Here is a 72089-nt window from a genome sequence, read left to right as displayed (position 1 = left end):
ACAGAAATGCGTTTCTGACTGCACCTTAGTCATCCGCAGGATTTCAACGTCTTGTCTGTTGGCGTTAAAGATGACATCTTTGATGTAGGTTATAGCGACTTCATCGCCGTCGAGTTCCATGTACATTTTCCATTTGCAGTTCTTGAAATAAAATAATTGCCGGTCAGATAATGTAGGTCTCAGCGACAATAGATGTAAAAGTTTTTAATTTCACTCATCTGTGTGGAGAACTTGGTAAATCTTGTATATAAACCAACAGCACAACCTACAGGTAGTTGAATGACAGTGGCCAGAAAGCCTCACATTGTGGGTGAAGACAGATAAGTATGAAAAAAAACTTTTAAAATAAACTGCTAGCAGACCAAAGGGGAGAAAAGACAGAGTATACATGTAAAATGCAGTTTGCATGTAATGTCTACAGCAATGCAAACCTAAGTTAAAAGACTGATCTTTATGGAATTAGGTTCTCTACATAAATATACCTCAAATTCGGCACATTTCATTAAATTACTCTAACAGAGAAACAGAAACAAAAATCAGCAGCAAATATTTTCATGCCACTATTCTAAATTCCAAACATTTAGGCCTTTTCAGAATCCAGGATTAATTTTTTGGAGCAGGAAACTGTCTGATTTTAGTTGATAAACCCTTTTTTTTTCTCCTCATGGACTGCTGCAGAGAGACACACATCAAACTGGGGAGGCACAAATCGAAGCGGTTCCCCAGCCCTCTTCTTCTGCATACTGAATGCTGACGACGCACGTAATGATTTCGCCAATCCCTAAAAGCTGCCAGGAAGCTACAGGTCACTGCTTAACCACACAGGGTTCATGGCACAGGCCAATCCATTGTGTAGTGATCACAGAGAAAGACATCAGAGGAGTGGCACTAACACACTCGTCTGAGGAGCCTTCGCCCTCTCCTTCATCGTCCCCGGGGGCTGGAAATGACTCAAAGGGGGGAAGCTTGAGCAAGCCTCTGGCTCAGAAACACACCAGTGGCCCAACGCTGGCCTGGTGTCGGGCCTGGACGGTTGCACCGGGGCTCCCAGGTCTATGCTAGTCTAATCACTCCAGCAGAAACAATGTCTGGTAATGATGCCTAGGACCCGAGTGCGTCTAATGACAACTCATACATAATTCAGCACCTTTCACTTGGCTGCACGGTGATATCCTCATTAGTAGGGGACCCTCAGTGGCTGTCAGATGGTGGCCGCACAATCGCAGGCCCTCATTTTGTCTTTGAGAAGTGCAGCTGCTTCCATGACATCGCCAGCAAAGAGGGGCGAAGAAAAAAATGCAGTGCGGGTTTGTTTTATTTAGTGCAAAAAACCTTCCAGTTTGTAAAAACAAGGCTGACACGGAACCTGACACCAGGCAGGGGAAAATAATTAGCTCTCATTTTCTCAGCCTCCTGTTTCCTTCTCCCTGCTGTGTTTTCTACCCACTAAACCACCACATGTCAGAAGAAATGGGAGGCAATTAGCAGGCTCGTTTCAGCCCTGCCGAACACACTGAAAGAGGACTATTTATGATGGGACAATGAACAGCTGAAAGATTAAATAACGTTTGCCTTTTAAAAGAAAATGACTTCTGGCTAAATGGGCTATTTTTGATTAAATTCAAACAGCAAGTGAAGAGCCACCCTTTCTCCACAGTTTGAGACCCTAACAAAGGGCTATGAGCAAGTCGAGGTGGATGTGGTACATGGCTGAGCCTGAAATGTTTATTTGTCTGGTTTAATACATGTCTAGTGATGCCTTGAATGGTCAGCATAACAGCCGCCATCACAAATCGTCAGAACAAACAGCTTCAGTTGTAGTGGGCCGAATCAATCGCATGTCTCTATATCGCCTTAGAAAGTATCAATTATGCCAAAAATGCTCAAAGCAGACAACATTTCTTTGTGATATTCTTATTTTTTTGGGTTTCATCGCTTGCTCACAGCTGCAAAATATGTTGGAGTCAGTGTTTGAATGTGTTTCCTGACAGACTTACAGACTTTCCTGTTGCTGGTTTCCAGTGGTACCCAAACACCAGCTCCAGATTTACAGTTTTACTCTGCTCCACCTCCTTTTCTAGTTCATCCTTGGGGAAGAAAACAAAAGCACATAAACATAAGCCCCAAAAGGTGCGTGACAATAAAAATGTAACACGTCTAACGGATGAAGATACCTTCAGCAGTGGCGGGAAGTGGACGAACCCGAGGTAATCATTAGTTAGCTTTTCGATCTCACACTGGAAAAAGAAGAAAATTCCCTTTGAATTCACCGCAGAGCCAAATATCAGAGAGCTCTGCCGATATCCCATAAATGTTTTCGGTTAATGGTTAACCGTGTCTTGCCTTAAGGTGCATGACGTGACCTTTGGACTTGACCCCCATGTCCCGCATGTCGGTTTCTGTGAGCAGCAGCAGCCTCCGTCCGGTGATGTGGTTTTCTTTAAACAGATCGGCATAAAGCTGCATGTCACATGCGCTGTCTCCTGGCAAAGACACAACCAAACATTGAAACGAGCGCGGAAAGAATGAAGAATGCGAAACAGAAAACATTTAAGACGATCTGAACTGTTTAGAAAGTAAATGAACAAACCTGCGCCAAATATTTGCTGCATCCAGAAATACTAAAGGAAGAAAATCATGATTTAATCGTTTTAATAGCAATCGTGACTGTATCACAATTTAAATGGCTGCAAGTAAAAACACACTGATACCAACCACATGCTCCTCTGTCCAGGTATATATGTCCAACGTGGGGAGCAACTGCGAAGACAAGACAAATTTAATCCAAAGCAACAGAATGTGGTTGGACATAGGCATCATGTGTCCATCTAAAAAAGGCCAGAACTCCAAAGTAAAACTCACAAGACTAGTAAATATTATTAAAATGGAAAATATCCATATTTTTCTCCACATCTTTAAAACCATTACTTTTTCAGTTATTGTGCTTTGTGATTAAGAAGACTGGATGTAGCCGTAATGGACTATATCCAACAGAAATGCCCATCTGACTGATCTAATGTGATCTATTTGAATGGAAAAAAAAAATCATTTATTGCTCATTAAATGCAATCAGGCAGAAACTTGCCAGCCAAAATAAAGATTTCATCATTGTGATTATGAGACTGGTGTGTAATGACAGAAATAATGCAATGGGAAATTGGAGAAAATACGTCTAAATGAATGAGTAATCCCCCATTCACTGTCTTCTTCCCACGACATCCTGTAACAGCTCGGATTATGAACTAAATGCCGGGCTCAGTCGACAGTCGCTGAGGCTGCTGCCTCATAAAGCCACTCAGCCCTACAGCGCTTTTCCGCCTCCTCCTGTAATGCAGTTCAGAAGTAAACAGATTCGGAAACACTAAGCCAATGCCAGAATCCCACTGGAGTGACTTAACATCACTTTTCAAAAGCCATATTGTATCTCACAAATGAGCAGCTATGCTTGTGTGGCACGCCATTGGCAAGTGTGGTTAAATCTAAAAATTTGAAATGGGGGATACAGTCTTTGTGTTTTAAGATTTATATGTGGAACATGCAGGAGAAAAACACTTTGAGTTGGGTTTAATTCACACAATTGTGCCCCCATGTGGACTAAGTGGATGATGGGTAGTCAGGCCATGGATATACCTATAAAGAAGCATGTAGTTAATGTCTCAACAAAAGATTGAAAAATGGCCACAGGAAATGCATATTTTACTTTTTTTTTTTTAATGAAAACACTAAAAGCCATCCTCTGTTATCATTAAGTTTATTAATACTAGCTATAGAAATGTAACTAATATCATTTTAATGGCAAAACGTTTGTTTTATTAGTCACTAATTGTTCAGATGTGGAAAGTAATGAAATCGAGCCAAGGCAGATTAGGAGAAAGTAAAAAGAAAATCATCTGTTAAACAGAAAAATAAATCAGATGAAGAAGTTTCACTATTATAATGGAAAATAAAGGAAATAAGAAGTTTTGACATGGAAAAACACAAAATGCTGATTGTTATGTCTAGAGTAATATGTCTAGGAGTTGATGGCACAAGAGGATAGGCAATATTTGTACAGGATTATTAGCTCATGGCAAGAAACTAACAAGCAACAACAGAGGAATACAGAGGATTACATCCTCATGAGACTGACTGATTATAACAAGCGAAGGGGACAATTTAATGGGCTATGCTCAAGGAAGCATGTCCTTCCCCCACAAGAGGCATAATACCTAAGTGAACACTAATGCTAATATGATTTTCTGTACTGTAAAGAGCAGCTCTTGAGACGTGATTCTGTGTGGATAAATACAGCATGCCGTCTATAGAAAGATGTTACTTTGTTAAGCTCTAAAATGTAAATTCTTTGGCTGAAAATTCATGGTTTTTTTGGAGGCCTTAGGAAGAAACCTGTTTTCAAAAGTAAAATGAGAGAATGAAGCTGACAGCCACACAGCAAAGTCCCTCTCCTACTGTTTTGAACCTGGGTCACTCAGAGGAAAAAACATGTACTTTCTTATCCTGGTAAGAGACTGTGTCTCAACAACTGCACTCCACCACAACCAGAACAAATTGGCCAATCTTAATGTCAGCAAAATGTCACTTCATCATAAAAGCCTGGCCTTCTCTAGGCAACTGGATCACATGGCTCTTTCTTCACAGCATGGCACTATACATCCAGAACATTAGGCATACGGCAAATTACATCCATAATATCCACAGGTGGAGGGCTTCAAATATGTTCTATAATTGTGACCAAGTTCCCGCGCCGTATGTGGTGGCAGAATAAATGCTCTTTTATGGTGTGACAAAGTAATGATTAATGAAATAATTGTCGAATAATTAATAACGTAACTTAACAAGCTGTTCATATTAGTGCTTTCACAACACCAGTAATATACAGTGGGGGATGTAATTATTTGATCCCCTGCTGAATTTGTAAGTTTGCTCACTTACAAAGAAATGAACAGTTTTTAGTTTATATGGTAGTTTTAGTTTAATGGAGAGAAACTGAATTTCAAACCAAAAATCAATAAATTACATAAAAGTTATAAACTGATTTGCATATCATTGTCTAAAATACGTATTTGATTATTAGTATATCCCAAAGCAAAACATGACTTGGTACCCTGGTGGAAAAACTCGTAACATTTCTTGCGGTTGGCCACCAGGTTTCCACACATCTGGGGAGGGATTTTACAGAAGCTCTCGAAACCCTTAGGTTTTATAGCTGTTGCTTGGGAACTCAACATTTCTGCTGATTTTCTATAGGATTGAAGTCTGGAGACTATCTTGCTTCTTGCATATGGTCTTATAGGCATTTCCAGACTTCTGCAGGTCTGCAATCTTGTCTCTTTGAAAGCTCTTTGGTCTTGGCCATGGTGGTGAACAGGTGTGCTTTATAGTGTGGTGTGTTTATGTATATGAACAGGTGTGTTTATATACATAACAAGCTGAGATCAGGAGTAGCTGTAATTCATTAATTGATTGATTGATTGTTGTCAACATGTCAAATGGGCATACACCCAATCTATAGGTGCCAGAATTCTGGGTTGTAGGAGATCAATAAATATTTCACTCAATTAGCAGATCAATTTATAATCTTTGTGTAATATGTTTTTTTCTTTCCATTAAAATGAAGCTACCACACAAATTAGAGACTGTTCATTTCTTTGTAAGTGAGAAAATATGCAAATTAAACTGGGTATCAAATAATTATTTCCCCCACTGTATTCAGTGAGATCACACTATGTGATGGATGCAGGTGGAACAATACCAAACACTTGAAGGGTTCATTCAGTGTCATCAGGCCACGGGAAGTGTCCCATTTCCACTGTCATGTTGACACAGCTCACAGACCTGGAGGAGTTGCTCGACTCACGTGTTGACCTGCATGTTAGAGTGCAGGACAGGCCAGCCAACAAAGCCTCAAGTCTGCTATCACAGACTGCAGACTCACGTACTCATTACCAGAGGTTGTGATATGAGAAGACATCTGTGAATTATTAGACTCCTCCATCACAGACTGAAAGCACGGATTAGTACTAGGTAAGAACAGCTGAGAGGCAGGACGATGTCAAAAACAGGGACACCGGGGGAAAAGACAAGAAAAGAGGACAGAAAAGAAGAGACATAGAAGTAAATAACAAAGTAAAAGGTCAATGAGAAAAATCAACAATGTGAACCCTAAAACCCCCAAAAGTTGATTCTGCCCATTTGGACGTAGCATGAACCCTTAATAAAATAATTTAAGAAGCCAAATGTTAAAGTGAAGTTAACAGGACAGCAGAATGACAGAGCACATAGAAAAGAAGCACGTTTAATGCAGTTTATTCAAAGGCTCAACTGACTTGTTAAAGAAATTGTGAATTGTCTATGTGGGAGAGACAGCTTCCAGGTATCTAACATGTGCATGATTCTGATGCATGGCCATATATAGGTTAAGACAAATGACTAGGTATCATTCACAAAAAACACTGGACCACGTCTTTATGCTCTTGAGGATACTTGAGGGTGCATTGGAGTTTGCCCAACCAGTCTACATTTGTTTTGTGGACTTGGAGAAGGCATTTGACCGTGTCCCATTGCTACGGGCCATTTGATCCTTATATAACCGTTGCTAGAGCTTGGTCCGCATAGCCAGCAATAAGTCGGACTCGTTCCCGGTGGGTGTTGGATTCCCTAAAGGACTGCCCTTTGTTACCGATTATGTTCATAATTTTCAGAATTTCTAGGCGTAGCCAAGTGGTGGAAGGCTTCCACCTGGGCAGACTCAGAATCTCGTCTCTGCTTTTTGCAGATGATGTGGTTCTGTTGGCTTCATTAAGTGGTGGCCTTCAGTTTGCACTGAAGCAGTTTGCAGCCGAGTGTGAAGCAGTGGTGCTCCGACTGCAGTGAAGCGGATGCTGTACCGGTCTGTCACGGTGAAGAGAGAGCTGAGCATAAAAGCGTAATATTTACCGGTCGAGCTACTCCCCTACCCTCACCTAAGGTCACGAGCGCTGGGTAGTGACTACACGAACATGTTTGCAGATAATGGCCTCCCCCTTAAAGTTAGGGTGAAGTGCTCGGCCATCCAGGAGGGGCTCAGAGTAGAGCCACTACTCCTCCACATCAAAAGGAGTCAGATGATCTGGTTCGGGTATCTGACAAGGATGCCTCCTTGGCACCTCCTGGGTGATATGTTCTGGGCATGTCCCAACAAGAGGAGGCCAGGGGGAAGACCCAGGACAAGCTGGAAAGCTTATATCTCTCAGTTGTTCTGGGAACCCCTTGATGTTCCCCCGGACAAGCTGGATCATTTTAACGTTGGTAGGCAATTACTAAGCAACATGATGATATCACAATATACCAAAAATTCAAGGTTTTTGGACATAAATGAAATGTTATGATCATGAAATTATTTAATTTTATAAGGCTGTATAGGTGTATAAATGCTACAAATGGGTCATCTTGTAGCACCTACCTCTAGTAGGTGGTTGCTTGGCAACATTATGATGTTCTAATATCTAATATAGATGAGAAACTTCAGGGGCCTAAGATGGTAAATGGTCTGTACTTGTATAGCACTTTACACATCCAGTCATCCGCCCATTCACACACTGGTGATGGCAAGCTACATTGTAGCCTCAGCCACCCTGGGGCGCACTGACAGAGGCGAGGCTGCCGGACACCACCTCTGACCACCACCAGCAGGCAACGGGTGAAGTGACTTGCCCAAGGACACAACGACCGACACTGTCCAAGCCGAGGCTCGAACCGGAAACCTTCCGATTACAAGGCGCTCCCAACTCTTGAGCCACGATCGCCCCAGATATATGTGCCAATTCTGGCTACTCAGTTGCTGGTGGAGGAGCTGTGGGCTGATAAGATTTTGGTCAGTAATAAAAATGATCATTAGTTGAGCCCTAAATTGTTTTGCATTGGATGTTAGATGCAAAAAAGGCAAAAAAAAAAGGAATAGAATTAAAGCTGTGACTGTCATGTCAGAGGCTGGATGCTTACAATCTAATAGTAATTTTTTATTGTCACGATGCAAATGTTCACAACTCTGTTTCATACTCTTCTACTTTCCTTCTCATTTCAGAATAAGGTTGAGGGGACTTCAGAAGGTAGCACAGAAAATAAGCCTCTACATGAAAACGCGAAGGTGAACAACAGCGCAGAGTCGACGTGCTGCTGCCGTGACCACTTGACAAAGTGATGCGGCTGTCCTGAAGGTGAAGGTGGACCAAAGTGAAGAGGGGATAATGAGGAACTCACCGGACTGTTGGACTGTTCGATGAGTTTGCGCTCCCACATCTTTAGTCGCCGCTCACGCTCCTTCAGCTCTTGCTCTTTAGTGCTCAGGTCTCTCTCCAGCTTCTTAAGTCTCTCAAGTGTAGCTTCAATCTCACACCTTCATCATACAGCAGGAGAAAACTGTTAACATTTAAGGATGGCTGGATTTTTCTTATAAAAAGCAAAACCAACATTTTTCTTTTTTTTAAACCATGTCTCTTTATTTTCTGGCTTCCCTACAGTCTGCACCACTCAGTCTGAGCTCACTCCTTACATAATTTCCAAAAACAGCTGCCCTGTAGTTTTTAACGAACCTCTGTAAAGCAGTGATCGAACATGCAATGGATCTGGGACTACATTCAGTTAGACTATTCACGACAGCAGGACAAGGTATGTGTTTGAAGGAATAAACGAAGTGGCTCAATAATAATCCAGGTTTTCTTTTTTCTTTTCTTAAATATGTGTATAACTCACAGCAACCACAAACAAAGGATAATATTGTTAGGTATGGGAAGTTTTCTGGTTTCCGAGTTCTATTGACAAATCACATTTCAGAAAGACGATTAGGGAACAAAAGAGAAATCCACTGGCAATCTCAATATATCAGTCTGACTTTAGTGAAATTTGTGAGAAGAATCATTCCACTGTTGCTTTTGGTCTTTGAGGGGATTTGTAGAGTGAGAAAAATAAAGAATATAACCACAAAATAAGACAGAGAGTTTTAGGACAGCATCCAGTGACACAACATTAAAATGAATCCAAAATAAAGCCCTGCACTCAGGAGGTGATTACGAGTTACGCCGACACTTTAAATACCAAGTGCAGGACAAAGCATGTTGGGATTTGTTTTGCCCAGCAGGTGGGGCTGCGCAATGTATCGCAGAAAGCCATGCTGAACTTCAGGCCCGCTAAAACTCCCACACTCTTTTCATAAACAAATGCAGCCCAGGCAGGAAGGCCATGACTTACTCCTCCCAGTCCTCCAGTTCCTCCACCCACTTCCTTCGCAAATAGTGAGCTCTACGGCCTCCCGCTGTACTGACAGGCCTCTACATTTGGCATTGCCCTGACCCTTCCTGCTCAGTGAGCATTATAAACAGATAAAAACCTTTTATAGAAAAAAAATACTTAAAACTGAAATAATCAGCGTATGAATCCTAGCAATGAAGGAATCGACCACGTGTCAGCTTCCAGCCCCACATCTCAGCTGCATGCACCAGTTACATACTGGTATTATCCAGCAGCCAAGTTACTGTATTTTTAAGTTATTGTACTTGGAAGGGAGAATGCATTCATTTTTAATTTACACAAGCACTTCAGGTCCATTATGTAAATGTGATAAATGTAACAATACAGCTAAAACAGGAAAGAATATGAACCTTAAAATGAAACTCAAAATCTTTCAATTTAAGTTAAATATTATCAAGGAAAGAGCCAAAAATAGCATCTATAAAAAAAGAACTATTTGGGCTTTTCTTGGTAACACAGATACCTGGGAAGCTGGAAACAGGTACAACAGGTTTCTCAACATCCCTTTTTTACGACTGGAGGTGCCATCTTTCACTTTGAGCCCTCTAATGTTGCCGGATCTAACTTCTTGGGCCAAAACACATTGTCACTTTCTGTTTTCAAGCAGCGATTTACTTCAACCTGCTCCACCTACAGATGCCTGCCTGGACACAATAACACCAACACAACTTCTGAGGAAAAAAAACTCCAAGCGCAGACAAGGCCCGGGGAGAGGCAGACAGAGAATAAAGTAACAGCTGAGACTCAGGCTGTGCCGAACACCACCAAACCTCCAGCTGCTCATACAGGCCAATTAAACACTTCTACTTGAAAAAGATGGTGATTATTTTTAGGGTCTTATGGGTAAAGAGAGGAAGTATATCCAGATGGATGATTCTTTGGGGGGTTTTTATGTCTTTATGTAGCTATCAGTGTGATTATTAAAGATCTATATGCATGATCTCAAGTCCTTTTTTGTGTTTCACGGCCCCCGTCAGCTACATTTCCACATCATTCTTTGAAAACAGTCGCACATCTCCCTACACTGAGGCAGTATACCGGCGAAAAAAAAGACAGTTATAAATACATTTACTGGGTTTGAAGAATAGCTGATCACATTACCTCCATTCAGCCTTGTTGTGAAGGAAAGAGTTGCACTGTTGAGGAAGCTGGCTGTCATTAGACATGGACTCTAAAGTAGAGAGGATCTGCTTGAACATTGGTCGCTCCTAAATGAACATAAAACCATTAGCAGTGTATATAATTCATATATCTGCTTCATATTTGCATGTTTGTGCAACTTACTTTTGGTTCTGTTGCCCAACACTTTTTCATGAGCTCAGCAAAGCTGGAAGGACAGCCACTGGGGATGGTTAGCCTCTAAGCCACACAGACACGGGCAGAGGAAAGAACAGCTTTAAAGGAACCTTAATATGCTAACTTAGATAAGAAGCTCAATACCATTCTTGTGTCTGTTAGATTGCCTTTGTCCTAAAGGGTCTCCTGTTTGTCAAGCATTTAATTATTGCTCTATATGAAGGATCACAACTGCCATAATCAAAAAATAAAGATACACATAAATACACCTGTGACCATTTTATTGAGTACACCTGGCATCATTATGTGAATGAGGCCAAGACTCATTCACACTGTATCATTTTCGTCAACTTTCCACCTACTGCCTAATCTCCATCATGCCTTGCTCCCCACAGCAGTTGCCAGGCCTGCATTCAGTCCTGACAAAATATGGCAAAACACCCTGTTATACTGCCAAAATGTTCCACCAATTGCAGCTGATTCAGTGTGTGCACTGCCTGAATACTGTAGGGTACAAGTCGCCGCTGACCTAATGCTTCAGACACCCACCAAAGGAGGGAAAACGCATCTAAAAGGATGCAGCCAACTGTCGCAAACGGGGGTCCCCGAAACCCAGAGGCGCTTAGCTAACCTAGCCAAAAATTAAGCCCAGTAATGATTATTTACGTGCTGATTATTACTAGTTGTTGTTGTTAATACTCTGAATAAAAGTGCGTTTCAGTTTGGCATACATCAAGGTTGAACTTTTTGTTTTTTATAATTCGGAAAAGGGTTATTGATGCAAAGGTAATTAAACACAAGAGGAAATTAAAACAAGTATAACGTTATAAATTAATTAAACCTCTAATATTATTCTGGTGTAATTAGTGGATTATTGATTTATTCGGTAAGTCATTTATTTACTTTTTCATTTATTTATTTATATATTTTTATATGCCAGTTTCACTTCTCCGTTCAGAATTGCATTCATGTAATCATGCAGTAAAATACCTCATTCTTCTCAACCACAAGCCAGGCCACTTGTAAGCCTTCCAGGCCTTTGAATGGTATCTCACGGGTGAGCATTTCCCAAAGCACCTGTCACAGAAGGTAAAGAGTCAGGTAACAGTGTTGTAAAATTACACAACAGCACACTACATGTGTGAATGGACACATGAGCCGTGATAAGCATGGATCTGCTGCTGTTACCCATCACCACATGGTTGAATTACACAGAAATATCATAAATATATCAATACCCTCTGTTTATATAGCATGTGTATTCATAGCATACAAATAAAACACTACAAACATTTATGCATTTCCCTTGAAGACCACACGAAAAAGAATCACGTATGATTTAAATGCTGTTGGGCCGCTGAAGTATTCCCTTCATAAGTCAGCTTCTTTTCAGCTGGGCTTCACTAGTGTCAGAAATAATCACCTGTGTCAACATCTTAAAAACCACATAATGAAAAGGTGGAGGAGCGCCGCTTTCAAACATCAAAGAGTAACACTGTATATGTATACCACATTCCTAAATGTATGCTTCTTGACAGATGTGTCTAATTACACGTATGTATTTGACTACAGAAATCAGATGAACCTGCAGGCGTCTGAGCGAGAAACTCACGGCTGCTGAGGTAATTTTACCAACGGCAGATAGTAAAATCCTACATAGATCCAAGGAAAAATAATTTTAATTAATGTGTTTGAATTTTACCAGTGACTCAATCTTTTATAATAGTGAAAGCAACTTTCAAAACTACTTCCAAATTACTCTCGACACTAAGTTTCTAAGAGGCTGTAATCCTGCAAAGGTCGCAAATGCTGTTTTTTTCCACTTAGAGAGAAGAAATGTTCAAATGAAAAGCATCAATGGGACCGGTTGCCTGATTTTGTTTTTTGTTTTTTTCCTCTTGAGAGATTTTAGTGCTATTTGGTCGACTGCGTTCGTTCTATTTGATAAAATCTTTTTTTTTAGACCGAAATAAAAAGCCTGCCAATCATATGTCTCCTCTAAAAAAAAGAGAAAAAAAAGAAAAAATAACATAAATTGGCTCCAACTTCTGGACCTCAGGCTTTTAGCTGCACTTCCTGGTGAATTATTCACTTCTGTGATCTTTGAAGTACAATAATGAACACCTTTTCAATGGTTTTGATTATATTATTACCACGAGACTGAATGAGAAATAACAGAAATCTAGCAGGCGGTACAAAGCTCCAATGAAATGGCCTTGACCTGCTCTATGAGCCAATAGATTCTTGCTCAACTTTACAGATTTGGAAAAAAAGAAGCAAAAAGAAACTTTCTTCAAAGTCTAAGACTTCAAAGACTCCTGTTGTGAAGGACCTCTGTTATACGCGTTATACAATGGCATCCTTTAAGCACTGATTCTGCCTAAAGCTGTCATCAGTTTTGATATAGTGTCTAATTATTCATCTCTTTGAAAGAGTGCTGCTATTTGTTATTTTCTTTACATTTACTCTTTATAAAATATAATCATACAGTACATAAATATACGAGGAAACTACCCCTCAGCTTCCTGGTAGACACACCTATGGTATAAATTTCAAAATCCTACGTGGCCTTGATTTTCAGAAAACTTAACCTCTGACCTTGAGGTCAAGGTCACAGAGATTGTAACTCGTTCAAGATTTTTAGTAGATACTACTATGGTATCAATTTGAAGATCCTACATCGCCTCATTCTTGCATTCACAAATGTAGGTCTCCACACTACCCACTGGCCAGTAGTTCACAAAACAAATGGATATAGCCACTTTGACATCACTCATTAGAGATATCCCAACTTCTCTGTTAGGCTGACTCCATTTCAGTGTTTTAAAAATGCACGTGTTGAGTGAGAGATGGATTTGAAATAGGTACCAAAAGCAGGCCCAGTATGTAGCACAACCTTCGTCATAATCCTTTTTGACTCAAATGGGGACCAGAATTTAGTAAATTCTTTAACTGGTGAATGAGACCATAAACTCTTTGAGAAAGTGTCTTTTTCCCCGCCATAGGTCATAAAAGTAAGGAAGAAGTAGTTATTTGACCAAAGTCTTCTATGAAATTTCTTTTTGCAACCACAAGAGTCACCCAGCAAGAATGCAGGTTTAAAGTACTTTCTCAATGCCAGAAAGTATCCATTTTACCTGGATGCAACGCTGCTGACGTGAGAAAACATTATCCAAGTGACTTCTTGCGTCTCAGCTGACGGCAAATTCCCCCAACCGTATAAACAGATCCTTATGAAACTGTACTTGCTATAAGGTCGGGGAAATCTGCAGTCAGCTGAAAGAAATGAAAGAAGTCACTTGGATGAGTGATGAAATGTTTCTTCCACTGAAGAAACATCTGGATGAAGTGAATAAACTTTCTGGAATCAACGCTTCCTCATTTGTTTCACTTTTCAAAAACAGGCGTCAGTCCTTGAGTCTATAGTGTTTTGTGTTTCTGGGAGTATCAACTCATCATCAACCCATTGCTGTTATTTCATGATAAAAAAAAAGTAATCCACAGCATCTGTAGAATCCCTCATGGTAGCTCCTAAAAAGTTTAGTTTGCCAAAAATCGCTCATGTTCAGTAAATTTATCTGTTTGGTCTGTGGTTCTTATAAGAAGCTTATTGCATCTTTCATTATGATACCATTTGGAGTTACCGGTTCCCGGACAAAAACAGGCTTATGATCTAAACTCGTCACAGTGAGAAGAAGTGACCACATAACAGGTTGAGACAAGCTACAAACACACAGGCAGCATTCAACAAACACAAGGAGCTCACATTAAAAAGACGTAACAACATTACTGCAACACAAATTGTGTGCGTGCAATGTTAGCGTTACGTTCGGTCTGACGTCTTTCGTGACACATCAAAAGGAATGAGTCAGCTCAGGATTAATAACGACACTCCAAACCTCTAGGATCTCTAACAAAATACTTGCGGATAAATGTGTTGCTATTACCCAACCGCTCTTTTCTTGTTAAACCCAGGAAGCTGATTTTAGTGTAGAAGTAAGAAAATTGTCCTCTGAATGACTACGCTGCTCCGTATGGGAGAGGCTAGGTGCTAGGTGAGCAGGACAGGAGGAGAAAGCAGGTCTGTTCAAACAGTCAGAGACTGCAAGTGATAAACTTTAACTGTATTAACTCAGAGGAGGTTATGTGTTAAGGGAGGGCAAAGGGACACGAACACTAAGACTTTTCTATTAACCTTAGAATAGAGGTGAATAAATGGTAACTATACAGAAAAATGGCACCAGCTCCAGCTTCACGGGGCTTAGATTTAAAACGGCAAAACTCAGACTAAAGAAAACCAGACAAAACTATTCCTTTTTTTTTAAACTGAAACATAAAAAATAAAAATCAAAGGGCTAAGATCCCAAACATTTTTGGCACTGAGATAGAAGAAGTATATTATTATGAAATAACAATATTTATATCATAAAACAGGAAACAGATGGTATATTTTGTGTCCAAATGAGCTAATTCATACACGATGTTTTTATGACACCCCTAAAGATCTTTATGTTGCCCTGAGGACGAAAAGTAAACATCAGATTTATGAAAATGCAATAAAAAAAATCTTCACCCTCCATAAATATGAAGCAATGATGGTTTATTTATTCAAACAATTAGTCATTAAGGAAAATGTGCTCTGTATAAAGTGATGTAACACTCAAGTATATTTAATTTCACCAGGTTCCATTACATTCAGCATTTTACACTGTACTTATGCAACAAAACTACAAGGGAAAATGTACATGTAATTAAATTAGCTGAAATCAGCATTTTCTACCATTTTTATGTGTGCGTGTTTCAACTCAGGTTCATTTTTGCCACTTACTACTCCGTAGGAGAAGGTGTCACAGGTCTCAGATACAGGCAGGCTCTGGATCACCTCCGGAGCCATCCAGGGAAACGTACCCACTAAGGACATGTGCGTTGTGTGGGTGACAAACTTAGATGCCCCAAAATCACAGATCTGTAGAAATAATAATAATATTAATGTTTATTTGGGTATCCAGAGTAACCTGTCATTCATAAACCTTGTGTCACAGTTAAAATATAGCAATCATAGCAGCATGCAGATTTAGATTCACCTGCTGCTGATGCAACAAATCTACAGCGCTGCAATCATATAATTATTCCTGGAGTCATCGTATGTTTCAGTCACTGTGACGTCACGGGCAAATTAAATGCAGCACATACGAAAATTTGTCTCTATGATACAGAAAAAGCCTCAAAGCACTGACATATATAACATAAGGTTTCAGCAGATTTACAGGTGGATGTACTTTGCAGGACTCTTAAAGCAATCACATACTGTACCAACACAATTACTATCAACTTTGGTTTTGTGTCTATCTATCTAAGTCTTATCAGAGAAGAACTGGTCACCGGTCAGCAGCAGATCAGCAAAGAGGATCTCCTTTCTCTCAATCTCATCCACCTATGGCGAGAAACACCGTAACACTGTCCCTGATTACTTGAACATGCCAAGTTAGTCACTGCCCTCTTGTGTCCGTATACTGCTGAAAATATCAAATGAGGATTTCGTGCTTATATTTCTTTTAACACTGAATAGAATGTGAATCCTTAGCTAACAGGGCCATCACATCAAAGAGCAGGTTGAGTATGTAGATGTGAGACATGGCACTCCAAGAACCCTGAATTCAAATCTATGCAACAGAGCCACAGCAACAAGGTACAATTTCTCAGTCAGGAAAAGCTGTTAAAACTTAAATTTAAGACAAATTCAACATTGTAAACACTTTTTTTTCCACCTCATCAAAGTTCGTTTGAATAATGTTTTTGTCTTAAAAAGTGCCTGGAGGTGTTTCAAGGTGGCTGGGAAGGACCAGATTTTATGATTACAGAATTCGGATTATTTCCAATTATTTTATGATCATCTGAGATTAGGTTTCAGTCCATAGGTTATATAAAAAGGCTTACTTTGAGAACTTTCTCTGCAGATAAAACAACTGAAAGAGAAAAAAAAAGTCAGTAAATGCAGATGTTTACTTAAAATATTTAAGAAATTAAATTTGGTAAACTCGTGTCATGGTCAGTTACCATTCCTGGACTTCAGGTCTCTGTGGATCACCTTAACAGGAGCTTCTGAGTGTAAATAGTGCATTCCTGAAGCAGAAATAAAGGCAAATTTTCAGAGGAACATTACTAAAAACTCATTTAGAAACTACAATCCTAATAACACGAGCATTGGGACACTGTGTAAAACATGACATTGTCATTTAAAGCATGCCTGTTGTATATCAGCAATGAGCAATGAGGCATGGAGCTGCAACCTGCAGCCTTGTTGACTCGTTTTCTTTATATTTCCATAAAGGATGACTACACAGCTCAAGCAGATCACTACAAAACTGAACTGCAAGACTGCTGCCAATGCAGTAGATCTATTTACTGTATGGCTGGTTAACATATAACAAGCTAAGAAAATACTTCTAATATCAGTATTTATTTTATTACTTTTGGCGTTAAATTGCGTGTCTCTTTATTTTTTAATATACCTCATTTTATTCTATAAGCTGCATTTCTAAGAATTGGCCAGAAATTCTATGGAGCTAACTCTGTTTTTTTAATAACTGTCAAATAAATAAAATGAAATAAAATAAAATCATTTACTACCGTCCTTAAGTAAGAATTAAGCTTTTAAGTTCATAAATTAATCTCACAACATTTCAGCTGTTATTTACTAGTAAGATACATCTGAAGTTTACCTTTGGCGATCTCTGCAGCCCATGTCATGATCTGCCCCATGTCCATCTCCTCACTGACATCACTGGACAGGTAATCATAGAGTGAGCCGCCGCTTGCATATTCTGAGGAAACATGAAAACTTTATACTGCTGCTTAATGAATAAAAATAAATGATGTTACAGTGGCAAAACGAGTTTTACAGCATGCATATGAGTGCAGTATGCGAAAGTGTCATGCAAAAACAAATTGGATATTCGGCCACACCACTCATAGTGTCTCGCTAGATTGCTACGGCTTGACGCTGTGGGTGAGCACCAGTCGTAACGAGCTCTCTTGTCCCCTCCGGACATGGCTGTTAAATGTCTACAACACAAAGTTGCTCGTGCTCTGTTGTCAAAGGATTCGTGCATTTCTAATGGGCCATTAGAAGTGTATGAAACTTGCAAATTATGTGGACTTTTGCAAAATCTCCTTCATAAGACCGCTGACAACACTAAAAGACAACTATGATGAAACAAAGATTGAAACAGGAACATAAACTTTAAGCTTTACTGTGTGTAGAAAAACTTTACTTGTGAAGTAAAGTCCTTCAACAGAGATAAACAAGCACCAGCTAAACAGCAGGGACCCTCCATTTGTGCGCAATAACCCCATCATATCCCAACACAAAACTGTAAACACGCACAAGCACCAAGATAGGAACATAATTAACAACCATAAAGTACACCGAGGACTTTTATTATTATTATTATGAGCCAGAGTTTCCTGTTGACCCTTTTTTGTTTGTTTTTTGACTTTGATACAGCAAAAACTGAATGAAAATGGACAAGCAAACTCATGTGTGAGACATCATGCAGCTAGTTCAACTGCGAATACATGTCTCCTTCTGCACTTTGCACCCATCCACATTCCTTAGATAATCTGTGCCAGCTTCAATGTAAAATGCACTTTCAGTTTAGCGTAGTGTCACGGCAGAGTCTTAATCAGTGGAAGGAAAAAAAAAAAACGCCTTAAAATGACTGTAACTGGCAAATGTACTTTAACCCTGAAACAATTCTCTCCTATAATTCATCAGGTTTATGAAGCCGCTGAGTGACGGCAGTTATTGTTAAACTCCTGCAGGTCAACAGAGACAATCAGGTATCTCAGATAGGTTGTAGATAGTGGCTGCGAGAAAGAGGGAACTGATGCTGTGTGTCAACACAGTCATAACAGAGATGATGAATGTGAGCACGGCAAACGTTTTTTTCCCTCTATCTGCTGCTAATTAGATTCTGCCTTATTAAATAGAGACCACAACCTACTCCTTGACAACAAAACCTTCCCTCTCGGAGCTCTGTAGTACAACCGATCCTGCAAAGGAGTAGAGTGCACTGATCGTTTTTCCACTAAACTTTGATTTGATTTCTGATTCTTTTGTGCTTTTTCTTTTTTTTTTTACCACTATTACATAGAAAATGGCAAATGAATAACATTTTACAAAATGTGGTTAGGCCTGATTACTCTTTTCATAATAATCTTAGTTTTCTTTCTGATACAGCCAAATATCCTTGTGTGAAAGAGCACCTCTGTAAGAATATCAAAGGTCTTTCTACACTTCTATAAGAGAGACACTTAGAACACTTAGATAACGTCTAAAGATAAATAATTACACTGAATGTATGGACTTGGCTTTACATAACTGCACTACACAAAATAATTTAAGTAATAACATTTTACTGACTCCATAGTGTAGTAGATTACACCTTCACCTAACACACAAAAGATCCCGGTTCGATCCTGGATTTTCATCAGGAAGGGAATCCAGGACAAAGATTTTGCCACATCAAACATGCAAAACTACCTGCTGTGACAATCCCTTGTAAATAAGGGACAGTGGAAAGTGGCTAGCAGCAGTTAATGACAGGAAGGTTTTGCATGGGCAAAAGAAATTTGCTTTCCTTTCTGATTGCTTTGAGAAAGTCCTCAGTGTCCAGCAGAACTAAGGTAGTAGTAGAAATTAGTGCGTGAGAAATCTCTCTGAGAAATCTTGAGATATTTTTATGGCTCATTTGACACTGGGGAAACATGTACAGAGAGAACAAGATGGGACCCACGATGGAACCCTGAGGTACTCCACAATAAAATGTAGCTTTTAACCTCCTAGGACCTGGTGTCCACATATGTGGGCATCACATTTTGGGTTATTTAGACCAAAATACTCAATTTAGCTCTACATGGGCCTGATATCCACTTACGAGGACATTATACTGCTACTGTTCTATCAAAATTTTAAACGAATATCCTCATATGTGGCTCTTATTTTTCTTAAAAACAAAAATAAGGTAATAAGGTCTTTGTTTTTTACATTCATCGGGCCCCAATCAGCCCAAATATCAAAGAGAAATTAAAAATGCATGCCGTGGAAGAGTTCGGGTCTTAGGAGGTTAAAGAACAATTGTTTCCGGTGCTGACAATGATGGATCTATCTTTCAGTTGAAGTTGATCAAGAATAATTTTGTTTTACTGTTTTATTGTTATCTTTTGTTCATTTAACTACCTCTTGTTCTCTCATATGTCAACAAACTTTAAAAGTGTGAATTTTTTTGTTTTATTACTTTTTGTAAAATATTTTTTATTGTTGTATTATTTTGTTTTTCCTAACTTTCCTTTTATATCATAATATTAGTTGGCCTGGTCTTCAGCCATGGCTAAAGATTCAATTTCATTTCCAGGACAACAAAGATTATCATTAATCTCTCTGACATGTTTTCATTATTAGATATTACAAACTGCAGAGGAAATGCAACACCCTTGTAAAACATTAGCATAAAGGTAAATACAGAAAACCACAATCTGTTAGCATGTCTCTCTCACTTGTTTGTAATGCCGCACACTTATTAAATAGAGCCATGTTTTGTAGAGAGAGAAAAAAAGTGCATTGCATCCCGTGGCTTTACTTTCAAAGCAATTTTAAGTATTTAGTGGAGACTCATGTAAACTACTGCTTTATCATTTTTCCTCTTCAGAAGAACAAAGATCTCATATTTGATGCCTTATGTTTGTTGTGAGTCAGGGTGTTTCACTCATTCATTCATTGTTTTTTTTTTTACTGTTTCGTAAACAGATGAGCTGTCAAAGCAAGGACAACATATTAGAAAGATGATGGATGAAGGGAAGAACCAGGATTTCCAAACATGCAGCAGTTCCTGAATCTCATGGGCATTTTTTTTCATAGTAGCACAATGAAACCGAAACTCTAGGTGTCAGTTCACCACTAGAAGCAAAGCGAAGTTTAATCTTTTATATCAAATGAGTAACTACATTACGAGCCTAAAAATAGCATCCTTTCTACCTATACTGAGCGACACCATTAGGCACATTTAACAGTCAAAGTCCATATACACCATTCTGCAGTGAAGGTCGAACAATATGTTAGACACATTTTTGAGCTGGGGCTCGATTTAAACGACTTTTCTGCAGGATTCCCTGATAGATGCGAGCATGATGGGCCCCCGTGTTTACAACAGTTCACAGCTACACGAGCATTTGAGGCTTTATTCTTTTCGGTCTTTGACCTAGACAAAAACTGAAAACAGGCTAACACAACTACTGTATGAATGTGTGCACATCCTGAGGCCTCTGGCATTCACTCACACTTCCATAGAAACTTCTCCTCCATTGAGCAACTGGTGCGAACAGATTTGGCTGCTGCCTTTTCTATCATGATGTTATCTGGTGGCTCTGTTGTATGCTGCTTTTCACTGAGGTTTCTTTGCTGTAAATATGCATCATTATTTATAAACTTACCGGTGACAATTCCATAGTTGGGAGCCTCGACAATCGCGCCGTAAAACTGGATGATGTTGCGGTGGCTGAGGACGCTGAGGATTTCAGCCTGACCAGTGAACACACACAAGGAATTTTCATGAGAATAGAAGAGAAAATAGAAGCCTTATTTGCATTAGAGTTTAAATAAATGAAGTCTGGATCTATAATTTAGTACACACATGATTTCAGTGTGTGTGAAGTAATATTTTATCTTTAAATCACCTTTACCAAAGGTTCATTTAAGTCTCAGGAAATGACAACATTCACACTCTATTCAGCATGTACATAGCAGAATTGCACATACCGTGCATGCACTGAGTATACTTTCCTTATAGCATATTTACTATGTTACAGATAACTACATTCTTTTACAAACAAGCTACGTATTTGATTACTAAACCTCATGATGAAATACCTTGCAGAACCAACTTTCACAGCAATAGCTTAAAATAATCACTTTCGGTATGACTTCATCAGTCTTTCGTATCACCACACTTCTTGACAAATCTGCTGTTGAGGTTTGGACTTTGACTTGGACATTGCAACACCTTCATTCTTTCCTTTGCTGTTGTCCTGTTGCATGGCCCAACTTTATTGACGTTTCACTCTAGAATACTTTGGTATTCAGAGAAGTTCAAGATCAACTCAGTGACTTCAAGGTGCTCATTTCCTGTAGCTGCAAATCAAACCTAAAAAAATCATCCCTCCCACTACCATGCATGACAGTTGGTATGAGGTGTTCATGCTGATATACTCTATTTCACCGTACACATATAACATTACCAAACATCTTCTCTGTCAAAAATAGTCCCAGAAGTCTTGTGGTTTGTTCAGATACAATCGTACAAGCCTAAGCTGCGCTACCATGTTCTTTTTAGACAAAAGAAGCTTTCTCCTGATGATCCTTCCAAAAAGCCATATTTGTTCAGACTTTGAGACTTAACATGCTAACTGTGGTCTGTAAAGTCTGAAATGCAGCTCTTGGGTTTTTTGCTTTTTGTCAGAGCACTGCGTGATCTGACTTTGGGGTAATTTCACTGGGACATCTGGTCCTGGAAAGAATGTGGCATATCCCTGAATGCCCTGAACAAGCAAACTGTCAAAACTTCTAACTTTATAGAGTTGATCACACTTGCTGATGATCATTTTGTTACGTGCGTTTGGCTGGTGTTTAACCTCTTAATTCCTATGGAATTAATGCTTGGTTATTCAAAGGACTGCACAGATTCCTGTGAGAACTTTTTTTTTTCACATGACTGTTATTAACACCAAACCACAAAGTATCCCAAAGTATAAAAGTTAAAATTATGACCTGATAACTGCATAAAATACTTCCTCAAATTGATTATAAAAGCTCCACCACCCTAACCTAGAAATGATAAGATTTACTGCAATCCATTTAGAACCCAGTTAACTTAAAGTGGATGATTGAAGGAGTCACCATTTGTGAATTCATAAAAAAAAGAATTTAATAAAAAGCAGAAGTGAGAACTTGCTGGTTATCCTGATGCCCCAACAGGAAAGGTCAAAGCAGACTTTGACTTTTTCAGACTTTTACAGAACTCAGTGGCATGGCTCTCAAACTCTGACTGGACGCCAATGGTTCTATGGAGTCTTCTGGAGCGTATACAAAGACGTATCAATGCATAATCGTGGCCCAGAAAGGTTAATGTGTAACCATTTTTTTTTTTTTTTGAATGAACCTGATAAAACGATCTCATTTAATCGTAACCAAACACTATAATTAAAGGAACATCTGGTTCAACGTGCAAGGATTACATTATTATTCCCATTGAACAATCATCTCCCCAACACTTGAGTGAAGTTGAATGGATATCTGTGATCTTTTACAATTTCATAAAAGAAACAATGAACAATTTTCTGAACATCCGATCACAGGCCTACACACATAATACGATTTCCCTGAAAAGATTTCAAAGATAATTCTGTTTTGTCTTTAAGACAATGGGCCTGTGCTTTCAAAGACACTTCAGGAGCAGCCTTTGCTGTAATTGGACCAAATACATTCTTTCATTTGGCAATAATGTTTCTTTCGCAGCACACTGCTCAGAGAGGGGGAGTATAATGACCATGAGTGATGGGTACAGAAGTCACCAGATCTCGCTAAATGGGATAGCAATTAAAATGATTACTATGCTGACAATTAAAAATATATGAAAAAAAAAGATCCAGGTAATTAAGACTCTTACCTCATTTTCAATCTTGAGCAGTTTTTTCACCGCTACCTCTTTGTCCTGGGAAATCCACTTGGCCCGGTACACACTTCCAAAGCTGCCGCCACCACAGTTTTCGAAGAAGTGGATGTCATCGAACTGGACTTGCACGAAAGACGAGCTGGGAGACATCATCTCATAATGGCACTCAGTTCCAAGTCAGCTCCTAAAAGAGCGAGGGGCATTACGGGAAAGGAAGGAAGAACAAACTTAATCCATCAAAGCGAAGCTCCACTGTCAGACACCATTTTTTGAGTGTGGCTGCAGGTTTGAGGCTGCTTTGCCATTGGTTGATTGAGCATAGCAGGGTGATATCACTCATTTTAAACCACCATCCCCTGTCTCTTCCACTTTTACACATACAGTCCTCCACATCAGTACCAGTAAGCAATGGACTCAGGGTCCAGACTGCTTGTATAAGGACAAAGGCATGTCTGGTATGCTGGGATCATGCAGCTAAAGTCGCAGATTACTCCAGCAGGTTTGGTTCAAGTAGGACAACAAGCTGGGAGATCATACAATTTTGACAATAAAAGCTGCTTTTGTTTCAAGACAAAAACACCTTGAGAGATCCACATATTCTCTTTCTCTATTTAACAGAAAAGATGAGCTCTTCTTGCTTGTGTTGAGGCCAAACATGATGATGTGTGTGTAAGCCAGGGTTAGTGGTATAATGCTTCCAAACCGGACACCACACAGATTTATTATCATATCCTTTTGTTTGTCTGTAGCGACATAAAAGCACCTTGTAAAGAAATAATTCCATCATTACAGGAAATTATAGCATTGCTATTGTTCATAGGTTTCCCATTTACAGCTGAGCAATTACGGCTTTTAAAAGGCTGTTACCTGGGTCCTCATTGGGATTACTATCCATCACAACGGGAAATGCCACCATTGTCACAGAGGGGAGCCATTGCTCTCTGCTGATTTACTTGTATTCATGCTATACTTAGCCTGGCAGCAATTTGCTCAGTGGACCAGCCCCCCAAGTATTGTCTGACCACTCAAGAAGCCAGGGTTACAGGGATACGGGAGTACTCCTGCAGTCATTGCTGCCAGTTTCTCACTTAATAGCAAACACGACTGCAAGCGCCGCAACAATAAGGCCTGACAGCCATATGTCAAACCACAGGTAGTCACTGTAATCTCAACTAAATGATGAATTAATCACTAAGACAGCGAGGTCAGCTTTTGTGTCACATCTTCACAGCTAAAAGTGTGGTTATATGCAGATGTTACAATCTTAACCAATCTAACCCCTACTCAGTTACTATGCTGTGTATGAGATGCAGATAATACTTGTGTGAGGGTTAAATCACCGCTCAAAACATTCAACAACAACTAGATACAGTATGAGCAACATTAAACTTAAAGCGGTATTACTTTGTTATTATTACATGTTTATAACAGTCTTATATTCATGCACCACGTCACACTCAACAGCCCGCATCAACACATCTGCACGAATGTGTGTTTAATATCAAACAAGACTCGCATTATATTTAATCTGCTGGACAGTGAGCCTATGTCGAAACTGCTCATTGAGACTAATTGGATAACTGGTGAACATTATCGAAACACACATACCGACATTCAGTGTGAAGGCTGGCGCTCCGGAGCGGCTGTTCCTCCACGCAGGTAGCACCGGGCACAAGACAAACTTTGTGAAAGAAAGGATAGTTCCGGGAAATTTCACGTGACGTCGCTTGATTTCCCCGATCCAGTGTGGTTTCACTGGTTGCACAACTTTCAGCCAGCTGAACTGGACAGCATCCAGCTTTTGATACTGATGGCAAGAGCTCCCCCTGCTGGACACGAGCACGAACGCCTACATTGTGCGTGGTGATTGATATTACAGTTATTTCTTTCTCATTAACAAGCTCTTACTGGACACCTCGGTGGTACACTAAAAACAAAATAGTTTTAATTAATTTGATTCTGTAAAAAAATGTTTTAAAATGTCTTTTAAAACCGCAATTTATTTTTTAAATGTGTAAAATGTAAATAAAAAATAATGTGATGATTTGCAGTTTCAGAAACTGATATTTTATACACAATAGAATCATAGAAATCATATAATCATACATGTTTCTAATTAGAAAATTACAATTTTCTGGAAAAAGTAAGGCCATTTCTAGGCAGCAACACATTTCAAAAAGGTTTGGACAGGGTCGTGCTTACTAATGCACAGTATGTCCTCTTTGTATAACAATAGCCTATGAACTTAGATGAGTGACGAAACCTTTCTCCCATTGAAAACACTACGTCCAGATGAACAGAATCAACCTTTTGGGATTTACTTACCTGGATGATTGAGCATGCATCAAGACAATAGCCTATGAACATCTGAAAAGAGCGATCAGCTGGACTTCTGCGAGAGGAATGTCCCTTCCTTGCCTTATATAAGATTCTAGCTGCTTAATTGCTCTGGGTCTTCTTTGCCAAATGTTTAGAGTTGTAGAAAGGTCTGGTAGGCCAGGTAAGCAACCACATTCTTCTAATATGAAGCCATGCTGTTGTAATAAAAGTGTGTAGTTTAGCATTGTCTCACTGAAATATGGAAGGGTTTCCCTGAAAAAGACATTATCTGGATGAGACCACTCTAAATGCTCTAAAAGGCATTGACAGTCCAAATCAAGTCTAAGAAATGTCTTTGTCAACACCTTTTCAGGTATACACAATTAGCAATTAAACCCAGGCTACACCCAAAGACTTCTGCATTGCCACTGTCAAGAAAGTTAAGGGTTGATGAGGTGTGTGACTTCTCAGAGCAACCAGGTTCTGAAATGAAACCTCCTGGTCAGCCTAGGTGGGGCCGTTTTTAATGGGGTTGTCCCTTTGGTTGGGTGGGGTATCTCTGGATGCACCAGGTTCCACCCACAGTCCAAAGACATACATGTTAGGCTAACTGTACAAGAGCGTGTGGTAGCGCTGTGATCGACTGACAACCTGTCTGTGGTGTAAGATGCCATTTGTTCGTTTGTTTTTTAACTGAGATTCATTCCACTGACTGATAGTTTAGATGCATGGCTACAAAAAAATTGAGATTTGTCAACTTTCTCCTGATTTTTTGCTTAAGTGTTTTTTTGAGGGGTTAGGTTGTTATTATAGGTGAAGATGACCGATAGAAGGCAAAAAGGTGAGCACAGTGCAAAGCTGTGACTCAGAAATCTGGAAAGTGGAAATTTACTAGAAATTTGGGAACATTTGTATCCGTGAAGCCCACGAGGTACATTCTACAATTGTTAATATGTGATCTATGCATAATGTTATCTTGGATTAACTGCACTATGCAGTTGTTCATCACAGATGTTCTCAGATGTATTTGTATATGTGCAAAAGCTTAGATCAGTCTGCAGTGTTAAATCTTTTCATTGGATTGTTAGATTGTTGTTTTTTTTTGGGGGGGTGATGACACGACATAATAAAATTGATATATTCAGATATGCAACAAGATCCTTGACTTGAAATCGAAAAGTCATTCTGTGGATTTCTCTCTATTAAAGACCTATACTCATGTCCCAATCCATCAAAAAACATAATTGCTGTAAGACCTTCATCATTTCAGCAACTCAGGAAGCTTGGTGGGAAATCAATAAGATCACCAAACACTCATTTAATCCATGTAAACTCATGACAATGTGGATTTCTTAATCAATAAGACCACGTAAAGCAAAGGAATCATTCAAATATACTGTACTATCTATATGAACTAATACAGAAATATATCACTCAAAAACCCTTCAAAAGTGTTTTTCATCTTAATAAAGCATTTAAGAATAATGTACAATTTATATAAAACAATTTTTCATTCACTTCAATTTACTTTTGACTCCACAAGAACTAATGTTGCTCCACATCGAGACTTTATAAACAAAATATCAGATGAGTTCAAAGTTGTGATTTATTGCGTACACGTGTACCCCCAACTGTCTATAAGTGTTTACCATCAGGAAACCTTTGGCCAGCTACATCAGAGCAACATCAGAGCTTCCTCACTAATAACAATAATACAGCTTATAAATGTAACTGTACCTTTACAACATGCTTTAGGACAGGGGTGTCAAAGTCCAGGCCTCGAGGGCCGGTGTCCTGCAGGTTTTAGATGTGTCCTTGATCCAACACAGCTGATTTAAATGGCTAAATGACCTCCTCAACATGTCTTGAAGTTCTCCAGAGGCCTGAAAATGAACTAATCGTTTGATTCAGGTGTGTTAACCCAGGGTGAGATCTAAAACATGCAGGACACCGGCCCCCAAGGCCTGGAGTTCGACACCCCTGCTCTAGGAGGAAGAATATAAGTACTTCTTCAGTCTCCGCTGTGACGTCAGAAACACTGTGAGATATCAGATTCACTGATTCTCTATTCATCGCATATTAAATCTAGGTAATACATTTCTGCAAACTTAAAAGCTGTCAATGACTCATTCTTTCCTCATGTAGTGGCGAATGGAAAATATAAAGCAACCATCTGCTTCACTGTTGACACAATTCACAGGTCAACACTATAAGTCAACAATAAAAATGTTTAATGCACTTGTAGAAATGAATGGAAGTGATGATGATTAATGTTTGATCAGACACGCCAAATCACTCAAAGCTAAACCTGAGATAAGAATTTCTTAGAAATTTACATTTAATTCCTTCTTGCTGCCCCAAATATTTTCAGCTTAAGCTTTCAGAAAAAAGTCCTTTATGAAACCAGCTCTTAACTAAACAAATATACACTAGACGTTTAGCAGCACTAATAAATTACTATTTCTTAAAGCAGAACCTGATTTACAAGATAGAAAGCAGTCTGTCAGTCTGCCATTTCTTTATATTTTTGTTTTATTTCTTTATACCATTCAAATTAGCTTGAAAGTCAATATCTGGTATGACCACCTTTATTCTTCAACGCAGCCTGAACTCTCTTAGGTAAACATCTTGTAATTTCTTTAGGTAGTCTTTGGGAATATGGACATTTCTTGATGGCCATTCAAAGCTCTTCTTTGGATGTTGGCTGACTTTTGTTCTGTTGTCTGTTAAGATCCCATGTTGCTTCAGTGATGTTAAGGTTCAGGGTCTGGGGAGGCCAGGCCATGAGTGATAATACTCCATTGTTTTGTTATCCATGTCTCTTTTGGATTTTGTTTTTTTTTTACTGGATAGGCCTTTTGGGATGATTGTCATGCTGAAAAATGAAGCCAGTCAGAGGTGTCCAGATGGTATTGCATGGTGGATCAAAATCTGATGGCACATTTGTGTTCATATTTCCATTATTTCTGACAAGAGGTCCAACACCACTGGCTGAAATGAAGCTCCAAATTATTGCAGCGCTTCCACCATGTTTTACAAATGGCTGCAGACACTCACAGCACGCACCACTCTCCTGACCTCCTCCGTAGATATCGACAATGATTTGAACAGCTCACAGTCATTTCTATTGTGTGTTCCAGTAGATTTTCATAATGTACAGACTGTGATCAGCTGACCTGTTCTGCTGCTGTTGCTGCTCTGCTGCTCTAATTCAATAAGATGTAAGAAAATGTTTCATGAGTTGTCTTGGTTGATTTCCATCTTATACACTGACAGTATACTGACCAAACTGTCTTTATACTAGATAATAAATATAAAGTTGAACAAATACATCTAAAGGTTTTTTATTATTTAGAGCGCACAAAAAGGTTTTCAGACACTTATGATATCTCAGGCTTTAAAGAGAAATGTGCTCACATGAATAAAAACGTAAAACAATTATAATCCTCTGCATGCTTGTCAAAATAAATATCTGTATACAATTTACAACACAAGAGTCTTAAAAACGTAAATATATATAAATATTGTCTGATACAAAATATACGAAACAGCTGAATATCAGGAATACTGAGACCTGTAAGCGTCAGCATCATATAGCGTTTACATCTAAAATCTTACACCATTTGATGAATGAGATCCCTCCAAACATCATTCATTTGTTCATGCTGTTTGTTGTGATATCTGTACGACAATGATACGAGGAGGTACGTCACCCGCCAACAACTACTGCTAAAATATCACAAATTACTGTAAGAAAAAGCTTAACAAGGCAGGCTTCTGAAACAATATCTCATTATCTGATACAACATCAGGTCCTCAATCCTGTACTAAGTAAACTCATCCCATGCGAGCGCACATCACGTCATGGAGTAGCGTCTTCGTGTAATGTTTCTGTCCCTGAGTGGATTTCAAGACCTGCGGGGCTCAAGTCCATGAGAGAGCTGAGTAAGCATCCTTTGGTTATCGATCACGTTAAGGTGACGAATATAAGTCCAAACGTCAGGTTGGTTCTTGCTTGGCAGTGGTGACTCTGGACCTGATTTAATTGAAAAGATGGGCAGTGTCAGGAAAACAATGCAAGAATAATTTGTAAGTTCATCATATAGGAACCCAAAATATTTGTGCTTTTTAATAAAATATTTGTGCTGATTGAGTATATCTAAGCTGTACGGGCAATCAATATAAAGGGATTAATGGGAAACTGCTGGATAAATGATCGAATATAGATGTTAAAGGTTCAGAGATACCAATAATATACTCCAACTAAACTTCAAAAGATCAATATTACAGCTTGCTGTCAGTCAGTCAAAACGGGTACTTTTCTCGACCTATTGTGAGAATATTACTTTATTTTTTATTTTGGAAATAAGAAATTAAAATTATGGGAAGCTAGTCGTTGTCAGAATTTCTCCCAATGTGCTTTCTAGAAGAACGGCCTCTTCTGTTAGTTCTATTCCAGCTTGCAGGTTTATTCTAAGATGTATCTAAAAGACATCAAATTAACAGGACATAAAGTCTTTTATTGTTGTTTCTTCATCATACAGTTTTTTGATATTGTGTTTCCAAGATATATTTTGGTTATTTATTTTTATGTTTAATTTTATAAAGTGTCCTTTTGTTGTATTAAGTGTGACATATGTGAAATTAGTTCAAAAAGGAAAAAAAAGAAAACATTTGAAACTTACTGAATCTCTGGCTTCTACAGTATCTCACTATTTTCACTGTGTTAGCTATCATCCGCTGCAAGACAAAGAGCAATGATCAGCAGCAAATATCGGCAATTAGCTGAGAAGAACAAAAAAAAAGATTTACAGATGCACAGCAGAGCCTCACCATTTTCTCAAAATTGACCAAACTGTCGATAAATGTTTTGTTGCCCTCATGAGTAAATGTCATGTCTAGGAAAAAAAGGACCAATTGGAAAGTGTTAAAGCTGTTGAAGCAATTCAGCAGCGAAACAATTGTGGTCTACAGGCCAAAATGATAAACTGTCATCCAATAAATTGGCCTAACCTTTGATCAACAGGGGCATGAAAGGAATGATGGGAGGTTCCAGTTTGGCTACTGTTAGCCGGTACGCCCTGTGGTTCCTGGACGGATCCTGTGGAGACAGTCATGCTGTGGATCAATCACAGTCTGGACACTAACCTCATATTTTACTCTGATCAGGTGGCTCATCTTAAATTTTTACTTTGGAGCTTACCATCAAGTTTTCAAATTCCACATAAAACTTCTTGAATTTACTGGGAAGTTTCTGCGAACAAAAACACCAGACAAAAGTTTGCTTGCAGTTAAGTAATTAATAGTTTTCCAAAGACAGACAATGCACAAATACACACCTCCCATGTCTGACTCAGTCTGCAAACAGCCGGGTTACTTAGGCCCATAATGATAGCAAAGAAGGCATTCAGATTTCTGTACTCCTTGCAGCTTTAACAGGAAACATGAAATTAGTGTGGCAAATAAACCAAACTACAAACTGAACTAGAACATGAAATCCACATACTGGGCAGCAATCTTGATAAACTTCTTAAGAAGCTGTACTCGCTTGCTCAGCTGAGGACACAAACACATCTCAGTGATCACCCAAAACTGAATTTCATTGAACCTCCTCAGGAACAGGTCCAGGTTCACAGTGGTTTTCTTCACATATTGTCTCCCAAATGTGTGATAGATGAGTTCAAGCTGCAAGATGCAGAAGAAAAACAACTGATTTTCATGTAAAATAAGCAAGTGAAGTAACTGAATATTTCATACCAATAAATAAAAGACGTAAAAGAAAGATATATATTCAGCTCTTCTAATCAGACTCAGTTGCTGTTGAATACCTCATGTACACAGTGGAAAAGTTCCCAGTCATAGGAAGTCATGTGGTAAGCCACGTCCTTAGAGCTCATTAACTCAAAGCTGGCCAGTGATCCTGTAGAGGGACCCTCCTGCTCAGGTAAAGGGGTCTACAAAGCATGAAAAACACATTACATTTATAAAACAGAGACTGAAAGCTGAATTAGGTAACTAACTGTCATTTCTATCAATTTGATGGAGTGTTTAAAGCCAACTGGTTGGGAGTGTAGATGAGTTCATACACATGACGTGTTGGGTGATATTGATATAGTGTACAGCTGGGGTTGGAGCTTTCTCATGTAAATGTAATTTGTAACACACCAAAGAATCCAACTGGTCCCTCCGACACACAAACAGCCGTCCATTAATGCTGAGTGTGGAGAACACCGACATATCACTGGGCTTGAAGATGGTTTTCTCTGCAAAAGGAAGACCACAACACACAAAGGTTAAAAAAATGAATGGAAAACATCCATTTGTCTACCTTTTTCACTCAGACTGAAAAATAATAACCATTAGATGGCTTGCCAAAAGATTTTAGAATAGGCATGCAGGTGCTCAGTGCACTATTTAGTTGTTACTTTTTTCTATTTTTAGCATGAGGATGAGATTTTCTTGACATTTTTCACACCTTATGTGATCCCAAAACATTTCCTCCAATTCTTTTTTAAACATTTGTCCAAATAATGAAAGATTTAATACCATCAGAATTAATTGGCATGTATAAACTTCAGAAATCAAATAGTATTTTCTTTGCAAACATGTTACCATGCTGACATTAGATATTTACTGCTGTGTGTAGTATCAAACAACCAGAATAACCTGTCTTTGTCTGCATATGCTTTTTATAAAAAAAAATATATATATATCCAGGTGATTAAAGCTTTAGTTTTGCTGTAGTGTATTTGATAGAAAACACTGCATACATTTGGACCCTTGACCATCCTTTAGTTATAGTGCAATAGGGTTAGACTGCTGTGGACTTTGGATGATGCACTGAGGATTTCTTTTTCATGCACTACTCTGCACATGTTTATAGACCACAATTTCATTTAGAGGTTCAAGCCAAAATTAGTAATTATTAATTTATGGCTGTCTTCTAGTGTGCATTCTTCCTGAATCCCTCTACTCTCCTCCTTTTCCTCTCACCTTCATCTGGTCATAATAAATGGCTGCCCCTCCCTGAGGCTGCATCTGCTAGAGGTCTCTTGCTGTTAAAAGGACGTTTTTCTTTCCCACTGTTGCCCAATGCTTGTTCATAGTAGCGGCCTTCCTTCTAATATTCTAGAGGCTTTACCTTACAGTATAACTATTGTTGCGAATTGGCACTAATTTGAATTAAAGTCGTGCTTTGAAACTTTTGGAACAGATGGCCTGAGCATGAATTCAGGCTGCAGTTTGGGGGAAGGCCTCAGACAGAACTGTAAGCATGTTCTTATGACAGGTGAATGAACTGAAAAAGGGAGAGAGCGTGAAGCATGGAAACGAGAACAGCTTGTAGTACCGGCCCTCTCTATATTACAAATAGACAAAGAACCGGAAGGTGTATGTATGAGGTGTGCTCCTGGTCCTGAAATTCAGATAAATTGTGCTTATTTATTTATTTGTTTTTATATATCTAGACACAATATTTCATGAAGTGTTATCCAAATGCATTACCAATAAAAGACTAACATCATATTTGCTAGCTTACTTGGTTAAAACACCTTTAAACACTCTAGCAGCAGCAATAGCCTGCGGACTTGTTCCTACAAACTTAACAGACCTGATCCCATAAACCTGGCTGTCTTTCTTTGAAAGTCATGCCCAGATTTTTCTTGGCAGAAATATATAAACTCAGCCAGCCTGATTGTAGATCATTAGTGCTGCTTTCAGGTCTCACCAGATGCACTGTTGGGTTTAAGTTTACAGATCAGACGCACAATAATCATTCAAACTCATGACTACAACTTTGTGTATGCAAAAAGGACGAAAAGTGCATACACATTCTTTTCATTAGATTTATGAAGCTGCTCTAACACAAAGACTTCTATAAGTGTCAACCTAAAATTTACCACATGTACCTCTTATTTTTTTTCTCATCTTCATCCATTTACTAAACAGGGGAAGATGTGCATTTTGCCTAACCAGAGACACGGAGAAAACAAAACAAAAAAGGTGTCTTTGGTGTCAGTACCGAACTAACAAAGAGAAGAAAGGCTACTGAAGAATAAAAAAGTAATGCAGGTTGAGCTGTGAAGTTCATACCAAAGGACTCTGGCAGAGGTAAAAATAAACAGTCAGACTACAAACAAAAAGAAGCACAAAAGCACATCGGTTCACAGAGAAAAAGCAAATCATTATGCAAGGCTCCGGTGATTTTAGCACCAACACTGGCTACAAATATTATTAACATTAATGAAAGGACTGATACAATTAGATAGTAAATTTGCAGTGAGGTTTGTGAATAATAAATAGTTCATTTTAATATAGCTAGGTTTGCTAAGAATAGTCTGCTTTCTTTTATGATAAGTCCCGTCATGCTTTTTAAAATCTCCATTTCACATATGGCTTGGCTCACTTTCAAAAAAAAGTCTGATTTATTCCAAAATTCATCCTTTCTAAATATAATTTTATGCGTGGGGAAGAGAATTTTTTAGCAGGCACAGTTTATAAATGAGACCAAAGGAGCTTTTCTTTGGTATTGTTCTTTTACCAGCCTGAGATCCTGAGTAGCCTGGAAAAAAGTTTACTTGATACCGACCAGTCTCAATGCCCTGCAGGAAAACAACCCCACGGCACTGTTTTTGACTGCAGAGATGGTATTAATGACACGATGCCTAGTTTCATCCACACATTGTTGGGAATTATTTTTTTAAATCCAGCATTTAGGAATAATAGAGGATGTTGCACTCATGGGTACTTTCAATGCAGCAGAATTTTTCTTGTGTCCTTTGCTTGATCTGTTCCTTGATGACATCTCTCTCTCTACCTCATAGTTTTATTTTTTCCTTCTAACACAGTTGTCCTTTTGTATCTTTTCTTTTTTATCAGTGGATCCGACACAGTTGCACAGGCACCAGAGAATAACTTCAAAACCTGCTTTGCTTTTTCATTGCGGATAACTATGTGTACATTTGTGACTATAAAAATAAATATATCGATTTTAGGATCCAGAAAACTTTCTGGATGGTCTTTATGAGCCTTGTGATAATCCACTCCAAATAAGAGCAGCCTCAGCTTTGTTGACTTGCCACTGGTAAGGAAAGTCCAGGTCAAGTTCAGAGGAAAGCAGAGCTGCATTAGTACTTTCTGGCGGACACAAATATCAGTACAATAAAGAGCAGCCACTTGAACCAACAGCTTTCTGCTGAATGTAATGAGGAAAACGGAGCTCAGGTTATTTCTTGGGCCACTTAAAGGCCATTCTTTAGCCCCCACTAAAGCAGCCTATTACCGTCACCAAACTCACCGCAAAAGGTCACACATCACCCAGAAAGACTTAATACATCACCCGGCTTTAGCTCTACCTTTTGTCATCTCCGATCATTTGACAAGTAACTGCCGTTGCTCTCACCTCCTGCCGAACTGAGGCTGACCAGGAACAGGTCCTCCGCTGACCCCAGCTTGTCAGCCACAGCACCGATAACCTCCCTGACTGAAGCAGCTACAGGGACCCGGATTGTGGTGTAGGTGTGGTCACAGCAGTAGACTTTGAACAGGACTGAAGGAATGAATTAGAACAAAAATAAGACTGTAAACAAGAAGAGAAAAAGGCAAGATGTCACTATAATACTCTAGATCTCTAGCTTTCACTCTTTGTGTGTGTAGGTGTGTATTTGTTTGTTTTATTGCATGTAAACTCCTTCTAGACCATCAGCAGTTCAGCAGCAGTGGTACATCTTAGGCCCCTGAAGGTTCTTATCTATGCCACATGTTATGACCCCATTATGTTACATAATGTAACAAGTTTTTTTAAAATCCATTTTTTTTACATATAAAAATCTACCATCTCTAATTTTTTCACTTGATTTGAGTGTATGAGTTAGCCAACAGCATGAGCATCCCAAACAGAAATTTAGCATGGGCATGTACTAGTCAGATTAATGTGCAAGTGTCAGGAGATAAGAAATTGGCAGGAAGAAAAAATATATTCCATAAATGTGTCAGCACTTTAAATTTTTCTGTGCGTACTGTTTTGGTAGAAAAACAAGCTAGGAGGAGAAAATATACTCCTTTATATGTATTAGCCACAGGCATAACCTTTGATGGGAAGCCCGTGCGATGGCTCAGTGCCCAGATATAGGAGAGGCCCACTCAACATGACTATCAAATGCATCCTTTAGATTACAGGCATGCAAATATGTGCTGTGTTGCATTAAAGTGAACAAATTACAAGAGTTCCACCACATGTTTAAGTCATGGCTGTATGTTGTGACCCAAAGCTTTACTGCTACTTCTGACAAACACTCTTTACCTGGAAGACTCTGCATGTTGTAATCACTAAATGGCCTTAAAGAGACCAAAACATTTATCCAAATTAGCACAGCTGCCACAGAGATAGAGAGAAGACACACCCACAACCTCTCGCATCCTCATGTACAACTAATTTAAAGTCACCAGTTAACCTAACAAGCATCTCTTTGGACTGTGGGAGGAAACTGGAGCACCCACACATGCATATTCTGCACAGAAAGGCTCCAGCTGAGCGAGGTGACAGCGCTAATCACTGCACCACTGAACTGCCCCTAAACAAATTATTTAAATCAGTACAAAGAACAAAAACTAAACTAAGAACAACAATTTTCAGTATGTCTTTTGGAGACTGGAGAGATGACCTGAAGAACAAGCGGTACCAAATCATCATGCTTTAACAGAAAACATCCTTTGAGTTTATGAGTAGTGAACCTCTGTCGCTATTTCAAAATACTGACTATCACTATCACTGCATGATAAAGACTTCCAAATAGATCACTAAATGTGACAGACAGCAGCCCAGCTATCTATGTTTATGATAACCGGAGAGTGGATGTTCATCCACAACTCACTTTCATCGTTACTCCTGATGGGCTGACGTTTCTGAAGCTTCTCCTCTCCCACACTGAAATGCCGCAGCAGGACTTTGTGCTGTGTGGGAATTTTAGGTTCACAGTTTAGGTTCACAGACGTTTGAAAAAACACGAACTTTAATTTGGAACCAAAAGAGTCGGTCTTATACCTTTTTCTGTGAGGATCTGGCATCTTCAGCACTGAAGAATAAAATAAAAATATTTTAAAAAACAGTTAATGACTCTTTAGTTAAGTTTGATCGTTATCTAAAGAGCCTTTCTCCTTTAAATTCTCAACACTAACCACATACAGCACCTTTCATCCATATCAAAACCTAAAAACAAAAAAACAAAGCTCTGACTTACTTGCGTTTTACAATTCTTTCCAGTTCTGTTAGTTGATCCCTGAGGGCTGGAAAGGCTTTGGCATCATTAGATACTGCCATGAAAAACTCCTGAAAAACACAGCAAGCTCTGAGCAAAACAATGATTCAGAAGAACTAATTAAAACTCATTTTAACATACAATTACAAAGTTTTTCTTGAGTTTTTCTCAAGCACCACACCACATTAAGTTAGGATATCATCAAGAATCATAATTCCTTTCATTTAATAAGAGTTTTATATATATATATAAAACGTTTGTTATATATATATATAACAAACGGGTCAGTGCATATATATATATATATATATATTCTAATGCTCACATCTATAATAAATGCACATTTAAATTGCAGTTTCAGTGATTTTGATTTTCTGACATGTGTCTGTTTATTTATAGTGAGGAGAGAGTGCAATTAAACCTAGCAGAAGGTGCAAACACCTTGGATAACTGCAAAGGTATGTGTTTACAGTTGTAAATAATTAATATCAACCATGAAACAAAAGAGTGGCTGTCAGCATTATAGCTGTGAATATTCTTGGATTTGAACATCATGCACTCACACATAAATCTGATTTTCTATCAATTTATCAGTTATGGTTAGTGGTGTGGCGCCTTCGCTTTATTAAAACATTTCAAAATCTTATCATTATCAAGAATCAAAGAATCTAAGAAGATGATTAACAATTAATTGTTTTTAAGTAAAGCAAACTGATTAGGAACACATCTGAAACACTGGAACAAGTCTTGGTCAGAGCTGCAGACGGTTCTGCTGTTGTGACTATTCTGTACCTATATCAGAGGTTAGAACAACCTTCATATATGTTTAGGCTGACCTCCAGAAACAACCCTGAGACATCCTCTTCCTGCAGGTGATCCCCATGTACGGCAGCCCAGTGCATCACCAGCCGGATCACCCTGCGCTTGTTATTAAGCGTGTAGTCCAGCTTCTCCTGTTCAGATCCCTGCGAGGCCTGGGCATGGTAGCTGCACAGCAGTTAAAGATTGAAACAATGTAGCTGCAGCAAACCAGTGAGCTCTATGTTTTCAGGTTCACGGGAATGGTAAAGAACATTAAAAAAAATTAGGGAACATAATGCTGAAAGGATATTGGGACATCAACACCGGACACAGCTGACTGTTGGGTATGAAGACACAGTGCATGAGCACAAAGTCATCTAAGGCTGAGTCTGTAACAAAAAAAAGAAAGACGCTTATGTCAAACACCTGTGTAACCGGTGAAAGAGAGCATCAAAGAGTAGCATCGGGCCTTGATCCTCGCGGCCCCGTCTGTGTCACCTCTGCCGACGAATGAAAACCATATGTATCCACGCAAGCGAGAGTAATTAGATCAGCCCTGTGATGTGTGGCTAATTATAGGCAAGAACAAATGGGTCAGTGCAGAACAGTCGGCAGAGGACAGAGGAGAGAAACAGAGCCGGCGAGGGCGGAGGAGAATGTTGCATAGGTGACAACTCTCCACAATAAATGATCATCGTATTGACAGGCCGTGTTAGATGGCACTAATTCGACACATGGGATGTGCCGTGTTAGATGGCACTAATTCGACACATGGGATGTGTCATGGTGAGCAGTACCTGACTCTGTGAATTGAGAATCCAATCGCATCATTTCAAGGAGGTGCTCCAAAATCTTCTCCGGCGTCCCAGACATTACGTTGTATCTGCAGGAAAACAGAATAAAACACACCCTTCACTAATCAAGAAACACTGGCTCTTAATGCTTGATGACACAGCTATGGCCCTCGACTGTTCCTTCAACGTGTGTCTGTGATTGCTTCATTTGATAACAATCCTATTTACAATCAGTGTTCTTGGCCAGCTGAAGATGAAGGGGAGTCTGGGCTAAGTGCCACGAGAAAAGCCGAGGGGAGAAAAAAAAATGAGGGGGCATCTTCTACGTGAAGGAGAATCAACACAATCCAGCCTCGGTTGTTTTCATTACTTGATAACAGCATGGCAAGAGAGAGCTACACAAGCAACGCCATGCCTTCCCCACTCATGGGGGAGAACACAGTCTTGACACTCTTACGTTTGAGGAGTGGAGTTGATTAGAGGGCGACCCTGAACAAGTAATTGTGACTTGCCAGGTCTTCTTTTCCCCCTAGGAGCAAGGCCATCATAACCATTAATATGTCTCTCTAGCAACTGTGCTGCAGTGACAGATGCCTCTATTAAGATAATGCTCGTTGGCTGCAGCTCACAGGATTGCTGTGAGTGTGCTGCCCGCATGTTATCTGCTGGTCACACTGACTGTTAGCGTCCAGCATTTTTCCTATTGGTCACAAATGTAATCACAAGTTCAAAAGTGACCATGAAAGGATCACTCCTGCAGCAACCTGGGATAGTCATGTGATTGGACAAATATATTTTTTAAAAGTTCATATTATTACTTCAAAGAAAAAGGATGGCTGAAACAATTTTAAATATTTTTAAGTATCAATTTTTCTTTGCTGTTAAATAAAAGCAGCAACTTAATTTATAGTGTAACATGAAGACAGTTAAGGATACAAGTTTAACAGAGAACTGCCAGAAAGTGCAGCTCTGTACTATACATGCATTAGCGGTGGGCACATTTACTTGTAATGGGAAGAAGAGGATCCCTGGACAGATGTTCGACTGCTGCTGAGGTTCTTCTCTAACACCAGAACGTCCTGACCGTGCTCCTTCAGTCGCACAGTGTTGGCTTCCACATCCTTCATACAAATAAACACAAACACAGTAATGCATTTACTATGGAGACCACTGACCTATGAAAATGTTGTTTCAGTTTATAAAGTCACCTGACCTGATCGACCCAGGTCACCTGCCAGAGGTCACATTTAAACAGTGTTAAACAGTAGTGACGTGTTTGCCAGTACATAAGCAGCTTCGTGAAAATGTTATTCTTTAGAAATATAAAGTAGCAGTTATTATATGATATTTAAAATTTTTATACATATTTGGATATTTTACTATAAATATATGCTTTTTAATTAATTTTTTTCTTATTATTATTCTTATTATTCATTCCCTATTTTATTTATTTCATATACAGAACCATCATTGCACTATTTTGAGCCATGCAATAAGCATGCATAAACTATCTGTAATACCAGATACTGTATTTCTGGCTAAATTTCAGTACAATTTTTTAATGGGTTGTGTATAAGCATTTTTAATAGCATGTTTAATACATTTAATGTGGTCCAAAGAAGCAAATGCAGACCTAATATGATATTCTGTAAATCAATCATACACGTTTAACAACTTTAATAAAAATTGTTATAAAAACATGTGATGTCACTCAGTTTTCCACCACTACTACAGCATTATCAGGTGGTTGGAAAATCAGTCACTACATGTGTCATTTCAACACATTTAGATCTGCAGACCATCACTACGTAGTTAATCTAGAAAAAAATCTCTGCTTCTATATTCTATTTCAAGCAGGAAATCTATGACGTGTCACAGCTCCCAGATGTTAGCTTCCACAACACAACCTCTAATCAGTAAAAGAGGTCATTATCAACATATTTCATATTTAGTGGGATGATTGAGCTAATGGGTGCAAAGGGACTGGCATACGATCACAAAAGATTCATTAAATAACTTTTATGGATGCATTACTACATTTTTGCCAACAGAGGGTGTTGGTGCTTTTTCATTGTTAATGAGATGAGTTTAAACAGACACTAACCCTCAAAATCCTGTTAAAGTCCTCCTTGTCGACTCTCAGGAAATGACAGTTGTCCTCTCGCAGGACAATGGAGGCGGCGCGGGGGGCGTCGTTGACAAGAGCCAGCTTCCCAAAGTCGTCTCCTTCATGAAGAGTGCAAACAACGCCCTGTCCAGGACAGCATACTGATCAGTTACTGGGTGATGAATCAACGTCCCGGTCAAAGCAGTATAATCAGTTTGATGTCTCTAGAACTAACATGATTTCACAAGAGGAAAATACCTACTTTTCCATAGATGACAACATTGACTGAGCCCTTTAAAATGATGTACCAGGATGTGCCCTCCTCACCCTGATTGAACACTAAGGGAGAGAAGATTTGATTTCATATAGGCTGTCCTTGTTGAATTAATACTGATTGTGTGCTGAGCAAATTCAATCATTAATCAGCATTAACAATGCATCTATTACACATTACTATTTTTATCAGATTACTTACATACTGTTCCTGCCTTTGCATGGGACTCAAAGATCAGCACTCCGGCCAGCTCTCTCTTTACCTGCAGAGGAAGATCAGGAGGATCAACATTAAGAGAAAGCAGCCAAAATAACAGTAAAGGCATGCTGTATGTGTGCAAAGCTTAATATTCCAGCTATTCAATGCAGCACAGGTGTTTAAAAGATTTCTTTAAAACTGAATGAATGAAACGCAAGTTTTCATCTTTGCATCATTTTTCTTCACTCTCACCACTCAAATGGGACCAAAAGGTCTAATGAGCCAGATATGATGTTTTTCACCAGGAGAAAGATGTAATTTCAATCTGTGCATTAAGAGAAGGAATAATATGGTCACATAATCCAGGTAAACTGTACTCACAGTGGTGGAGAGGTGTGACAAGGCCTTAATATGAAGCAACTCCTCATAAATGATCTCCAAATCATCCGCTGTCCTTTCAGATGGACTAAAAGACAGAAGATGAAAGAAGTCATGAAACAATCACCCGTTTTATTCCTTTACTGATTTCTGCTTCAGATTCTTACGGTTTCCTCAGGATCATCCTCAGATGGGCATCAGGCCCGATCTGTGAGAGAAGCAGCAAGGTATCCTGTAGCTCCTCTTGGCTCTCCCTTCTTTGGTCTTCAGTGGGGAAACTGGCATCCTCCTGTTCATCGTCCAGAAAGCGGTAAAAAAGGTACTTGTCCTGGAAGCTCAGCTCCTGGTCCACTGCATCACAGAAACACAGCGCAGACAGCGGGCATTCAATTTAAAATCACTGGATCGCGCGCTGCACATGTGCATACAAACATCACACAGAGCCTCACCGTGGTTGAGAACACCTTCTTCCAGCAGCACCTGCCACATGCCTACAGCCTGAACGCGAGAGTGGACGCATGAGCTCTGCTGCAATTGCCAGTCAACCAGTTCTGTCCCCACACAACACCGCCTAGGAAAGACAAATGGCTATATGAGCTCCTACAAGGCTGAGCAGGTACAAAAGATCACTTTGATTTTCTGTTTGTTCTGTGTTTTATGAACTGATTTCCTTTTTCATGATTTTCTGCTGTTATATTTTATTCTCTTGAAGTGCAAACAGGGCTTTGCTATAAAAGAGCTTTTATATTCAGCCGCTGTCTACAGCTTGTACTGATAGATGTGGTAAATAAAATTGAATATTATGTGAATACATTTAATGTCTTCATAACAAACAAAATTATGAAGATTTATTAAAATAAATATAACTGATGATTGACAACAAACTATAAACGCAACACTAAGACGTGGTGAACCTTTACATTTACACATCAGGCAAACACAGTTCAACATTATCATTTCTTTGAATCCACTAATGATATTTACTCACCTTTTCGCTCTCACCAGATAAATCTACCTGGCTGCCATTTACTCTAAAGCAGTAGAAGCAAAAAGTGTGTTTACTGCCCCTTTTGCACCTGTCAGTCCAAAATAAGCTCCAGAACATGTAGTGGAGCCTATCCTAGCTGATACTGAGGGGAGAGGCAGGTTGGCAGTCTATCACGGGGCTAACACAGAGAGAAAAACAACTATTCACACTCACTCTCCCACCTATGGGCTATTTAGAATCACCAAAATAACTGTGGGACTGTGGGAGGAAGCTCGAGTACCGGAAGAGAACCGATGGCCACCCACTGGCTGGGTTTTCATCTGTGCCCCTCTGGTTACAATGCAGATTAGAGTTTCGAGATTCTACCATAAAGTGTTTTCACACCTGCACAACAACCCTGATCTCTTCTGGACATTACCTGGTGAAGCTCCTCAGTCCAATAGCTGTCAGCTCTACTCAGGCAAAACACCATACTAAACCATCTGACACTGGCCAAAGTTCATCCCACACATCCCAGTTTTTGATGTTGGATACTGGCATAAATCCTTAATGTTCTTCAGCTGCTTTCTTTGCTTTTAGAGAGTGATAAAAATAGAAAAAAACGAATGAATACACTTTGCTTGAGTGTTTTCCATTAAAAAGAAAGTGTTGCCAAATGAAGCTTATGCATAAGTTCAATAAGGGGTCTCACATCTTTTTGTTCCCAGGTGTTGCCAGCTAATTCCAAGCTTCACATCACTTCCACTTTCCCATGCCGTCAAGCTGTTTGTGACATCACTGGTCTAGTCCAATCATCTTTCTCCCGGCCTTCTTCAGGCTAATTCACACCGCGTACTGTAAATCTTAAATCATCTCCACCACCAGCGTCTAAACCCGGGGGGGTCCTGCTCTATTCCCTATCACCGCTGGGCTTCTGTTGAAGTCTAACCACCAAATACCTCTATCTAAATTCTCTGCATCAATAAATCATGTTCATCTCTGTCTAATGATCTCTCCTTATTGAACTAACCTGTACGTCTTCAAATGGTACTTCCTGTCTCTGATCATGTGAGGCGCCCTGGAGAGGATGGCGTTCCGGAGAATCTGCCCTGCACGGAGGATCTTCTCGGAGGGGACCTGCCCGGTAGAATTTCAGTTAAATCTCAGCACACTGTGGAGTCTGACTGAGTGCAGTGATTGTGTTTACTACCTGAGAAAAGCATTTAGGGTGGGGTTTGGCTGGACTTTGAATGAATGACTTCTGCAAAATAAAGTGAAACATAAAAAAAAAACAAAATGAGAGGAGGTGAAATAAAATGCCTCATGCATGACACTGAAACTCAGGATCTACTGATGGCATTACACTGAATCTCACAAAGTGGGTAAAACTGAAGGTTCGCCAAAGAACAAAACAGTCCAGTAATTTGCGATAAAATACATCGGGGAAGAAACAATGTGTCAGAGTCTGGTTTGATGTTTTTCCTCTCACTGTGGGGCCACAGGATCTCATCCTCGCTGTTACTGCATGACTCACAGCTGACATTATGATTTTATTGCATTCAAATTTGATTTTTATTTCTTTCCATACTGTTCCGTTAGCAGAGTCTTGACTAATGCATTCAGTTGCTTTAATGGGACACAGATACCGTGAATTACAGTCTGGGAGTGCTTTTTTGTTGTTGTTGTTGTTTTTGATTTTTCCAGCTGAGGATGGCCATGGGGTGGGCTGCAGGACTTTGACATTTAAAATGCATTCTGAATGCTTCAGAGAGCAGTGCAAGTCATGCATTTATGTGAAAGCTTTAAAGCCTCATCATTTATTTACAAGACATTAGACCACTCAGTTGCCAAAGAAACTGGGCTTATTTATATATGTTATAGTAAATTAATTCTGTCTTTGTTGGTTACATAACAAGAATGCACATTTTCAGTTTCTCTTTTTATGTAAGAGAGCGATTGTGATGTGGCTAAACTCCATAAGTGAACAACGCACGTAGCTCCATAAATCTGCTGTAGTGCAGCGTTATCAACTCAGTGGTCAGGAAATGACAGCAGGAGAGGGGACAGGAACTGCTCTGGATGGAGACGAGAAATCCAGTCACTGTGTTTATATTTAGAGCAACTTTAAACAAACTTCACATTCCACGCTTATTTCTGTGCCCCACTGAGGAGGTGAGCAACAGTACAGGATGCTCTTGCTGCCTCATAAAATGAAAAGGTTTCATCCTAAATAGAGACAGAGGAATTACCTTATTCAGAGGTTTGGAGACAACAAACGAGTTGTTGCTTATGTTCTCTTTGTCAGGCAGTCCTGGTGGGGAAAAACAGACGATGTATGTTAGTCATGAAGGATCTGTAAAGATCCTGCAAAGCTGCAGAGAAAAAAAGACTTTATAATCACTGAGATGTCCGCTAAAGTTATAATTAAAACACACACACAAGAAGCTTCTGAAGAATGAGAGGTGAAACGTCTTCAAGCAACTCAAAGAAGTCCAGATGCTTTTCTTTCCAAGCTCCTTAGAATATTCAATGGTCATTTTTTTATGCTGAATAATTAGGTTCCTCCATAGACTCTGTAGAATAACTGTCAGTGGTTTGAATGTCAGACTATGTTGGCCTGCATTACTATACTTTCTTCATACTATTTCTTTTTGTTGGACCACCCTGACTTCAGAAGTGCCTTCATTACTCATGGCATACATTCAACAAGGTGCTGATTTTGGCTCATATTGACACAATAACATCACATAGTTGCTGCAGATTTCTCAGCTGGACATCTTTGGTGTTTTTCCAGTTTTGGTGACACTGTGCAAACTGTAGCTTCAGTTTCCTGTTCTCAGCTGACAGGAGTGGCACCACTCTTCTGCCTGCTTCTGTGTTCAATGTGTTACATATGCAGAGTTGCTCTTCTGCAAACCTTGGTTGTAACACATGGTTAATTGAGTTACTCTTGCCTTTTTAATCAGCTTGAAGCAGTCTGGCCATGTTTCTCTGACCTTTGGCTTCAACAAGGCATATTTACGAAGAGAACTCCAGCTCTTCTACTGACCATTCTCTGTAAACCAATAGTGTAGGTTGTGTCGTTTCTGCCGCTTCCGAAATACTCCAACCATCCTGTCAAGAATCAACAACCAAACCACGTTCAAAGATGTCTTGAAAATGTCTACATGCCTAAAATTGTATCTCATTGTTTCATTTCTTTCTACATTTTATCTGCTCTACTGAAAGCGTGCAAACAACTGTCAAAAATGAAAATAAAAATAAAAGTACTCACTTTTAGTACAGGATGGAAAAATGTTTACATCCTAACATTTTGTGAAAAAACTCCATACATAGTTGCTTTTACAGTTGACATCATGGTTTCTGTTTAATATTAATCCTTAAAAAAATAAATTTCCCCAAAGTTCTCCTCACCACAAGTGCAAAAAAGAGTGAAAAACACTGAAAGCACAAACATCTTATATAACCTACTGTATACGTGGTTCAGCCCGGAGGATTTCTGCATTTTATTGAAAGCTTCAGCAGCAGAGAGGGCCATTGCATTTCATGCTAACATTAAAGACATGTACCAGCCTTGCACGGCTTTAGTATGAATTATATTTTTCATGTTATGTGTTTGTATAGAATTTATGCATGTTTACAGAAGTTAACACATCTGCCCATCATTTTGTTTGCAAAGCTGTGATATCAGTCCATTCATTCAACCAGGAATGTAGAGTAAAGTGAAAGTTAAACCAAGTGTTGGTCATTTGCCAGGAAAGAAAAATGCTGTTTCTGAGCAGAAATATTTTCCATTGTAGTGGCCAAACAAATGCATGCTTAGGTGGAGTGCATGACTGGAGTGAAGGAAACAATGCTGACCTGTTAATAACAAAGTGATTTAAAAGCGCACTGTAAGAAAACAGTTTAAAACATGTTGAATTCATTTGATTTGCTGTGACAGTAACAAAGCGGCTGAGCCTCTGCACAGGAGAGTGCTTCAGCCTCGAGCCGCCAGCGCTTGTGTGACTTATGTGTTTTTGCATCCGTGCATCGAGTTCAGGCTGTAAAACCCCTCAGTACTCAACTCTATGCTGCAAAAATACTCAAACCCCAGCTCTTATATTGCTGCAGCAAAGCATGCAGCAACCAAAAAGGCACATCCACTTTTAAAAGCTACAGTAGTTAATCAAATCTTAGCTTTAGGGACTGTAAGTTTGAGGCTGGGAGTTCTTTACAGGAAAATCTTTAAAAAGCATTTTCTTTAAAATATGTCCATCATCATTAAAAATACATAACAATAGACAGTGACCCCAGTGTTGGTAAACCAGCAGACTGTGGATTTATGGACTGCCGTTCATCATTTTTATGATACGTGACTTTGAAGCAAGTTAAGTGCTCTGTTTGAGCAGAGCAAAGTCAATATCGAGTTAGGTTGCAACAGAAAAGCAGAAATGATAGAATCAGCCTCGACACAATGCCAGAGGTTCCAACAGTAATGGAGTTAGTCAGAAAGAAATACAATAGAAGATCCTTTTTATTCGTAGGAGCAGAAAAATTGGTTGTTTGTAAAAACATTTATAAAGTCAGAGGAGCCATTTACTGTAAAATGAAGAATTTCTTCTTCATCTTGATAAACTCTGAAGACAATCAACATACTAACACTGAAGTAAACTGAATCAACTTGAGGACGGCATGACAGCCGAGCAATTAGGAAGCACATCAGCAGTGAGTACTTTTTTTCTGCCTGTACTCTTGCTCCATTTCATTTAGTGAAACGGAGGCGCCCTTTCTCTAAATTTCCTGTCTCTCTACGCCATCGGCCACAAAAATGTTTTATCATTTGTGACATAAAAGCTGCTGAAAGTAAAACAAATCCACAAGCTTTTAAGACTATAACCATCTGTACAAGCTACTGTGTTTAAACGTGTCGGAGCATCAGCACTGCGACATTTTACAGTTGAATGTTAGGATGAGATTTTATGCAAAGTTCAGTGAACGCTTCAAAATCACAGGACAGGCTGTGATTTTGAGGCATTTGTTGATTATGATGGCGTAATAATAACTGACAAAGTTAGGAATGAAATATATAGTTGTTAGGTCCAAACGAGGTCACTTACTGTCTGCGTTACAACCGCTTTCCATGACACCATAGGGTGGGGCGAGTAGTCCAGCCATACAGTGATGATATTTCTATAAAAATAAAAGCACATACCAGTTACACTTATAAATAAAATAATGTTTAATGTAAAATAAATTGTATAATATATATATAATATGTATCAATAGGAATCAAATAAATGCATACAGGTGGAGTCAATCCATCATTATTACACCAAAACTGAAATTAAAATATACTCTCGATGGCCTTTATTTAGCTGCTTCTGACTTATCAAGGTGGCTGATGATCTATGGCAGCAAAAAGATCACAATAACTGGAAAAATACTTAAATGTGTCTCAGGAATCACTCTACGACTCAAAAATCTATACTTCTTAAATGTCTTTCCATGTTCTTTATCTCCCTCTTTTCCAGCATTTCCCGTCTCTGCCTCTCATTAATGTGTCGTCTAACAAAGGCAGCACAAGAGGAATAGAAATCACCCCCACTGTCATCACTTATCTCTAGGCTGTGTGGATAAAATAAAAAGTCAATGAGGGTTTCGGGTGTCTGATGATATTTCATTCTTATTAGTCCTAACATGCAAATGTAAGAACGGTTCAGTGCATAATTATTAAAAATAGGGGAAAACCACATACAAATACCTCCTGTATGTTGCATATTTCTTTTTGCCACTAAGTACATGTCCATTAATGCTGTTCCAACTGCAGAGAGCCACAGAACAAGCACAGCAAGACAATACAAGTGTACTTCCCTCGTACCATAATTGTGTCCTGAGGCAGCAGAGATATTACATAATGAACATCATACTGCACCCGTGCACTTACAAATGCAATGTTTATGACACTGGAGCACTAATAGGACACTCCAACAGTAACCAGTGAGACAGTTTTTTTCAAATTCAGGAATAAAAAACACTAAAAAGATGCATAGAATACCATTTAATTCCAAATTATTTCTGTGGTTTTTAAACTAACACTGTTTTCCTAGCAGCATATTACTGTACAAATTGTGTTCAGCCAGCTTTGTAAGTAAAGTATAGTTAGATGGTACAGACAACTACCTTTTAATAACATACACTTAGCCAGTCACACAGCAGTAGCTTGATGCATTTAGGCATGTAGACATGGTCAAGGTGACCGGCTAAAGTACGATCTGAGCATTTCAATGGGGAAGAAAGGGGATTTAAGGAACTTTGCACATGCCGTGATTGTTGGCGGAAGGTGGACTGAAACTCCCACACAACCACCTCTAGACTTTAAAGATAATAGTCTAAAAAGAGAAAAGATTCAGTGAGCAACAGTTCTGCTTTGAACTGATAGGAAGGCAGCAGTAATTCAAATAACCATTTTTAACATGCAATGTATGCAGAAGAACATCTCTGAAAGTACAGCAGAAGACCACACCAGGTCCATACACAGTGTATACCTTCTGATGGCTGCTTGCACCAGGTTAATGTGCCACAAAATTCAGATTAACTCAGGCTTTATTTTTGAATATGACAATGATTTCACTGTATGTGAGTCACCTCCATAGTCAGCGGAGCTTCAATAGAGCACCTTTGGGATGTGGTAGATTCTCATCATGGACATGCAGCTGCAAAATCTGCATATCTGAGAATCTCTGAGGAATGTTTCTTTGTTGTTCCACAAAAAACTAAAGCATATCTGAAGACAAAATTGGGTTGAACTGGTACTAAAAAGGTACAAATAATAAAGCATTGAGTGAGTGTGCATTTGTTATCGTATTTTAAACTTTGTCACTCAAATAACGAGATCTGCATACATAAATACATCACTCCAACACAGCTGATTGTTAAAATTATATTTTCTTAATAGGAATTTGCCAAGTAGATTGGCAACTCAAGATTAATATGGGGTGAAAGACAAACAAAAACTGATTATGTGCTGCAGCCACTGCGTACTAGGTCAATAAAAAGCTGATTGAGGACCACTTAGTGCCAGACCAATTTTCCCCACCATCCTATCTTCTGGTCAGTGGAGACTGAATGAAGGCAAGAACTCTATAGAGTAATCTATAGAGCCCTTTGTTCCCCTGATGGCAGCGTACTCAGAGGTCATGCTTTAAACTCAATTCTGCACTCTGAAGTCAGTTAATCACTTAAGCAACCCCTCAGTGGCACACAACCTTTTCCCTCAAGCCTTTTAGATATACCTCAGCGGCCTCAGGTTGTAACTTGACTTGTTGCTCACCAAGATACTAAAAGATATAAGCTCTCCAAGCTCCGATTTTGATAATGTGCCTGCCGTGAACATGCAAAACAAGACATTTAATTTTTAATTAATCAATGCAAAAGCAGTGATTCAGTCAGAGTCCGGCAATTCTATCAATCTCGGCTGACAATTAAAGGATTTAGGATTACACTGAGGCACGCATGAACAAATGAACTCAATCCCTCTGAGCCAGTAAAGCCATGCTCCCTGAGGGACTGAATGCAGCAGATGGGATGGGAGTGTTGTTTTCGAGGGGGATTAGGACTGCTGTCAGGTGTGTAAAAAGCAATCAGTTTCTATTTTATTCGTAATGACGTCTTTGACTCTTGTGACACACAACATGATATTTTCTGCAGGGAATTGTTTTAATACCAGCTCACTGTAACCTGCCATGTTTTCAGGACTGTCTAACCTTTTGCCTGTATAAAAACTGTCTTTGTTTTATTTTAAAACATCAGGCATGTAATAATAAAATCTTTTAAGTCATTAAAAAAGAAGTTTCTCACTCGGATGTCATTTTTTATCATCATTCTTCACTCAGTTTCTTCTGGTTTGATGGTATATTAAATGAAAAAAAAACCATATTCATTTTTTCATAAAAGTCTCGGATGAGAAAATTAGTTCAAAATGTATATCATTTTCTTTTATTTAATAAATGCATTTTTTTCTTTTTTGTAAATGCATCAAATAGTAATAACAGTTAGTTGTGGTTTTGCTTTTAAAAATCCATACTCTCATGTTTACACTCTTTTAAGAAATAGTAAAGCTTCGTGCAGATTCGTTTACCATACTGCAAAGGGAACATTCAAAACTGACATTTCTTATTCCTTTGTAACAAGTTAAACAAATAGTTAGACAGTTATATTTTTAATGTATAAAAACACAACATAAAACAATCTAGTCGGTATCTTCTGGAGAAAATGAGCATTTATAAGCCAGACATTAGAGAGGCAACAATGTCGTCGAGGCGTACTTCCTGAAATGTGAAACTGCTGCTTAACTGAAATGAATCAGTCTGATTATTCACTCACTGGCCTTTATTGCTTTCATCCAGATTAGAAGATTATTAGAGCATCAAATCAGCTCGCAGATCAGCTAGACTGGTTAAAACTGCAGCTATTCTACAATTACTTTGATAAGTAGATTTGGCACAAAAGTCATTTCTGACATTTTATGAGGCTTGTTTATTAAGATGTCTAAATGTGCCTGGAATGCTCCTCTGAAATGCTAATTCAAATATTTATTTCTCAATAAAATAGCAACAGCATCTGCTGCTCTGTGGTCTCCCAGACTCATCAAACTCACCAAACTCGCAGTAACCCTACTCAGCCATACCTGCCCAGTCTAACTGTGCCTCTCAGACATTACCTTATTCCTAATACTGAATTTAGAGCCAACTTCGAATCAGCCTTTTTGTTCATTTATTATAATTAAAGTCCTTAACTTTGGTAGGTAACTTGGATCCAGAAATCTTTCAACCATGACAACATGGACACTAACAATACTCAGGTAGGCTTTGGCCTTTAAATGATGCTTGATTGATTCCTCACTTTCTTTTCCCCAGTCAAGTCTGTCCTGTATTTAGCAGGTTAAAATAAAATAAACAATAAAAGGCGAATCAAATAGACCAATACAGCAAGGCTGGGTTGGTCGATTTGGTAAAGTAAATCCGTTGGGCATCTTTCTTTGCCTTTAGACAATAACTCTGATGGCAAAAGAGCCAAACGGGACAGGCAAAAAATAAATAAATAAATAAATAACATATCTGGCGATACATCCGTTGCCGGAAATTTCTTCTTGTTAAAATTGAGTTTTTCCTTCCCACTGTCGCCAAAGTGCTTGCTCACAGTGGGTCATATGATTCTTTGGTTTTTCTCTGTATGCATTATTGTAGGGTCTACTTTACAATATAAAGTGCATTGATGCGACTGTTGTGATTTGGTGCTGTATAAATAAAATTGAATTGCATTGAAAAAAAAAAATGATGCTTGATTGGCACTCAGGGGCGCATACAGCACTACACTATCCACAGCAATTACACCACAAAGTGAACATGAACCACCTTTCATGTTGTTTACAACAAATTGTGATCAAACTATCCAAATGTTGTAGCAGAAATGTTTTTTCTAATCTTCTAACGTCCAAGTTTGGTGAGCTTATATGAATTGTAACCTTAGTTTCCTGTTCTTAGCTGACTGGAGCAGCACCCTGGTCTGGTCTTCTACTGATGTACTCCTGCTTCAAGGTTTAATGGGTTGTGCTTTCAGAGATGATGTTCTGCATACGTTGGTTGTAACAAGTGTTGCTGGCAAGTGTTATAACAATTCGCCTTTGACCTGTGACATCACCAAGGCATTTTTACCCAGAGATTAGCTGCTCACTGGATGTTTTCTCTTTTAAGTCCATTTTCTGTGAACCCTGATGATGGTTGTGTGAAAGTATCTTTAGAAAGGGAGAATGTACTGGTTCAAGTTTTTAACACAGAGTCCGTATTAGGACTCACAGGCAGTTTGGAAAATAACATCCACACTTGTACTTGAGCTGATTCTGACAGCATAATGTGCAAAGCATCAATTAGAAAGACCAAATAAGATATGCAAATCAAATTATCCTTCACAGTTTGTCATTAAGTCAGCAAGCACAATGGATTAGTCAGCCCACAGTTTTTGATTCAACCCTTTATCCAAATGAAAGACTGTTTTATTTCCATGACTAAACTCATGAACTTTTGCTTGAAGCAGATCAGTAATTTTACAAATACTTCAAAACTAAGAATGATGCTGTTTAAACTGATAGTAGATCAGACCAACACAGTCATGAAATTATTATTTACAATTATTTACAGTTTTGGACATCAAACATGGTGAAATAGGACTTTCATCCAAGACACTGTGGTGTAAATTCAACATGGGAATATTGTTTTCATCCATTTTTTTCAATTGCATTTCACTTACTGTTAAGTTTGGTTTTTACCTTTGTGGAAAAACTCTATATTTCATAAATATTTCAAAAAATTGCAATGAGAAAGAGCTCGTCGTTGGAGTCGAACGCTCGGAGTAAAAGCAGAACTATAGATAATAGATCTAAAAAGTTCAACTCAAAGAGCAGCTTAAAAAGGTCCCCTTTTCAACCTGAAGTATAGAAATGAGGTATAAACATGCTTTAAAAATATGAATTTACTCATTTGAAGTAGCATCTTCAAAGCTGAACCCAGAACAAATGATGAAGTTCAAAGAATTATAAATAATAAAAAACAATGTTCCTGAAATTTCTGAAAACAAAAGGTTCAAATGTAATGTTTGTCCACATTCACTCTATAGAGACTAAAAGTGAGCAAATTTCAACAGAAAAGGTAATCTTGCACTTCTGAGCAATGCCACAGATTAACAATAGTGAAGTCAAGATTTTTTAATTAATTTTGCATCATAATCTCTCAGAGAGGATGACTACTTTTATTTTATTTTTTTGTTATTTTGTGTAAGTGTAATATCTAATATCACCCTTGGTGATTGCTTGTTGTGCAGCAACAAACACTGACAGTCATTAGTACACATCTGACTTCTTTTTTAAAGAGCCAAAATTTAGATTCCCATTTGCTCATCTTAATTTGTTAGGAAGGATTCAACCAGAAAAGGTCACAACCATCCAAAATCACGGTTCAAACTGACAAACGAGCCACGTAGTGCTGTAAGCGTCACGTTAGCTAGGAGCGTGTAAGTATAGTGGCGTCTGAAAGATCAAATGAATAAGCCTGGATGTGCTCTTATACATCTCTTAACCCTGTTCTCTTATGATATGTCATTTTATGTTTTTCCATATGCATTAAACAACTGAAAAAACTGTCACCGTGATATGAAAATTGCAAAATAAACATCTAATGCACAAAGGTGGTGTACTTTAAAGAGATGACATATATGTTTTATATTATCTATGTCATAACAGCAGATCAGTGAAGCTATTAACCGAGTCATCTCAGTGCAGTCTCAGTTCAAGTTCCTTCACGGTCTTTCACGCTTGAGTACGTTACTGCGTTGTGAGCATCACCGTGCATGAATGCACGCCTGTATTTTGAATAATTCACGAGAGATTACATAAGCAAACGTAGTGCAAACTGTTCTGAAAGTATTCAGCAGTTATTCTGAATATTTATAGGGATGCTTTGAGTTAAAGGGAAACCATTTAGGGAAAAGAGCTTCATTTCTGCAGTAATAGATTTTCTTCCAAACTAAATTAAAACCATGAGGTAAGACTGAAAAAAGTACATTTAAGCTTTTAAACTGAACATTCAGGTTATCCTCATATATCTAAATTTGCCCTGGTAATTACAAGGTAACTATCCTGCAACTAGAAAGATAAATTTCTATGAAGCATTTTTCATTTCTACATTTTGTTTCAAATGCAACAAATCAATTTGATCGCTGGAAAGCTTTGCAAATGTTACCTAAAGATGCTACCAGAGTCCCATGCAGCCTGCTACTGAAAGCTTCGCCACGCTCTCTTAATCCAGATGTTGGCAAACACTCCAAGCATGTATGTCTGATTTTAAGATTTCCAGGGTATCAAGCAGTCAGTCGCAGGTCACAGTCAGCATGGTCCAGCAGGATCCAGCAACGCCCTCAAACTGCTCTCAGAGCAGTGCGAGCAGACCGTGTCAGCCGGAGAGCTCAGCAGTGTGCCAGTCAGCTGCTGACTTCTTCTGAGCAGCAGTTGCTAGGTGATTACTCAACTCCAGTCACCGAGCACACGGGAGAGCATGCTCAATCTCTCCCTCTCTCCCTCTCTCTCCCTCTCTCTGTCACAAGCTCAAGCTTATCTATTCACACAATCGTGCTCATTTTCAGCATGGCCACCTTCATAAAGCAAGAGCAAAAGCGAAGGGAGGCCAGTCACAGACAGGATGCGAAGACTAATGTTCAGGAAGATAAAACTGACTGCAATGAACTGCAGATGTGCCAATCAAAGCTGAATTGTGGTTTGATTTTTATTTCACGTAAAGTCTAAAAATGGATATTTGGATGTTTGGATGTTTTCGTCTGCAGACAGAAAAAGTCTTGTGGCTTTGCACATTATGTGTTATACCTGGAAAAGTACCACCCTGCTTCTAGTTTGTCAGGTGTTTGACATCTGCCAGTATATATTGAAGTATATACTTCAATCAATATTAAGAAATCAAACAGGAAAGAAAGAAAAAAGTTTTAAAAAAAACTTTAATTAAAAATACATAGGTAGTACATGCTGAATGAGTAGCATAGGCTGCTGAGCTACACCCAATAAGTAATATAAAACAGTTCAGTGTTTCCAGTTTAGTGCACTTTAATTTTCCACTGAAAAATTGTGCCAATCTTTAAACAGAATATGACTCAGTACAGCTGTGCTGTCTCATAAAACAACAGCTTTTTGCAGTTAAAACAGAGTTAAAACACTGCTCATTTTTGTATTTTGGCTTTTTATGGTTGTCTGACATATGACATTAAAAATGTGTGAGTTGACAGTTAATGAGTTGTTTTTATTGCATTTCCAGAACTTATGTGTGTCTTATAAAAGGCTGAAGAAGTACATAAAAACTGTGCAGCACAGACACTGAACCAATCAGTTGTGTTGTGTTTTTTCGAAAAGGAAAAAAAAATGTTGTTCTGCGTATTTCCCGGTGTAACTTATCAAAATAACCCAATGCTAGCTTCATATTCCCGGTAGTAGAGATACATAAAGATTTAAATTCATATCAATATCCCTTTCAAGAACAGAGAAAATCTGAATCTTATCTCTGACTTTGTTACTTATCAGAGCCACAAGACAGCCATATTGGATTCCTGGAGGTGATTATTCACACTATTAACGTATATGCTCTCTGGCCACTTCATTAGATACACCTGTTCAATTATTTGTTAACACAAATATCTGATCAGTCAACCACATGGCAGCAACTCAACAACACGATTAAGATGACCTACTGAAGTTTAAATCACATTTTTAGAAGGTCCCAATCTGGGTTGTCTCCTGTAGGGTATGGTCAGAATTTGTCATGAACAACATCGAAGCACAGAGCCATCCTGCCTTGTATTCTTTAGGGCACATTTTGAGCCTACATCATACCTGAGATTGATTGACGCAAACATGACATAGAGTTAACTGTATTCAAATTGTGCAAATGACAAATCTGCAGCAACTGTGTAATGCTATGATGCCAATATAGATCAAAATTTCTGAAGAATGTTTCCAGCACTTTGATGAATCTATGCTACAAATATTTAAAGCACTTCTGAAGGTAAAAGAGAGTCCCCATTAACTAATGAAGCAAGGTATAACTAATGACATGGCCAGGGAGTGTATACAAAGAATATATCATCAGCAAAGTGAAAAAGTAGAAAGTAAAAGAAGCCAGAAAGCAAAATACTACACCAAGTGTCATCCAATGGATGTTTATTTATTTTAAAAATATTTTAATTATTAATTAGTCACATCACATGTCTTATCTCTCTTAATCCATCAAAGACAACCGAGAGTCATTTTACTTATTTATTAAGTTTTTTGTCATTTACATTCTAATTTCTCAACATAAGACAATATGAAAATACCTACAAATTTAAATAGTTATTCAGTTTCTACAGCTATTGATATAAGACAGAGAAGAATATGGGATTACTAATGAGAGAAGGTGCTGAAACACACACTGATCACACAGGTGTAGGTGTGTGTGTCACTGTCAAATCTGACAGCCTGTCACATCCAGCCGAGAGAACAATAAGGGGCCTAGATTCTGCAACAACTTCAAGAGAATTTTGCAAATGAAATCATATTTTGATTTAACAATCTTGAATTTGAATTAATACAGGCTTGTACTGAACAGGCAATAGCACAAATTATCTTTTGTAGCTGCTAAAGACAGTGGAAGAAGAAGATATCCCATTTTTCTTATTTTCCTCTCGTGTCACAAATTTGACCTGTATGACTATGTGCCTTAACTTGCAAGCTTAACTGAGGTCGGGGACGCTGGTTGCATTACTCTGCCTTGCAATTTGGCTCTGTTTTTGTGAATTAAGAAAAATAAGCAGCCATGCTGGCAGTGTTATCATAGTTGGTTGTAAAATCTGGTTTGCCGTAAAAAAATAAAAAATAAACGTGTGTCAACAAAGTCAACAGGGTTCATCCACTTGACACAATGACTGTGATGAGTCAGTCAGCCACATTGCTATCCACGGAGCAATTCTTCTAGTCTAGCTGAATAGAAAGCTGAATTACAAAGATCAGCAAGGGCAGCTGCAGCTTCACAGGTGCTGTTTTATTTTACAGAAATTCATGTTGCAGGCTTACGATGATGTAACAACTCTGGGCGGAGATAAGGCAATTATACGATGTTGATACAATCTTCCTGCCCTTTCGTTGCACGTATCCGCCGACCGCTCCTATCAGAGGATATATGTGGCCTGATTTTTCCAACCTCCCCCTTACCCAGTCCTCAGACCCTAGAGGGCATGTTGCATCCCTGCCACTTCCTATTCATCACTTTTTTCCATGGGTTGCACACCGGGTTGCTTCTATAGACTGATGATACTGACATACCAACCTCCCTGCTGGGCTCAGCGACCAACAGACCTGCCCTAAGGATGAAAACACTACACATATAAGCATCTGTAATTCCATTTTACTCAATATACTATATGTTGAGTGTGCACATGCCTATAAAACTCCCTTTGTCAGATCTGATAGAAGATAACAAAGCCTCCCGTCCGGGCGGCCCGCAGGCTGATGTGATTGTAATACAGCCGCCTTGCCACCCAACAAGCACAAATTACAATTGTGTTGTTTCAATCACAGTGGCCATCGGAAGCAGGAAACAAAGTAAAGAGTAAGCTGATGACCAGGCCGTCTATGCTTCAGTCAGCCTCCCTGTGTATGCTGAGCTTGGCTCATGTCTGCTGTGTTAAACAAACAAGCACACGGACAGCTTCTGTCACGTGCCGAGCTACATGAAAGGCGCTCTCGGTGCTCGGACGATTCAGCATAAGAACATAAATATTAAAATTGCACGCATGAGCGCTCAGGCTTTCGTAGATGTCATACACCAAGACATACAACATTTTAAGGAACAAATATGGAGCAAAGTGTCTTGTTAACATTAGCTCTGTGTAGAAAACCTTTATTTATATGAACTGGTGAAAATGGTGAAAATGAAAGGACAAAACCTGAACCTTTGACCCCCTGTGGACCAGATGTTGACGTAATTTATCATCATTTGAAAGACCATTTCACAAGACAACCATCATCAAAACACCAATTGAGATAATATATATTTACCAGCCACTTTATTAGGTATATCTGTTCAACTGCTCCTTACTGCAACTTTCAAATTTGGAGGCGACTCATTAGATTTGCGAATGTAGACATGGTCAATTATGGGGGCAAAAGGTGGGTCAAGTGACACTAAACGTGTCACAGTTGTTGGTCCTAGACGACTTGGTCTGAGAGTTTCACAAACTGCTGATCTCCTGCGATTTTCCTTCACAACAATCTCTAAGATTTACAGAGAATGGTCTGAAAGAGAGAAAATATCCAGTGACTGAGCAGCAGTTCTCAAGGAGAACTCTTGTTGATATCAGATGTTAGAGACGAATGGCCAGACTGCTTCAAGCTGAGATGAAGGCAACAGTAATACAAACAACCAATCATTACAACCAAGGTATACAGAGGAGCATCCCTGAATAATCAACACATGAAACACTGAAGCAGATGGGCCACAGCAGCAGAAGACCATACCAGGTGCCACACCTGTCAGCTGTAAACAGACAACTGAAGCCAAAATTGGCACACTGTGTCAAGTTCTGATGCAGTGGGTGGCAGGGTAAAGATTTGGTGTAAACAACATGAAAGCATGAATCCATCATGCCTTATACAAGTGGTTTTTAGGCAGGATAACATGTCATGTAATAGATTTGAAGGCAACAAAGGTGGTGTAACCTTGTCATGCTATCATATCAATATGGACCAGAATCTCTGAAGAATGTTTCCAGCACCCTGTTGAATCTATTCCACAAAGAATTGAGGCACTTCTAATGGAAAAATGGTGAATGGTGAGTGTACTTTATAACTCCAAGTGACTTCCGGAGACTTGAAGAATCAACGTGCTAAGGCACGTCAAAGTATTTTCCCAAATGCATTTACTATGTTATGTTTATCCAATTTGTCACCTCTCTGTAATTCTTTTATTTACTGTATTATTCCAAACAGAAGATTGAAACACCTACAGAAAAAATACACTAAATTATTCACAAGTATAATCATAAATAAAGCTAGTATTGTTCTCACTCTTGCAAAATTTTCTAAGACTTCTTGGCCAAAGGCAAGGGGACAGTGCTGTGTTGTAGGGAGTAGGTGGTGGTGGAGGAGGAGGTGGTGAAGGAGGAGGTGGTGAAGGAGGAGGCGTGTAGCTTTGTTTAAATGCTTCCTTTGGCTCAGACCGGAGCAGGTAATATATTTCCTTTAGCATCACTCTTTTCCCATCTCCTCACATTAGCTGTAATCAAGCTGTATTCTTCTTTTCACCCAATCTTTCAGGGGCTGGAAGCAGTAAGAACACTGACCTCATGCAGCTTAACATTCATCATGCACCACAGAATGCAATTCAGCTTAAATTAAGACCCTGTGAAGCAGCTGAGCTTTATCTGCAAAAGCAACCATCAAGACACGCAGGAAAAGAGTCACCACAGCACATCAGAAGTGGCCCACACAGTCTGATGTCTGATGCCACCAGTAACAAGATACACCTTAAACAATCGTTCAGCACTGCAGTAAAACTAGGAGGAAAAAATAAGCACATATGCCTGGAAGAACATTCAGGCGAACTGTTTGTATGACCAACAAACTGCAAAATACTGAAATGATTATCTGTCTCGATCGTGTGAATTTTGACCGCAGTGCTGCTCAGGTACAGGCTGGCTAACTCAGCACATCTAACAATAGAAGATCCATGTATTGATGCTAATGCTGTAAATCACTTTTCTGTTTTTTTAGATGAAGTTCTGTACAAGAAACACTGCAAGGACGGGAGACATCTCAGCGTAGGACATATCTCATTTAGAGAGCTTCAACTTTAAACTACCCATTATCCTTTTTTTCCTACACAAAAATACCAATTACCTTGAGAAAATTTTAAAAAGCCTCAAAATTACATGTGCAAACTTACCACATTAAAACCATAATGAGCACTGGAGAACTCAGAAAAGTGCCTGTAAGATCCTTGCCTTTTAACAGCTGTACCTGTGATGCTACAAAATAATACTTACAAGCCCAAGTCTTAAAGTTATTTAAACACTTATACTCTAATATTATTAGTTAGAAAATACAAGAATGGACCGTCACACAAGCAACAAAGAGGACCAAGGTTGAGCAGAAAGCATTTCAGTGCCATTATCTAAGGAATGTATCTATCGTGGGTGTGACGCCCTTCACAAACCTTGAACTTAAACCTGAGTTTGAAACTGGAGCTGTGGGAAACTCTTTCCAAATATAGACACTCATTAATTTTAAAAAATCAGAAGCCTCGAAAAAATAGTATCTGTTTATCTTCATGCGCCAAACAGTATCTTCATCATCACTTTGCAGTGAGTCTTTATATTAAGTAACAAACAAGACCAGAAAGATCCAAGAGTGAGATAAGACAATCTGGACACCAGATACAGAAGCTCGAAAATCTAATTTGAGACGAACCGAACTGAAGAGGTCGCCCGGGGGCAGAGGTGAAATGTGTATCCCCGTTGAACTTCCACGTGAGCATACACACAGCCAAATTAAAGTATCCAGCCACACACAGCTTCTGATGGCCAGTGTGCTGGAACAGACACACAGCCCATAACTTAACCCGCTGATGCCCTTTGGTCCCAAAGGAAATGGGCTGTCTCTCTCTCTCAGGAACCCAGCCCAGCTGAGGGGGAGGTGAGTGACGAGAGGAACTTCTACACAGCATGGCACCCACCAGCCCACAGCAGCAGGAGACAGAAAGATGAGTGAGATATTTCTGACTGAAACGGTCCATGAACATTATGTTTGTCTTTAATTTACAGAACAAAGTCATTTCTTACAAGTATTTAAACGTTTTATACTGAATGTTAATGCCCAGTTTTATACTTACACTGAATGACTGCTGAAATGATGCTAGTGTGAGTGAAAACACAAAGCTGGAGAGAGAGTTTCTCCTCAGAGCTACACTTCCATCTAGTGGTCAAAAGGGATAAACCAACCACTCATAAGTCAAAATCAGACGGAGCACTAGCAGAAGGTTACAGTAAAAGAATTGGACAGATTTTTCCTCCAGAGGCCCAACAATAAATTCATAACCCAACCTTCACTGATCCACAGGTGGTGTATAACACTCTGGTTATACACCACCTACGCTCTGGACAGCGCTCAGCTCAATTCATCACAGTTTTCAGATTTAACATTTCAGCTGCAACAAGAACAGGCTAGGACAGGTGGCTGTTCTCTGACTTTAAGCAGCCCCCTCAGTTACTCACAAATTAAATGATAACTGGAAACCAGCGTGTGCTGTCTTTGAGCTACCCACTCAGCTGATAAGGCGCTGCTTTGTCTTCAACTGATCAAAAGCGGTCTGAATTTTCTGTTTATCACTAAAATGAGAGAAGTTAGTTCCTATGGACACATTTATTCCATAGCATTTTCAAATCTTACTTTGAGACTTTGATGTCTGAGATGTGCCACAAATCGTAATGACCCAGATAATTTCTGTATTCTGCAACAAGTATAGATGAAGCAAAACGAGGCACATACCTCCCACAGAGACCTAAACTCCCTCTGCTCGATGCGTAGGAGCTCACTGAATTCCCGTGTAATGATGGTAGCATGTCGGGGAGTGTTATCCAGGATTGACTCCCCAAAGGCTGTTCCCGTCCCCAGTGTGCATATAGTAACAGCATCCTACATGAGATACACCAACATCACACATAATCCTCTTAGATCATTCCTTCATTGGGATTAAAAACTTTCAACTAGACGAGAATGCTGTGAAGTTCAAATGTAATATTCTTAGCAAATGAATTTATGCCGATCGCACAACTCTCAAAGGTTAAAGGAGAACTCCTGAGCACTCCATACACTCAACAAGATACAAACATATCACTCCAGTAAGCACCCAGACAAATAGGCTAAGGTGTGCAAAGTTCCACTGTTAACAAATGGTCAGTAATATTCCCTCATCTAACTTTTATTTTTCAAGTCTGATGAATTTCAGGTGGAGCTTTGCTTACAAAATTACAGAGATCTTCACAGAAAGAGTAATTCAGCTTTGGGTGCAAATTTGGAGCATTAGTGTGTGAAGCTAAGATTGATTAAGATGAGTGTGATCTTGTGTGATACGCATGAAAGAAGAGAGCGATTTCTTTTAATTATCAATTACTTCATCAGCCTTCATTTTAATCTGGGGCTTTATGTAATGCTCGTGAAATTATACCTGATAACTTGATGTCTCGGACACCTTTACATCCAGTGAACCTGAGAGAACAGCATACCAGCACGTGCCAATATCTCCTTGTCGAAATACTGGGGGAAAAAAAACAGTTTGAGAAAATAAAATAAAAATGGATGCACCGTCTTGTCCTCAGATTAGTTTCAGAGCTCGCATTTTCACCTACTGGTGATGCCTTTCTCCAAGCACTCGTAAAATCCGCACAGGCATATCTGCTGCAGCAAACTGGGGTGGAATCTCTCAAAGGCCTTCACATTTTTCAGCCGTGCCAGGATTATGTCAACATCTGCCCCCGAGCGCTCGGCTGGTCTGGAGAAATACAAAGAACAGCGTGAAGTACAGTTAACTAAAAATCTACATGAAAAGCTAACTGCAGAGCTGCAGAGCCTGCATCATTCAAAGCAACTGAACCTTTTTTTAACTAAAGTTTACTTTGAACTCTGAAACATGAAGCTATGCAGAAGACACCATTAAATTCTCACACTGTACTATTCTATTTAACAAACTTGAAAGTCAGTATTTGGTATGACCACATTTATTCTTCAATACAGCCTCAAAATCTCTGACAAATTCTTTCTTGTAATTAAGTAGTCGTCGGGAATAGTTTTCCAGGTTTCTCGAAAGATCTTGTTTGGATGTTGGACAACTATTGCTCAAGAGCACCTTAAAAATTAAAAGAAAGTCTCAAGACTCTTGCATGGGTTATTTTGAGCTGTGGATCATGCAAACCTATTTTAACTGAGTCCAGGAATAAAAATATAGCAATTAACAGAATATGTACTCTTTAATAAAAGCACACCAAATTTTGTTTGAGACTATCTCTCACATCTGTCTCATTTAGAACAATTTGTTTTTATTCTACAGTCAGATTTTTGTTGAACCAATAATTTCGTTCCTCTCAAACAATAACTGTCAATTTCCCAGTGTGCACGGCTGCTGCATTCATGAGTTGCATTGCAGCAATAAGAAAGGCTTTATTTCTAAAGTTGCACAGACCTTAGAGTAAAAATTTCTTTTGTCCTTTTATTTAAATTGAAAAGCCTGACCCAGTTTTGACTCTTGCTCCATTTTTAATGACACGTTCAAACTGAATATCATTTGTTATTGCACTAATCCCTGCACTGAATTTTTACCTCTCTGTTCTGTGCCTGTCTCACTTTTGTTACACTCAGTCCAGAGCCTCTGATGTAACTGGTGGGTGGATGAACTGCAGCTTACATCACCTTTGAAACAAGGTCCGGCTTTTTAAAAAAGTGAAACCAAACATTATCAATAATTCAAAGATGGAAACAACCTTTGTGCTTTTGTTTTTTAAAAATGTACTGCTCTATAGTTTTACAATACACTAAGTAACAGCTTGCGGGGGAAAAAAAAAAAAGACTTTTCATCGTGTATTCCCTGGAAACCTTTAACCTCACATTATGCCTCTATAATTGTACGTACTCCTTGATAAGACCCTATGTTCAGCAGTGCAGCCGCTTTGAATGGATTCTGTTTTTCTACCCTGTATTATCATAATCAGGACAAGGCAAGAGAAAGAGAGACTGAGAGAAAGAGCGAGATGTGTGGGAGCCTGACTTTCAAAGCCAGTGTCTGTTTGAAAACTGACCTAGATGAAAAAAGCAGAAAGAACAGAGAAAAAAGCAGAAAGAGCAAGTTTGACGTGCAAGTGAGAAACGATTATTTTCATCATGCAAGCTTGTTACAATTTGTACAATGCAAACAATGATAAACCTAATGACCAGTAATCCAACCTGAGATGTCAAATAATGAGCGTATTGATGAGCGAGATGTAATCTGTCTGTGAGCTTAGTTCAGCAAATGACACAACTGCTTTTCGTATTCACCAATCTTTTCCAAACTGTTAAATAATCAAGCAGTTTGGATAAACTTAGATGTCTATCATCCACTGAATTTCAATGTAAAAGTGTCAAATGAATGATAGGGTGACTCATGGATGCTGTTTGCTGTTTGGAAAAGGTGAGTCACCCAAGAACCATTTGACTTGAGGGACACAGGTGGCTTCTACAAGCAAGCAGAGGATATTACTGTGTAAACACGTCTGGCACCCTGCGTCACTTTGCTGTGTGTAGCTGTTGTACTTTGGACCTTTTGATATATGCTGCACCCCTTATTGTCATCATCCTGTAGATCAATAGTAAGCAACCCACTAACACCTGAGCTGCATCCAGTATATACTTGCATATTGGCCAAACTGTCTAAGCATGTAAATGTAGACGCGCAGAGTTACCTGCTGTGGTGACTGTTTGTGAATAAGGGAGCAGCAGAAAGAAGCAGTACTTTATCTGAGTCCTCAGTAATACTTGTACATGGCTGCCATGTTTGCATAATCAAGTCAAAAGAGCACAAGATTGAAAAGTTGACTGATTTTCCTGCAGCATTATGCCAAGCAGAAAAAAGATTTTTGCTAGCTGAAGCACTCCAATATAGTTAATGGTCATAGCTTGGCCACCCTTGCAATAATCCTCTATGTCCACCTGCATTCAGCAATTTCATTACTGCTCACGCCAAAAGTTGCAGAACAAATTTTTCTCAAATAAAAAAGTACTATACATTATAACCATGACACATATTAAATATCTTTTAATGTCTTATTATAATGATATCAGTATTTGATCTTTGATCTTCGGGTAGTCACAGAAAGCAGTTTGCTGCTGATTATTACAATAACCCCAGATAGTGAGCAATTGAAGTAAGTAGAATGCATCAAAGAGCCAAGTAATTGGCAAGTAATTTGACATCATTAATAAATCCCGGTCTGAAGCTGATGCCTTTGCTTTCCCCAACTCTACAGCTAAGTGGATCACTGTGCGTGACTCCTTTAGCCAACAGTGAGGTCAGAGGCTGTAGGAACGGTAACCTTGGCGCGTCCAGGGATGCACTAACTCAAGCTGTGGTCGGACTCACGACGTCCTAATTCCGTTTATTTGAATGTTTAAATGCAGCCACTGAAACACAACGCCCAAGTTCCTTACAGGATAAAAATCCAAATCGCGTTATTTCCTCGTTAATTCATCGCTCTTACACTAGCCTGAGATGGGTCGGGTGAAATGGTATAAAGTGATTACCTCTTATCCAGACAAATCATCCACTCGGCAGATTCCGAGGAATGTGAAGAAGTGTGCGCTGCTACCATCTTGCGATCCTGCTGCTGCTGCTGCTGCTAATGCGGAGGAGAGGGCTGGACCAACGACAGCAGCGCTTCATCTGCCTTCACTCACTCACTGCTGACAGTCCTCGCTGTCCCTGCTTACCTGGGCGGGAGCAGCGTGGACGAAAAACAGCCCACAGTGACGGGTTTTATGCAGCTGTAGTGAAAAGCTAGGTTGTTATGAAAGAAAATCTCAAACTGAGGACGGCAACAGTTTTCAGCAGAGATGTGGCTGAGGGAAAACAGAGCTCGGTCACTCATTATTTTTTTCAGCAATGGAGGTCAGTTTCTGCTATTGCAATTTTTAGGCACATGCAGGTAAAATGAACGCAGTCTCATATATCAGTATGTCCCAGTGTTCGTGCTATGATCAAACTGTTGCTTTGAATTTTCCAGTCATTTCATTTTTAGAGCTGTTGAACTTACACCGAGAGCTGTAAATAGAAGCAGCTTTCGTTGCTTGAATGAGATGAGTCAGCACAAAGTGGCACTTCTCTGCTGAAGGATACTGTTGCAAAGGTGAGGTGGAGGGCATACAGGTGACCTGTGATTGGTCGTAATCACATTAATGTTCATAAGTATTTAGACAGTGATACAGCTTTTGTAGTTTTGCTTCTGTGAACCGCCACAGATGGTTTAAAATCAAACAATCGAGATGTGATTGAAGTGCAGACTTTCAGCTTTGATTTATTGGTTTTTACAGACTTTATTTTCTGAGTTCCCCTATTTTCAGAAGATCAAAATTAGTTGGAAAATTGACTGAAAAGCAGCTCCATGGCTAGGTGAGACCTGTTGTTCAGTTTTCCACTGGCATTTTCAATATGAGGTCCAAAGTGATGCAAAAATAAACCAACAGCAAACCACTTTAATTTTTTTATAAACAGAATGGAAGAACAGGTTGACTCAACAACAACAAAAGACCCGGAAGACCACAGAATAACTTGTGATGTGACAGCTGATAGAAGTAGCAGGATGAACTCTGAAGTGTACAGGGATATAAGCTCCATTCAGATTCAGGCAAATGCTGAAAAACTAACCAGACAGCTCTTCACAGTGCAAATGGACAAAGAGCCAAAGTCGCAAAGGCAAATTTCTCAGGGCAAAGAAATGGGATAGTCTTCAACGGCCAAGCCAGTCACCTGATCTAACCCAGTGGAGCATGCTGTTCAGACATTTGGAGAGACACCCACAAACAAGCAGCATCCAAAGGTGGCTTTACAAAAGGCCTAATGGAGCATCTCAAGGGAGGAAACACAACATTTGGTGAAATCCATAGATTCTGGACTTCACGCAGTCATTGACTGGAAATGTTAGGACATGTATTTAAAACAATCCCTTATTTATTTAATATTTGTTTAATTTTGAGGGTCTGTCAATGGAGGTCTGTGCATAGAAATAGCTACCACCTAAACAGTTTAAGTTAAATCCCTTTAATTTAAGCTGAAATTCTGCACTTAAATCACATTTTAATTATCTGATTTAAAATCACTGTGATGGTGTAAAGATGCAAAATGGCAACAAAATCTTTTTTTTTCCTATAGATTGTGGACCTGATCAATTACAGACTACATACAGTCAAGTCCAAAACACTGAAGCAAACTATCTGAGTACACATGGCTGTTTTAACTGACTGCAGCACGCCTCTCATCCCTGTATAGTGGATGACATTTCCAACATATCAAAGTGGGAACATTTTCATAATAGCCATGAGAAAATTGGGCTTTGTTATGACAAGCCACATAATAAAAAGCCCATTGCTTTACTTCAGTTACCCTGGCAACAAAGTACCTCATAGAAAGAAATACCAAGCCTCTGTAATTATTTTCTTTTCCATCATCTGATGCTCAGATACCTTGGTACCTAAGTTACAGGCTTATGTTTATTTATTTATTTATTTACTTAATTTTTACTGAACACAAGTCATCAGCAATAAAAGGCATAAAAAAAACTCTTCCTAAAAAAAGATTTTTGTCTCTAATCTCAAGTAAAGAAAGTTTCATCCACAAGTTGACTAAATCATAATAAAAGTAGGGCTTCTAAGTATAGTCCTGTTTCCATCATTTAACTAAATATTTAGTTAATGCCTTTCAGGGTGGGATTAACAGGAGGTAGTGAGGTTTGGATAGTTTGAGAGAAAAACCAAACAAGAAGCAGTCCAAGAGTAAAACCCTCGACCAGAGCAGGAATAATCTTGTACTTTCTATATATTCATTTTGTTTTACGTTAAGATGTTTGTAGTGCAGTAAAAATAAGTGCAAAGATTTACTTGGCCTTTTGAAATCTGTGACTACTGGAAGATTTAATATAACTGACATAATTTTGAGTACAATTACTTTTTTTTTTTTTTTACTTGAGTAGATACAGTAAATACATCATTCATCTTCCCGTTTAGTAAAGTTCATTTATTAAAATTATGTTTAATAAATATCAAGTGATTTTTTTGTTATCACAAGTTAATTTTTTTCAAATAATAATAATTATTATTATTTAGAAATATTGTACATTTATTCATATCATTACATACTTAAATGGTTATAACGTCTTATTGTAATATACACAACAAAGCCATAATAAAATGAATCAGCTTTTCTCCAAATGTATCCCATGCCAGCATGTTCTTGTCAGTCTGACAACTATTGTCATTTCAAATAACTCTATGTAGCATTATTATCACTTTGACCTTCAGATCATCTATTGACGTTGAAGGAGAGGTCAGAGGTCAAATGTCAATTTTTGACCAACAAATCATTAAGTTGACCTTGGTGACCTTGGTGGGTGAAAGACAAATTTCAATTTTTAACAAAGTGTTAATATGACCCAACCCTACAAGATTTTTTTTTTTATCAGAATTCATTCAAAACTTCTTTTTTTTTTTACAGACAGAGTAATGACATGCTTGCAAACACTGCATAACCTTCTTTGTGGGGATAGCATTACATAAATAATAAGGCAGTGATAAAAATGGAAGATCTTAAAGATAAAGGAAATGTTTCGAAACATCAGCTCTGCACCCAACACCGGTTCCAAATTGGTTCTCCTTCAGGAGAATTTCACCAAGCCAATATTTAAAATCCAGTTCCTTTACCGACAGCAAGATGGCAGCATTTGTTCTAAAAAAAACACCTAAGAACAGATGAATCAGGGCACAAACTTATTCGATTCCTGGAGCAGAGAAAAGGGAAGTGCACTCAGTCTTGTTTTGATTTTAAAAATGTAGGCGTCTAACCAAAGGGAGCTGTGCCCTGCACCTGAAGGAAACTTTTAGGTGTTTCTCTGTCTGTTTCTGATCTTTCAGTGGACCTTAAATTAAGATTGCGTTGTCAGCCCACATGTTTTTCTTCCCAGTGAGCTGAACTTACATGTCTTGCCCTTTCTTGTTAAAATAAATAGCTGAGGTGTAAGGCTGAGTTCAGGCCAGGACATGCATAACACAAAACACACATTCCTGTAATGCTGCATACCACTAACTCACAGCAGCAATGGACCAACACATAACAATGTGCGAAGATGTCAACATGCGCTGCAGTAATTTGCCATGCACTGCAACTCTGCAAGCTATCAGTTCACAAAGTAATTCTAAGACATAACAAAAAGATTTACGAAGGTAATGACTGAAAGGGTTTCCATTTCTTTCTGCTGCAAACAAATATTTGTTGTAAAAGAAAATAGAAAAGAGTAGTTCTGCAGAAAAAAAGACACCAGGTGTGGAGTATTTCTTGTGCCTGCAAGAGTCTGAGACACTGTCTCAAAGGTTTCACTCTCAGCAGCTCACCTGCTCCTTTTTCCATTTGGTTTTCCCCGTGCATTCGATGGTGTTTGAAATGTTGCTATAGGGACCACTGGCTTGGCTGCAATGTGCCATCATATCCTGAGCCCACTGACTGTGTATGTGGTTTTTCAGGCCCACAGTTGCTAGGAGATGCTCCTGCAAGCTGAAAATGGTAAACACATGGACACATGCAACCCTTATGTGCACACACAGCATAATTTCAAAATGCTGATGAGCATTTGGAGAAATATTTGCTACTGCTGGTATATAATTCTTTTGAAACCGGTGCTTCACAAAAAAGTATCTTCAGGATTAAACATGTTAAATTGTGTTGGAGGTTTCTTCTTGTCAGATAATAATTCTGAGCCATGATATATGTGTTTGCAGACCTAAATTACTGAATTACAATGCCACATTCAAAGGAAGTTGTGTTTAAAGCAATGTGCTCCATAATTTACACTGTTCCCCTCTGAGTTTCAGCATTCCCATGGCGGTTAAATGTCACTGGATTTACATAAAACAAATGAGCACAGAACACCTTTGAAAGCTGTGCAGTACGGCGTAAACAAGCAAGAAGCTTGCATAAACTACATGAGAGCGGCTTTAAGGAGCTACATAAAACTTTATATATCAGATAACCACGTCTCAGATGGAATGCTAGGGCAGATAACTCCAGAGGAAATGCCTGAGGACTGGATCTTTTCCAGAGACGTCTCCATCAATGTTTTAAGGCGCAAATTTACAATGATGGGCTAAAACAGCCCAAAATGCTTTCTTATTTTATTTGTAAATATACTCTGAGGAGAATTTCGTAATCGGGGTCCTAAAGTAGTGATCTGTGATAGGAAAAAAATCAGAGTTGTTCATTTAATATTTCATAACTTATACAATTAAAAATGTAGATGGGATTATTCCTTAGGCAGCTGAATAAATAACACCATCTGCTCAAAGCTCTTGCTACTGTCTGGTTTCTCTTTATCAATAATTACTAATCTATTTGCATTTTGTTATATAACGCTCCTTGTAGTTGCATATACACTTACTAAAGACTGTCTTCAACACATATAAATATTTCTTTAAATGTAACACTACACATGTTTCAAACATCCAAACAAATATCTGCTAAGCTAAAATCTATATACCATTATTAATTCAAAGGTGGACTCTAGTTCACCAGTTTGTAACAAAATATTCAAATATTCCGTTGATGTCTTCTCCCACTTGATCTGGCTTCTGTTTCCTAGGTCAGCTTGACTGGATGATATTTTTGCAATGTAGGTTCTTAGCCACTGAGGAAATCTGACTGCGCTCTCATTCAGCATCTTTGTAGCTGAGCTCAAAAGACAGAATGTCTCTTTTTTTCTGAATCAAACCACTGTACATGGACTGTGTAGTGGAGAGTTAACTCGCACAACTATGGCTCTCCTGGGAGGGGACCTGATTTGTAAAGTGAATATCAAGTAAAATCTGCAGGCTTTGTGTTTTGGGAGTTTTATCCTGCTACGATGAGAAATTGACTGTCCTGTACATTCACTTTGACAGATAATTTATGCATAATGAATATGAAATTAGGTACTAAAAATTGACCCAAAATACTAATTAAAGCTAGAGCGAGCACATAAAGGATATAAGATCTCTGCTGGTGACCCACTTTTTTTATTGAGGTCACGTATATTCTCAGTAGATACTTCTGACAGACTTTGTGTTGTATGGAGAAATATCAAGTCACGATCACTGCTGAGACACATGACATTGCTGAATTCATGACACCGTTAGTCTGTGTTATATTTTTAATTAACACAAGCAAAGTATTACACTACACACTACAGCTGAGCCAAACTGCCTTGCACTTGTAGTCAATATGTTTATGCAGTTTCTGCAGTTTTTTTTTTTTGTTTGTTTGTTTGTTTGTTTGTTTTGCCTCTGCGTACCACCGCAGTGGATTTTAAATCAAACAATTAAAATATGAACTTGTAGACTTTCACCTTTAATTCAAAGAGTGTAACAAAAGTTAACTCAAAAGTAATTGAACAAAATACAGTGATTTGAAATATGAGGACTGTTTTTAATACTTGGGTGAAAATCCTTTGCAGCCAATGAATGTCTGAAGTCTACAAACCATTGAGATCATTAAATGCTGCACTTCCTCCCTTGAGATGCTCTGTCACGCCCACGGCTATACAAACAACCTTCAGTTGCTGCTTGTTTGTGAGTCCTCTCTTCAGAGTTGTCTTCAGGGACTGAAAAGCTCTGTTGAGTTGAATATCACATTTCTCTTGGGTTGTTTTCCCATTATGCATTCAGCCATTATCCATTTACATTGTGAAGAGCTGCCTGGTCAGTTTTCCAGCATTTGCCTGAATCTGACCGGTGCTTAAAACCATGTACACTTCAGAATTCATCCTGCTACTTCTAGCAGCAGTCACATCATCAATAAAAACTAGTGACTAGTTCCACTGGCAGCCAAATATGCCCATGTCACAACATTGCTTCCACCATGTTTGACAGATAACATGGTATGCTTCAGCTCATGAGCCATTCCTCTTCTTCTCTATACTTCTCTCACCCCCACCATTCTGGTTCAAATTAATCTTGGTTTCATCTGTTTAAAGAATTATTTTGTGCGTGCTCTTTTCAGAGTTTTCTGCCAAGTCTAATCTGGCCTTTCTGTTCTTGAACATAATCAGTGGTTTGCACCTATTTGAAAACCTTCTGAAAACTCTCTGTATTTACATTCATGAAGGCGTCTGTTGATGACAATGATACGCCTACCCCCTGGAGAGTGTTTATGACTTTGTTTGATATTATGAAGGTGTTTTTGAAGTTTTTCTTAACCACAGAAATAATTCTGCCATCATGCACTTTAATTATCTTTTGTGGTCCACGAGGGCTAGAATAGAATAGAATAGAATAGAATAGAATAGAATAGAATAGAATA

The 72089-nt window shown here is 38.9% G+C and overlaps 2 protein-coding genes across 4 annotated transcripts in view; both read right to left on the bottom strand.

The window, feature by feature from the left end:
- The window catches only part of map3k20a (mitogen-activated protein kinase kinase kinase 20a), a 26565-nt gene extending 1512 nt beyond the window's left edge, over nucleotides 1-25053 (bottom strand). The window contains exons 1-17 of the mRNA XM_084908436.1: nucleotides 24918-25053; nucleotides 23304-23493; nucleotides 21073-21160; nucleotides 17304-17405; nucleotides 16639-16704; nucleotides 16519-16547; nucleotides 15410-15547; nucleotides 11572-11658; nucleotides 10570-10644; nucleotides 10387-10493; nucleotides 8239-8374; nucleotides 2716-2760; nucleotides 2591-2621; nucleotides 2344-2483; nucleotides 2175-2237; nucleotides 1998-2087; nucleotides 25-141 (exon numbers count right to left, since the gene is read on the bottom strand). Coding sequence (XP_084764562.1) covers nucleotides 25-141; nucleotides 1998-2087; nucleotides 2175-2237; nucleotides 2344-2483; nucleotides 2591-2621; nucleotides 2716-2760; nucleotides 8239-8374; nucleotides 10387-10493; nucleotides 10570-10644; nucleotides 11572-11658; nucleotides 15410-15547; nucleotides 16519-16547; nucleotides 16639-16704; nucleotides 17304-17405; nucleotides 21073-21160; nucleotides 23304-23462 — 1473 coding nt within the window. The 5' untranslated portion in view covers nucleotides 23463-23493; nucleotides 24918-25053. The remainder of the gene's footprint in view (nucleotides 1-24; nucleotides 142-1997; nucleotides 2088-2174; nucleotides 2238-2343; nucleotides 2484-2590; nucleotides 2622-2715; nucleotides 2761-8238; nucleotides 8375-10386; nucleotides 10494-10569; nucleotides 10645-11571; nucleotides 11659-15409; nucleotides 15548-16518; nucleotides 16548-16638; nucleotides 16705-17303; nucleotides 17406-21072; nucleotides 21161-23303; nucleotides 23494-24917) is intronic.
- Nucleotides 25054-28956: 3903 nt separating this feature from the next.
- On the bottom strand, nucleotides 28957-65624 carry rapgef4a (Rap guanine nucleotide exchange factor 4a). 3 transcript variants are annotated; one of them, XM_084907942.1, is made up of 31 exons: nucleotides 65300-65624; nucleotides 62377-62519; nucleotides 62196-62284; nucleotides 61517-61663; nucleotides 47502-47574; nucleotides 44652-44713; nucleotides 43613-43663; nucleotides 43433-43539; nucleotides 41885-42006; nucleotides 41603-41786; nucleotides 41439-41523; nucleotides 41061-41121; nucleotides 40848-40924; nucleotides 40583-40729; nucleotides 39484-39599; nucleotides 38482-38567; nucleotides 37995-38073; nucleotides 37720-37870; nucleotides 36866-36954; nucleotides 36670-36700; nucleotides 36500-36578; nucleotides 35029-35175; nucleotides 31794-31891; nucleotides 31457-31582; nucleotides 31135-31313; nucleotides 30968-31058; nucleotides 30832-30882; nucleotides 30642-30729; nucleotides 30462-30526; nucleotides 30314-30368; nucleotides 28957-29664 (listed from the first exon to the last, which is right to left on the bottom strand). In XM_084907942.1, exons 1-31 carry the CDS (start codon nucleotides 65365-65367, stop codon nucleotides 29537-29539), a joined length of 3075 nt encoding a protein of 1024 aa, XP_084764068.1. In that variant the 5' UTR covers nucleotides 65368-65624; the 3' UTR covers nucleotides 28957-29536. The 3 variants fall into 3 exon arrangements, with proteins under 3 accessions (XP_084764068.1, XP_084764069.1, XP_084764070.1); XM_084907943.1 differs by lacking the exon at nucleotides 43613-43663; XM_084907944.1 differs by lacking the exons at nucleotides 61517-61663; nucleotides 62196-62284; nucleotides 62377-62519; nucleotides 65300-65624 and adding an exon at nucleotides 54177-54426.
- Between the last annotated feature and the right edge of the window lie 6465 nt (nucleotides 65625-72089).

Source organism: Perissodus microlepis, chromosome 16, assembly GCF_051167445.1.
Source record: "Perissodus microlepis isolate ML-2025 ecotype Zambia chromosome 16, ASM5116744v1, whole genome shotgun sequence".
NCBI classification, from domain to species: Eukaryota; Metazoa; Chordata; class Actinopteri; order Cichliformes; family Cichlidae; genus Perissodus; species Perissodus microlepis.
Note: the sequence above shows the minus strand (reverse complement) of the source record. Positions and strands in the feature narration are given on the sequence as shown.

Bases quoted from the DNA above. Each gene is read 5' to 3' on its own strand.
- rapgef4a (XM_084907942.1), bottom strand. From the start codon at position 65,367: ATGGTAGCAGCGCACACTTCTTCACATTCCTCGGAATCTGCCGAGTGG. The intron at 42,007-43,432 runs GTTAGTTCAATA...TGTCTTTCCTAG, and splicing joins TACCATTTGAAGACGTACAG to GCGGTGTTGTGTGGGGACAG. The intron at 36,579-36,669 runs GTATAAGACCGA...ATTCCCACACAG, and splicing joins CCAGATCCTCACAGAAAAAG to CACAAAGTCCTGCTGCGGCA.